The following is a 70,462-nucleotide window of genomic DNA, read 5'->3' on the forward strand; positions in this document are numbered from 1 at the left end:
ACCTCAAAGTTATACTACTTTTCAACCTCAGTCTAACTGGGCAAGGCCAGTTACTAGTCAATTACCACAACGTCCAGGAGGACAATCTTCTCAAATTAGACCAAGGGTCCCTACAGTTGAAAAGAAATCTGGACAATTCACACAAGGAAGAGTATATGTTATGGGAAATGTGACAGATCAAATTGAGCCTAAGACAATAGAAGGTATGTTTTTGGTATTCAACTCTTGGGCTGAAGTGTTATTTGATTGTGGAGCTACACACTCTTTTATATCCGCATCTTTTGCATCAATGCTTGAGTTAGACTCTGAAAATATGAAACCTTCTTTGTTAATTGGATCTCCTTTGGGTGGTAGTCTAGAAGTTGATAAAGTATGTAGATCTTGCATGATAGAGATGTCAGGCCATAAAATTATTGTTGATTTCATGCTATTGGAAATGTTGGAATATGATATTATTTTAGTAATGGATTGGCTTACAAATTACCAAGTTACAATTGACTGTGGTAAAAAGAGAATTACCATCAATACTCATAAGGAAGAAACTTTTAGTTTCTTCATGAAAAAGGAAAGCCAGAAATATGGTGTTGGAGATTATAAATATTTGAGTCAGATAGCTAGAATTGGAACTAAAGAAGTAGAACAATCTCCAATACAACTTATTCTTATGGTAAATGAATTTAGCGATGTTTTTCCAAAAGATTTGCATGGCTTACCTCCAGAGCGCGAAGTAGAGTTTGCTATAGAAATATACCCAGGTACAACAGCTATTTCTATACCTCCTCATCGCATGGCCCTAGCTGAACTGAAAGAACTTAAGATACAACTCCAAGAATTACAAGCAAAAGGATATATCTGTCCTAGTACTTCACCATGGGGTGCACCTGCTCTGTTTGTGAAAAAGAAAGATTTAACTCTTCGAATGTGTATCGATTATCGTTGATTAGATAGGATCACAATAAAGAACAAATATACTTTGCCTAGAGTTGATGATTTATTCTATCAGTTAAGAGGTTCTCATTTCTTTTCAAAGATTGATCTTCGATATGGCTACCACCAACTTCGAGTTAAAGCTGAAGATGTGCCCAAAACAGCTTTTCGAACTCAATATGGGCATTATGAATTTGTAGTTATGCCTTTTGGATTGACAAATACACCAGCATCATTTATGGATATGATGAACCGAATTTTTCGACCTTATTTAGATCAGTTTGTCATCGTATTCATTGATGATATTCTTATATATTCCAAATATCAGGAAGAACATGAGGAACATTTGCGAATCGTTTTACAAACATTAAGAGAAAATCAACTGTATACAAAGTTGAGACAGTGTAAATTATGGTTGAGACAAGTAAAGTTTTTAAGACATGTAATTTCTAATGAAGTTATTTCAGTTGATTCTTCCAAAGTAGAGGCAGTATTGAAGTGGAGTCAACCAAAGAATATCTCGGAGATACGTAGTTTCCTTGGATTAGCTGGTTATTATAGGAGGTTTATAAAATATGTTTCTCGAATAGCTGCACCAATGACCAAGCTGACCCAAAAAAAAGTGAAATTCATATGGACTCAAGAATGTGAAAAGTCATTCCAAGAATTAAAATTTTGATTGACTACCGCACCAATACTAATTATTCCTGAACAGGACATAAGGTATGTGGTTTACACTGATGCATCCAAACAAGGGTTAGGATGTGTTTTGATGCAATCTGACATAGTAGTAGCTTATGCTTCTCGTCAACTGAAGAATCATGAAAGAAATTATCCAACACATGATTTGGAATTAGCATCAATTGTACATGCTTTAAAGACTTGGCAACATTATCTGTATGGTGAAAGATTTGAACTTTACTCTGATCATAAAAGTTTGAAATATCTTTTCACTCAGAAATAGCTTAACCTGAGACAAAGATGTTGGATGGAATACTTAGAAGATTATGATTTTGGTCTACATTATTATCCTGGAAAGGCTAATATAGTGGTTGATGCTTTAAGTAGGAATACACATGGATTTGTAGCAGGACTACAAATTCAGAAATGGAAGATGATGAATTGTATTCAAGATTATGATTTACATGTGAATGTACATGAGCATGGTGCTTATCTTTATAACTTGGTAACAAGACCAACTTTACTAGGAAAAGTTGTTGAAAAACAATAAGAGGATAACACCTATAAATTAATTCAAGAACATATTTTGCATGGAGACAAAACAGAAGGTTTAGACCTTTCATGAAGAAAATGGTTTAAGGTATTTAGGTAAACTATATGTACCTGAAATTCTAGAATTAAGGAATGAAATTTTTCATGAAGCTCATTACTCATCATACACTATAAAAATGTATCAGGATTTACGTCGTCAGTTTTGATGGAATGGTATGAAGAGAGATGTAGCAAATTTTGTATCAAAATGTCTGACTTGTCAACAAGTGAAAATAAGGATCATGCTTTAGAGTGAAGAGTCACGTGTTAAAACTCAAAGGCAATGGAGTTGTTTGTTGCACTAAAGTTACAAATTCTCATTTGATGGAGATGGAGAAAGTAGTGGAAGAAGCGGAATTACCTCCGACACTTCAAGTCAAGGAGGTTGAAGTAGTGGTTTAAGTGCGAGTTCAAATTGGTATGACACCACAAATAGTGACCCAAAGAAGAGGAAGGTTAATCATATTGAGAAAGGATTTAACAATAATTTTATAGAACAATTAGATGATGAGATTGCAAGAAGGTTTTATACGGGAGACTTGTCATTTCAATTTTCAAGGAACCCTCATTATGTGAATGCCTTTAGGAATTGCTTGTAGTAAAACACTTTCCGGTTACCACCCCTCAGTTACAATATGTTGAGAATTACACTTCTTAAAATAAATAAAAAATAACATTGAGAAGTGTTTGCAACCAATGAAGAGGGCATAACAAAGTAAATGGGTAAGTGTTTGTTGTGATGGGTGGTTGGATGCACAAAGAAGACCTCTTATTAATGTCATGGCCGTTTGTGAAAATGGGTCTATGTTCTGTAAGGATAAATTTTTCATGGCGAACTTACTTATTGAATAAATCCGGAAAATAAGTCTTCAAAATGTGGTTCAAGTGGTCACCACAATGCTCAGATTTGTAAGGCGGCCGGATATATTATTGAGGCAAAGTTTAAGCACGTCTTTTGGACACCATGTGTGGTCCATACTCTCAATCTTGCTTTGAATAACATATGCTCACTCGTACCAAGACATCCGGAAGTATATAAGCAATTTAGTTGGATTTCAACAATTTCAAGTGACGCAAGGTTTAGTAAGAATTTTATTATTAACCATAATATGATGTTGTGAATGTATAATGTTCATTATAAGTTGAAGGTGCTCTCCGTTGCCGAGACATGTTTTTCTTCTACAATTGGAGATGCCTTTTATGAGTGAATTATAGAAGTTAGATCATGCCTAATGTGAGCTCTCAAGTAGCATTAGTTGTGATTATGTGAGTTGAAGGAAAACATCGACTACCACATTTTTCGAGTGTATAAATACACATCTCTTCTCAAAATATATGTTTCCTAATTGATAGTGATTGAGACCAAATGTGTACATGATTCCACAAAAAACAAAAACCATGTTCATAATGTATTGATTTGAAGTTTCTTCTCAGAGAGGCGAATGATGTTGGGGTTATGGGCATAGAGGTGAGTGAGGTTGGGGTTGTGGTTGTACCTGGGGAGGTGATTAAGTTTGGATTTTCATAATTGGAGGAGGTGAGTCAACTGAGAAGAAACCAAAAACAAATGTTTAAAATGTAGTATTTAATTGCCCAATAAAATTATATTCAGATGCCTTTCATAATTGAACATAGAAGTAAAATCATGCCTAATGTGGGCCCTCATGTAGCAATGGTTGCAATTATAAGTTGAAGGAACACACAGGCTACCACATTTTTCGGGTGTACAAATACCTCTCTATTTTCCCAAAACCTATTTTCCCTAATTGGTAGTATTGAGAGACCAAATGTGTACATGGTTCCACAAAAAATGAAAACCATGTTCATAATGTTTTGGTTTGAAGTTTCGTATTGTGGACGTGAGTGATGTTGGGATTGTGGGTATGGAGGTGATTGAGCTTGGAGTTGGAGTTGTAGTTGTGGGTGTGGAAGTGATTAAGATTGGACTTCCATTAATTGGAGGACTTTACTCGGTTGAGAGGTGACCAAAAACACATTGGTACAAAAAAGAAGCAAGTCATTCTTGCGTTTAAAATGTACCAATACATCACCTACAAAAATGTGTACATGCTCGATAAAATTATATACAGATGCCTTTCACAAGTAAACCATAGAAGTAAAATCATACCTAATGTGAGCCCTCAGGTAGCAGTGGTTGCTATCACATAAGTTGAAAGGAGCACACCGACTACCACATTTTCGGGTGTACAAAAACACCTCTCTTTTTTCCCCAGACCTATGTTTCCTAATTGATGATGATTGAGACCAAATGTGTACTTAGTTCCACAAAAAATGAAAACCATGTTCATAATGTATTATTTTGAAGCTTCTTCTTGGGGATGTGAGTGATGTTAGCGTTGTGGATATGAAGGTGAGTGAGGTTGAGGTTGTGGTTGTGGAGGCACTGGTGGATCCAAAAAATTTTCAACGGATGTGCAATTTTTGAAAGATAAGAGCTCAACCAAAAAAAAAAAAAAAAAACAGAAGAAGAAGAAGAAAGAAAGGAAGACAACTTTTGTTACTTAATGGTGTTTTCAGAATATTCATAGCTGAAAAAGCTCTCTCAACCAAAGCAGTTGCAACAGGTAAAACTAAAGCTAATATAAGAAGTAAATACACATGGTTGTATATTCTACTCCTTCCTGTATTCACCAATTTTTATGCCATATCAGTAATTCTAATGATGAAAACTCTGTGCTGCTATGCATATCAACAATATAAAGCCCAAATTGATCTTCAAGCTTCATGAGGTCTCGGTCATTAAATTTTGGAGGGTAAAATTTAGCAAAACGAAGTATTTTTTGTTTGTCAAAAGCTGCAAAATTATAAGCCAGACTCAAACATGCCATACAAAGAAGCAATTCAGTATTTACCTCAGTGAAGCGATTATTCAATTCCACTAGTTGCTTATCAATGATAGTAAGAAATAAGTCCACACAATAATAATGGCGGTTTGTGATTTTATGAGCTTTACGTCTTGATCTCCCTTGTGGTACAAATAAATCATCCATGTTAGGAACGTCAATATCATTTTTACCACAAAATATTGATACTTCCTTGAGCAAATCATCAAAGTCATCATCCCTCACGGATTGTAGCTTTTGCTTACATCTTTGGACCAACATCATCGCATTCACAATATCTTGATCTTTCTTTTGTAATGCCTTTGATAAATCATTTGTGATTCCCAATATAAATCTCATCAAATATAAGTGAAACACAAAGTCAAAAGTTTGTATTTCTTTCAACAACCTATTTGCTTCACCTAAATTATCTTGGTTGACATCATCAACAATCCATTCAAGCACCTTCACCACGGGATGAAACATAATATTAATACTAAGTAAAGTATCATAATGTGAGTTCCAACGTGTATCACAAGGACGTTTGAGAGTAGTCTCTTGATTTAACCCTCGCCCCGTTTCAAGATCATCAATTTCAAGAGTTTCCATAATATCTTTTTGTTGTTGCTCTCTAAGTGCATCACGACGCTTACACGATGCTCCAATAATATTAACGACACTACTAGCCGTTGTGAAGAAAGTAGCAATGTTTTCATTTCCCTTTGCCACGGCTACAAGAGCTAGTTGTAGTTGATGTGCAAAACAATGGACATAATATGCTTGAGGATATTCTCTCAAAATCTGTGTTTTAAGACCATTGAGCTCACCTCTCATATTACTAGCGCCATCATACCCCTGTCCTCGTAGCCTGGACATGCTCAAATTTGTTGAAGAAATCAACTGCTCAATTGCCTCTTTCAATTTGCTACTAGTTGTATCAGAGACATATTGGACACCCACAAACCTTTCAATTACTTGCCCTTTTTTGTTCACATAACGCAACACCACTGCCATTTGCTCTCTTATTGAAACATCACGTGATTCATCTACTAATATAGAAAAGAATGCATCGTCCATATCACTAATAATTGCATCAATGGTTTCAACGGCACAAGAATTGACAAGTTCTTTTTGAATTTTAGGAGCAATATACTTGAGATTCCTTGGAGCGTTCTCAAACACAACAGCACGAACTTTCTCATCATGATCGGCAAGAAATTGCAAAAGCTCCACATAATTACCCTTATTGCTAGATGTTTCGCTTTCATCATGACCACGAAAAGGAAGATCTTGTCGCAATAAATATCTAGTGCAATCAAGTGCAGCAGTTAATAGAATGCGATAATTACTACGAACTTGGTCTGTCTGCTTGATCACAACGGTTTCAACGTGTTGCTTCTGATTCATTAAATCTGTACAATGTTGTGTAGCTTTATTGTGAAGACTTCCAATTTGTCCAACATGGTCCCTAAAATTCTCGGGTCCCTTCCTCCAATTTTTAAACCCTTTCTTTGTGAAGACATCGCTTCCAGCCTTTCCTTGTTTATCAAATTCACATTTAAAAAGATAACAATGAAGACAAAATGCAACATCTTTTTCTTTACTATACTCCAACCAAACAAATGAATCAAACCATTTCACAAGAAAACGTTAATTACTCTCCCTCATAAGTGTTTAAGGCATGTCATTTTGGCTTTTAGGCTGACAAGGACCCCTTTGCAAATAGGCTCTTCGAATTTATTCTCTAAAATTGGGATTATAATAAGTCATTGGAGGTCTAAATCCAGGGTCTGTAGGAAGATTAGCCAATATTTCATTCAACTCTGTGACCTCCAATCGTTTTGGACTACTCGAATTATTCAAGGGAGGATGTGAAGTAGGTGGATTTTTTGAAGGATGATTTGAACTAGCCGGATTATTTGAAAACTCTGTGACCTCCAATCGTTTTGGACTACTCGAATTATTCAAAGGAGGATGTGAAGTAGGTGGATTATTTGAAGGATGATTTGAACTAGCCGGATTATTTGAATGATGATTTAAACTAGCCGGATTATTTGAAGAAGGGTTGGAACTAGCCAGATTATTTGAAGGAGGGTTGGAACTAGCCAGATTATTTGAAGGAGGGTTGGAACTAGACGGATTATTTGAAGGATGATTTAACTCTTTCTCTGAAAGTACCGTTCCATAATTGTACAATTAAAACAAATTAAGGGTTTTATATCTCTTGCTATGACTAATTGACTATAATTTATCAATTAAATCAATATCAAATTATCAATTAAATCAACAAATAAAAATTAATTATACCTCAAATGACGTGTCACATAGCCTCTTCCTCCTCGAGTTTGCTAGTAATCTTACTAATACAGAGAGCGCTAAATTAGAAAACAAAAATTATTTTAAAAAAAAGAATAAACAAAATTGGCATTTGCTCAAGAAGAAAAAAATGCATTCGACTTACTTTGGATTGTCGTACTCAAGAAGGAAAAAAAACGCAGGATTATTGTGATGCACACACACTTTGATGATTGGTCTTTTATATAGAGAAATCTCAATCCTACTAAATTAAGGAACTCCTAAAACCCAATTGAATAAAAAGAACTCCCAATTAAAACCCAATTAAGTAAGGAATTCTAGAAGCCCTTTGAAAAGCCCACCAATTATAGCATCAGTTTTCTTTTTTTTTTTTTTTTTTTTTTTTTTTTAAAGTGAAAAACCCTGGACCAAAACGACGTCGTTTTGGCCAAGTTTAAAAACAAAAACAAAAACAAGCAGCGCCTTTTAAAAAGCCTGGTCCAAAACGACATCGTTTTGGCCAGGCTTCGTTAAAAAAAAAAAAAAAAAAAAAAACAAGCGCTCAGCGAGCACCAACATGCAGTAGCGTAGCACAGATTGGTTTGCGCATTTCATTGAACATGTGGTGTGCGTCGTTGGTCTGAAGTAGAGGTGTAATTCCAGCACCTGTAATGGAGTTTTCCGACGACTGGAGGTGCAGGTGCACCTCCTTGCGCTTGCACAGGTCCGCCACTATGTGGAGGTGATTAACTTTGGATTTCCATTAATTGGAGGAGGTGACTCGATTGAGAGGAAATAAAAAAATACATTGGTAAGGATGGGGTTCTCAAATGAACACTATAGTCTTGCTCAACGCTATAAGTGATGATCATAAAATTTAAAGGGACAAGGCGTACGACGAAGGAGATTCGAACGAGGTAACTTATCTAGATGGTTTGGATCTTTTTGTGGAGTTGTTTGCCAACAACTCAATAGATATGTCAATAAATGCAACATTTACAAATGGTAGGATTCTGATTTAGTGCATGGAAGACATAAGTCATGTGTGGTCATGAACTACATACACTTTGGAGCAAATGTAGGTAGCTGCTGTATCTTTGAGCATGAGCTTATGGCCACATAAGTTGCTAAGGACTCGTTTTGCTGTGTACACTTAAGTTACTAGTTGTGACTCATCTTCACTTGCACCGTTTAAGAAGTATAGTGCAAGGTATATAGGCTATAAGACTGCAATGTCCCTTTTTTTTGTATGATTGGTATTGAAGTAGACGTGGGGCTGTGCAGCAAATCCGGCAGTTGATGGTGTGGCTGCTGCTATGTTCCGACAGCAGGATGGCCCAGCAGAGCAGCTCTAGCACCTGGCACTTGCGGCTGTGGAGGTCACGAGACCATGTGGCAACTATTCTGCAATTCTAGGAGCTGTTTGAAGCGGTTATTCTACAATTCCAGCAACCGCAAGTGGTTGCAAAGCGCTAGGAGGCTGCTGCAATGTGTTGGCAACCACGGTTCCGTGCAGTTGCAGCGAGGTTTCCACCACGAAACCATGTAACGGGCTCGTCGTAGTGGTGTTACTCTTCGTAAGACTTGTATCAACCATGATTGTTTGAAACAAAGTGTGAAAAATGGATTTGGAGCACACTTTGAGTACTATTTCCTGTTCTCAATGAAAGCACGAATTTTCAATTTTCGTCCCCAAAGAATATTCGTCCAAAGATTCCGCCTTCCTCTTCGCTTTTCTTTCTCCCTGCAAAACAATACGAAGTGAAAAGACCACACTTGAGGGGTATTGGCCAATGTCCTTCCGATGTCTAAGTTAGGTTGAGTGTTTATAGGAAAACAATAGCTAACAATGGGATGGAGATTTCTCTAGGGTGAGAACCAGGTGATTGGAGTCTTGTGTGAGAGAGAGAGAGAAAGAGTATGGCGGCTAGAGTTTGTGAGAGAGAATTTATGTAGAGTTTCAGACATAAATTTAGATGTCCCTAAACCCTTGGTATAACCATGTATTTATAGAAGCCTAAAAGGCTAGGTTTTTGGAGGAATAATTCCACATATGGAAAGGAACTATTCTTCCCCAATTTGGAGAGATTGACGTAATTATGAATTTGATTTAAATCAAATCCCTAATTAAGGTAAGAACATAGTCTGAAATATCGATAATATCGACGAAATATCGAGGATATTTTGGTTTTTTCGAATCACGGATATTTCGGAACATAAATATCGACAATACCGACGATAATATCAGAATATATCGAGGTCGATAATTTCGCTCACACTTCAGCAATATTTTGTCAAAATGTCAGTGTAATATTGCAAAAATATCAAAAATATTGATGTAAAGGGGAAAAAAAAGGAAAAAGAAGGAAAAAAGGGGGAAAAAAAAACACAGGGGGGATTTAAACCCTTCCCATTTTACTCCTCCGACACCTTAATCATCATATCACTTATGTTTTTGTGATAATATGCTAAAATATTTATATTTATATGGGTGACATGTTAACAATTACATACAAAACTATTTTGAGGATTTATCATTTGATGACTACTCTTCACAATACACTTACTCTACACATAGAGATGATGAAGATAGTGAAAAATTTGAACTTCATAGGAACTGTATGTGATACTAAGTCACTCATGTATCTTACCATGCAATGTATGAAGTGTAAAATATTGTAGTAAATCATTATATATAAATGATTATGGTGTATTTAATATTTTTTCATTAATTACTACATATTTTTTACACTCACAGTGTTTGTCAGCTCGCTGTATAATCAACTTAAATCAGTTAAATCAATCATGCAATACATTTCCTTCTAATTTTTTGTGATAAACTAATAGATAATTGACTAAATAAACATTCTCCAAAGTTTCAATAAAAATTTCCAAGTTTTTCGTACAATTTCCGTGGATTTTATTTAATTCTTATCGATATCGATAATCTCTCGATATTTCCATCGAAATTTCCATATTTTTATACTACCGATATTTCCGATATCATCGATATTTTAGACCTTGGGTAATAATTGAATAATTGCCAACTAAATCAAAGAACTCCTAATTAGGCCAAATAATTCCCAAATTGATTGTCTTAAGTATTTGACCAAGGATCCATAGATATTTTGCTTCCACAAATGCCCCCTAACTTCTACATGGTGTGTGGTGGCATGGAGGATGTGTGAATTAACTGTTGGGTCATTTGTGGCATGCAGAAGCTAGGTGGCATTTGTGGAAGCAAAATATCTACGGATCCTAGATCAAATAATTAAGCCAATCAATCTGGGAATTATTTGGCTTAATTGGGAGTTATTTGATTTAATTGGCAATTATTTGATTCTTACCCTAATTAGGGATTTGATTTAAATCAAATCCTTAATTACGTCAATCTCTCCAAATTGGGGAAGAATAATTCTTTTCCATTTGTGGAATTATTCATCTGAAACCCTAGCCTCCGAGGCTCCTATAAATACATGGCTACACCAAAAGTTGAGGGACGTCTAAACTTCTGTCTGAAACTCTGCAGAAATTTTTTCTCAGCCGTCATACTCTTTCTCTCTCACACAAGGCTCCGACCACCACACATGGCTCCGCCCACCACACACGGCTTTGGTCACCTGGTTCTCACCGTAGAGAAATCTCCATCCTATTATTATCTATTATTTTCCTACAAACACTTGACCTAACTTAAGTATCGAAAGGCCTTTGGCCAACACCCCCCGGGTGTGGTCTTTTCACTCCGTATTGTTTTGTAGGGAGAAAGAGAAGAGAAGAGGAAGGCGGAATCATCAGACGAATATTCTTTGGGGACGAAAATCGCTCCCACAACTACTCTACAATTTTGTGCCAATTAATGGTTATTCTTTTCCGTTTGTAGAAACAAACATGCTAGTAGAAACTCTATATAGCTCAGCTTAGTGATACAACCATTAGGCTTATTCAAGGAAAATGATTGTATGATTTGAAGAATCATTTTAATTCTAGTAAGAACTTGAACAACATGAGTTATAACTCTCTTGGCTATCAAATAAAGACAAGCATGAGTTAAAATTCCAAAAACAGAAAAAAGGTGATAAGTGTTTTATTTCCTATATTTTTATACCTTTTATATATAGGTTTTGTAGGGAAAGTTAATTAAAAAGAGTATTATTACTTTACTTTTCTTATTTTCAGCTATTCTGCGCTCTTGGAAGGATTTCAACTGAAAGTCGACTTTTCGAACGAATTTTAGTGCAAGGCAAATTGTAGAAGAAAGCTAAGACATTGAAGATCATTGTATCAAAGTTTCATAATTTTCTACCAAGCCAAATGCTCCAGACCTGCAAGTCAAGACAGCCTAAGTTGAAATCTCGTTAGAACTGCACTGCTGTGGAAGATTGAAGATTTGAATAGCTTTCCGATTTTTCCTAGTGGCGTATAATATATGCTTGGAAAGCTTAGAGATAAAGCTACGTTTCTCATATTTTTCCAGAATTTTCTAGGAAGTGCAACGACCCAAAAACGTGCATGCAACTTAGCTGACGTGTTTCCTAGTCAAAGAAGGATTCTTTCCTAGTTTGTTTCCTTAATTGTTTGAGATTTTGTTTTGCTTTAGGAGAGTTTTTCTAGACCATTTTAGAGTAGGGTTTAGTTATTTTACACTATATAAGGTCACCCTAAGGATCTCTTCAGGGCATCATATTTTCTATCATCTTCCCATATACAACTTTCATACACCCACAAATATATCAGAGAGAGAGCCAAGAATTTGTTGTCGCTGTGTTGCTGTGGAAAATCCAGAGATCAAGTCCATCTGCCAAATCGGTTTTATGACAACAATTCTCTTGTTTATCTTTTCTTTTGTCATGAACTAATTTTCCTTGCTAGGGCTACGATGTAGCCTAACCATGAATACTTAATTTTTATAGTTATATTAATTTTTTATTACTATTCCATGTTGAGTATTTGTTATTGTTCTTAATGCTTTGAATATCTGGCCAATATTTAATTGATTTGATGATCCAAGAGGAGACCGAGAGGAGATGTTTGGTGTTTGCTTCTTATAACATATACCATGTCTTGAATGAGTGCCTAAGAGAGACTAACATGACTCATGCAGTTTTCTTGCAGGTTCTTATAGAACTTAATGGGTTCTTGATTTTCTAAATTCGTTGCTCGAGAGAGAATGGGTTGTTAATTAAGAATACTTTTGGTTGAGCCCGAGAGGGGATATCGAATGAATTAAGATAAACCAACTGTCAACATGGGTAGTAATTATGGTTAATTGCCTATAAGAATTAAGTGGAATTGATTATGGTGAAATCGGATGCTCTAGTGTCTCATCATCTTGATTTTCCAACATTAATTAAATTGCTATTTTTCATAATTATTTTAGCTTACTTAAATCAATCAATCTTCTTAATCAACTATTCAAATAAATTCTAAATTAATCGTAATTGGTAGTTAATTGGAAATTACAATCTTCGCGGGAACGACACTCTACTTATTTGTATATTACTTGTACAAATTGTGCACTTGCAATAATTTCACAACAAAAGGTCAGGATGGGGATAGGATGGCTGAGGATGAATGACCGCAAGGCTGAGATGGGAGTGAGGGTGTACGCTGGGATGGGTTTGTTTACTTTTTTAATTTTAATTTTTTTTTGTTTAAATGTAGTTTTTTATTTTATTTTTTTAAATTTTAATTATTATACTATTTAATTATATTTTTATTTATGAGGTGGACTCCACTTGCCACGTCACCCATTCAATTGTTGGTCATGATCCATACGTATGAAATTACAAAAACACCCCTTTCACGTCATCAAAGTTAACAGAGTTTTGGATGGAGTTGACGGCAGGGGGCAAAGTGGATCACTAAACCTCAGTTAAGGGATAAAAGTGGAATTTGAGCGAAACTCAGGGAGCATTCGTGTAATTAAGCCTATTAAACATAGAAGCATTCAATTATAGGAAGTCACTAGGAGTCCTTTCTCTTTCCTCAAATTTAGGAACTCTTAGAGGTCTTCCTATTTTAGGAGCTGGATAGGAAGCATAGTTGGAGGTAGGTTTTCTCAATGAATAATGCTACTCTTACCACATTTTCATACCACCTTATGTGGCAAATGAGGTGGACAACCATATCAATTAAAATTAATTTAACATTTTCTTTTCTTTTATGATTTATTGACATTTTTTAATTGATTTGGTTGTCTACTTCATCTGCTTCATAAGGTAGTACGAAAATATGGTAAGAGTAGCATTACTCTTTTTCATTTCCTAATAAATTTTAACTAAGGAGTTGATTTAGAGAGCTCATTATGAATACTCTTATGATTAAAAAATAAAATAAAAAAATTATCTGCACTTGGTGAAAAAAGTGGGCCAAATTCTCCTTGTTCCTCCTCTCTAGGAATGACAAATTTTTTTATATAATCTTATCCGAATATTAAAATTCAATTATCTAAAGACGGTACCAGAAAAGCTGGCATCTGGAAGGATTTGGCGGGACTTTTATATTTTAAGCAGCAAAGAGAGGGAAGCGATTGAGAGTGGGATTTTCACCAAAAAAAATAATAATAATAATAAAGAAGATAGAGAGAGGGGGATATAAAAATTAGGGCACCAAAATGAAAAATTGAAGCTTCGAATCCCTTCAAGTCAGTATGTGAAGATGTTGAAGGGAAGAGAAAGCTTGATTCGATTGGTGGGCAAACGTAGGCGATGCCTTCCAAACCGCCAATCACTCCTCTCCACCCCTACCCAGGCACTGTCCCTAATTTTCGTCTTCAAATTTTTTATTTTTTATTTCAAACTTTGATCATTTTATCATTGAATTATTACTAAATTGATGTTGCGGTTTTTTTTTTGCTTTCAGAGCTCATTGAATCTGCGTGCTGATGAAAATGGAAAATTCGTTAGCATTGATAACGTAGAAGGGTCGTCGAATCAAGAAGAACAAGGAAACACTGAATACAGTGCGGTGGGGCTTGTAGATGAGAGAGTTACTTGCCCTGTTTGCGGAAACAAAGTCAGTGGCCAAAGCAACATCATCAATTCTCATCTGGGTACCTTCTTTATCCTGCTTTCTTTTTGTTTTGTTTTTGCAGAATGAGTTTGACATTTTGGTTTGACTTCACACTAAGGGGGCTGTTCTCTTCCTAATGAATGTGTTTGAGAGTCCCAAAGCTTTGGTGTTAGTGTAGAATGATGTTTACTTTGTATAGTTAAATAGGGAGACACTTAGCTGGTGCCTTGATTAGTTTGTCAAGACGTTGCTTTGTTAACATCATTAGCATTATGCTTTTCGGCTTCCCAATTTTAATGGAGTCACAAGGAGGTGGAACTATTCCATGCAACAACTTGAAGAACCTGAATTTGATTGGGAAAGTGATGTTAATGAACCTAAGCGACATAATCTTAATTATAACAGAGAATAGAGATCCTATCTTTGAGCTATCTAACTTGATTTGGAAGGCTGCAGTTCCTACTAAAGTGTAAGGTTTCTGTTGGTGGGCCGTTCATGAAGGTAAATACGTGTGAACTGCTACAAAGAAAAAGATCCCCTTCATGCTTATCAATGCATTAGTGTACCTTGTGTTAAAAAGAAGAACTGTTGGGGGTGCTTCGTCTGGTGTGGGGTTATCCTTGGAATTTTATTTGATCGTAATTTTAATTTATTATTGAGGTGATAGTACATGGTTTAGATGGACATCTTGTTCACAAGGAAATTATGGGCCGGCTATTGAGGGTGTTTGGTAAGGTGTGGGTTTGTCCTCAGAATTGTTATTTTTTGTTTGTTAAGTGTTCTTTGCTAGTGTTGAATAACAAAAAAGCAGTTACTCTTTTAAGGTGCGCGGTCTTGGCTCTCATTTGGATAGTTTGGTTGGAACAAAATAAGACGGCCTTTGAAGACTGGGAAGAGGAGATGGAGTTACTTTGGGATAAAATCAAATTTGTAGGGCATCTTCTCCCAAATGGTTTAGAGATATTATTTTAAGTGTTATTCTTCTTGATTAGGGAGGACCTTTGGTTCTTGTTGTAATTTGCATTTATGATTGCGCGTGATCGTACCGTTTAGATGGACATTTGGTTCAACCCACTTTTCTTTGCTCATAGCATTTGTGTTTCTTATAGAATTTTTGTGTGGCGATATTATCAGTTTCTGAATGACGCTGTCTCTTGATTTTCTTTATAAATCTAGACTCTGAATGGTGTTTTGAGAATCATCAGTCTTTACTGTGTGAGAGGACTTTGCCTATATTCTTCACATAAAACGGGAAGTTCAGCAGGGTTTTCCTTGTATGAGATAATAACTGCTCATCAGAGAGCAAAGTATTGATACTGCAAGTATTAGTTATATTCGAATTCTCTTAAGATAATTAAAAAATTGAATTGTTGATTTTCTGCACTATGTAAGGTGTATCATGGTCCACGAAAGACATCAATTAGATTCATACGCCCTAGTTTTCTGTTATGGGGATTTAAGGAATCTTATTATGATGTAATCTCAGCTTCTTTATTTAATGTTGTGATTTCTTAAACTTTCCGTTAACTGAATTGAATTGAATACCTTTACAAATTTCTTGCAGATGTGTGCCTGTCAAGGGGAACTAAACGGAAGCTGACCCAACGCACACTCCTAGAGTTAAACTTCTGCCCAGACTCAAAAGCTCAAATTCGTACCTGTTATTCAAAAGAGTTAGGAAATGATTTATTTCATGCAGCACATGATGACAGTCATGTACAGCGTGTGGTTCATGGATTATCTGACATCAGTGCTGTTGAAGAAAGTGATGATGATGTGCGTGGATCATCGTTAAATTTAATGGATGATATGCAAAATCAAGTTGGTATGTGTGGAAACCCAATTCTCAAGGACAGGATCAATGCCAATGTTGATGATCTCTCATGGGCCCTAAAGAATGAGGTGCCTGATGTTGAGATGACTGTTACTGTGGACGACATATCTGGGGTCATTCTTGAAACTTTTATCGTTGGCCGTAAATTTAGTGATGGAAATGAGTTAGACCTTGGGGCAAGAATTTCTCTTTTAAGAGACCCAGATAACCCTAAAGATCCAAATGCCATTAAGGTTCATTTATTTTCTTGCGATTTTCTCTTTGAGGATTTGATGTTTTGTGTATTCTTTATTTATATATTAATTAACTGTTGTTTAGATTTAATTTTATTAAGTTCTAATTTCCATGCATTACATGGTCCTTTTGGGTTAGGTTATTTCTTCAGATTCAGGATGCCGCAAAGTGCTTGGTTTTCTCCCTCGCAAGCTAGCTCAATATTTGTCTCCTCTGATGGAGAAGTACTTCCTAAACTTTGAGGTAATATATATTTAGGATAATTTTCAAATGAGGATGTCCTCATTTAAAAAGAATGGGAACATCCTTCCTAGGCTACCTCAAAATGCAGTTCAGTGATAAGAACTGTCTATTTTTTGGTCATTCTGCAAAGGTCAACCCTTTTAAAATCCAGCCTGTCTGAAAGTATTGATCATGTAAACTGTACAAACAAACAGTTTGTCATAGGAAGATGAAATGATAATGATGGAAAGCAAACGGCTAAACAATTTCTCATTTGGTTGTTCTTTTGCATGGATGATCCTTGAAAGATAACCCAAAAAATAGACACTTCCATTCATTTGATAGCATGCCTGAGATAAGATGCTTGCATTTTTCTTACATTCAAACACTCTCAGTGTAAGCTAAGTTAACATATGTGTGTGTGTGTTTGACCTCTGCCACATTTATTTTGCTTGCTTAGTTTTATTTAGCATAACTTTTTTTCTGGTATTCATTCCGTTAATAAGGTAAAATTCCAGTGGTGGGAGAGAACAAAAGGTAGATAACTGCCTCACTTGGTCTATAGGGAATAGGCAGTGGAAGTTTCGTGTCCATTTTATGATTATATATGATTTTTAAAGCATCTTAAGCTGACATTTCTTAAGTAATGGCCTGCTGGATAAAGTTCTGATTGTCCTTCATGTGGAATTTCTTTCAGGGATCCGTGATCTCTGTTCCAAAGAATTCTATTGATGTTGTCCCAATACAGATCATGTCCCACAAGACTGGGTCACGTGGTGCTAAGGTATATTATAATGATGAGGCTTTCAAATGTCTATGGAAAAATGCTCAGCAAGTAATTGAATCTACAAAGTCTTGTCCACCCAGTGCAGTAAAGTATCAGGAGAACTTTTGTGTTTTCATACACGATGTTTTGAAAAGCAATTCTCACCTCTTGACAGAAGACGAAAAGAATTTCATAGGTATCAATTCAGTTGCTTGTATTATGAATCGATGATTTATTATTAGTTCCTTGAACTGTTTCTCAACACTGATGACTGTTATATGTATATTGTTGGCAGAGTTATTTTCTTCACTGTCAGATGATAGTCAGAGGCTATTTGTTCGGCTCTATACACGGAAAGGTTTTTTTTTCTATGCAGATTATGTTTCATACGGGTCATGGTTTAAGCATTGCTGTTATTGTTTTGTGTTGTGTTGTTTTCCATTTGTTGTGCCGAATACTGTAAGGGATCTTGTGAGCATGGTTGACCATAAGCTAGCCTAGACTCTATGTTATGCACAACGTTGTTTCCGATGGTACCTCCTAATCCTAGTCATTCTGGTCATTAACAAGACATGCACAGAGCACAACATAGTGAGTGATGTTTTAAACTTCACACGTGGAATAATTTCTAACCCTACTACTCTTGATGCCACTAGCACTATCCATGAGGGTCGTCATCTCCTCATCTCTCATATTCTCTTGGAGATCCAATTGATCCTTTTGGATGCCCAGAGTGTGTCTCGAAGTTGCCTCAAGGTTACCGATTACATGAAGTCTAGGGTTTCGTCTCTTTGTGTTTCTTCCTGTTCATGAACAGCACCTCACATGATTGAGCTGACAGATGCTTTTCTCCTTTGCCTCAATAATATGAATATGCAATGCACACTATCTAATATTTTTTTCCGTGACTCCCAACGCAAGACAGTCATTACCCACTCCCTCCCTTGCTACCTGCACAGAAGTAATTTTAAGTACATCCTGTATAACTCAACATTTCAGGCTATTTGTATTGCATTCTATATTGTTTACCTGCATCATTTTTCCATGCTATGATCCTGGGATTGATTGGGTAGTCTGATCGATGGGTCTTATGGTAGTTTTGCTCTTTACTCTTTGGCCAGATTTCTGGGGTATGCTCGTATCGGATACGGCGCCGATACGATACGGCACCGATACGCCATGTGGCGTATCGTAGACTTTTCTGGGATGTTGACTTGACGATACGGCTCCGATACTCCACAGATACGGCACCGATACTCCATCAATACGTCAAGGGGTAAAAACGAAAATATTTTGAAAATTTGGGGTTTGTAAACTTATAACTTAGAATTTTAAAGACCTGCCTCTGTCGAGAGGCTAGGTCATTTGGGATTCAGCGGCAACCAAAAAAGAAGAAGAAGAAGGAAGAGAAGAACCCACCACCAGCAATCGCCGTCGGCCCGTCACCATCTTAGATTCAATTGCCGTCGCCTTCGCCACCTTTGCCATCACAATCGCCGTCGCTCCTCAAAGTTTTCTTCTGATTCTTGCTGTGTTGTTAATTAGATAATGGGTATATGGGTAATATTGGGGTGGGACTTATAATTTGGAAATAGCTCCTCAAGGTGTCGAAATGGACTTATATTTTGGAAATAGCTGCCTAGTAGCCTACTAATTGTTTTGTATATGTATTAGTTAAATTTTTTTTTTTTTAATCAATGAAGTTATGTGTTTTGTTAATGTTTTGAACTTATTATGGATGAAATATCAATTTTTCTATTTATATTATTTTAATCGCTGTATCGGTGCTGTACCTGTATCCTAGTTTTGGGAAATTTGCCGTATTGGCGTATCGTATCGTATCGTATAGCCGTACCCAATCTGTATCAGTGCAACTAGGTTGCTGTGGTTCATGCAATATGTACTGCTTCATGGATTTGTTGCCTGGTTAAGTATGCTAATCACAAATGTTTCGCTCTAGTGTATATAAATAACTTAAAGCTTATAATAGCTTCTTTCTTTTTTCCTACTCCACAGCCCTTTTCATTTCTGCTTTAGATTCTGGAATATCACTTAAATTTTTTGAGGAACTTTCATTTCAGGTCATAGTTTTGGGCTAATACATGTGAAGCAGACCTCTCATTTAAACATTGACATTACAGACTTATTCTATATGAAACGGTTGATTAGAAATTGCTATTTTATGTGCTTTACATCTTTAGTTTTAGATTTTCATGCTTTATTACAATCTGGTTGATCCCATTATATCAGGACCCTTTCAACATTGCACAAAAGCCATTATTTTACATTCATCTAGCACTAAAAAGGCTATTCCTAGTAGAAACTGTAGAACTATTCCAAATATTTTGGCTAAAAACATATTAAAGACTCGGAGACGTTATGCACCTACGTAATCCAAGTGAAACTATAACGTTTCGTGCCCTTTTTTCTTTCCAAAAATAATTTAGTGATTTATACGTTGGTCTTCTTTCTCAGGGCCATGGTTTCGGCGATCAGCTATTTCATACCCAGAAGTGTTGGATCCTGAGCAAGCAGTGAAAGGGCTATCTGGTAATCCAATACTTTTAGTTGGATATGCTGTATGTTTTCTCTTCAAAATTCCAGATTAAGGTTGATGGTAGATTAGTTTGTCGTCCTGCAGAAACAGGTTATGCATCTTGCTTTGGAATTCCAAATGAACTATGTGATGATGATATAAAGGAGATTTTGGATTTGCTCACTGTATCTGAACTACGTGAAATTTTATGCATGCTTAAGCAGGTTAGCATATAATGATTTTCCTATAGGGATTTTGGCTTTGATTCTGTCCACAATAATGTTTGCATAAATTCATTATAGACGCAATTTTATAACAATCAATCAATATGCATCTTTGACAATAAATGGAGCATTTATGGTGGATCATTCTAAATTTGGTTGTATCCCTAAAGCATGCTCCTAAAGTGATGAATTGGCTTTCGATGACTACATAGTACGAGTCCTACTGTGTGGACAGATACGGGTCAAACATTTTGTTCATTGTGATAGACTGAAGTTACATGACAGTGTTTCTGTGCATGCATATATTCATGTGTTGATGTAAGTGAATGTGTATGAAAAGTTAAAGGCTGTGCTTTTATATGTATCTTCAGCTCTTTCTTTTCTCCCTTTTATGCCGAGAAATCCTTGGCCTTGAATTAAGTAGTGTTGATACTGGACTCACATGCTACTCTCTATAATTGTTGGAATCCAGTCTCACGATTTTCTTGCTTTGTTATCTAATGGGCCTTCTCTGAAACTTTGCTACTTCTATTGATGCTACAGAATTGCAATCGTGCCATGAGAAAGCAGGATCTTATTGCGTCTCTTATTTCTTTGTATAAAGAGGAGTTATGGTATTAATTGTTTTCTATTGCAATCCTTTTAATATGTTGATTATGTGACTTCATGAGAAAATTCTTAATTCTCTATTTCCTGTTAATTTGCAATGTACAGCCCATTACTACCTTGTATGGTTTTGGATCGAACAGGTGCCTGTGTTAGGATATCGTTAAAAGCAGAGTCCCTCATTTGGCGTGCTGAGGTGCTTTCATGTCTTCTAATGATTAATTAATATTACCACAGTAATCCAGAAAGGCCAGGTTAGAAATAATAGTTTTATTGTGATTCTTTTTAATTATATGCAGAGGCTTTTCTTCCTGAATGGAGAGCAGGATTTATCGGCATTTCTACTGGTGGATTTGGGAATAGTCAAGTATCCAACTTACAAGTGCATAATTTCACAACAAATTTTCTCAGGTCGAGATGGCTTGCTTGCTTATGAAGAGGTGTTGCTTTGTATGTATGCAAAAACATTGAAGACCTTGATCACCATTACCATATCTCATGGTCTTTTCTTGCAGGCCATTGAAGTCGCACAGATAATAGATGAAGCTCTGGATGGAAGCAACATTGAATTGGTGATAAAATGCATTGATATTGCTGATTCCAGTATATCCAGTGAATCAACTCAATCTTTAACCTCTGAATCAATGGCTCCATTTCTTTCCCGCTTTTCTGCAAAATATGTCTACTCAAAAGTGGTTTTACTTGGAATTTCCTTTCTTGAGCGTGAGCATAGGTATGATCTTGGAATTACCTGTCATTATTTACGTCAATGCTTCTGCTGCGCAAATTACATGTTGTTCTCTGTCTGGGATTTTTAAGTTAACTTATGTTGACCTCACAAGCATGTTTGAGCAGCCATAACTCACTTTGAATTGTTTCATGTTTCTTCTTTTAATGTGGCCAATTAACATTTGTGTTATAAACTTTTCTGGAATAGTGGATACCTGTTGTTGAAGAATGTAAAAATACCACATTGGAAACTTGACAAAATAAATACAATATGTAAATGAGTGGTTCTACTACTAATAACACCGAGGCCTTGATGGTGGTTAAGTTGGGGACAATATCTGGGTAGTAGTGGGCCGTTGGTTTGTCTCTCTGAAATCTTAACAATTAGTTTGAAACACAGCAAAATGAAATGTTAATCGTGGCCAGAAATGGTTTGTTTCTGCCCTCAATTTGTCGGTGCTTTAAAGGTCATAAAACTTACTGTTGACATATTGTATCCCAGTTCTTCCTAAATGCTACCCTAATAAATGCCAAAAACCTTATTTTATCTATTCGTTTAGTCTAAAAGAGCCCTAAATCTTATACCCCAAACCCTAAACCCTAGAGTCCATCAATAATTTAAACCCTACCCTAGTAAACCCCAAGATCCCCTAATAAGTTCTGAAATTAAAATAAAAAATAGAGAAAGGAGAGTCGATTGATGGACGCTGAATTTTGGAGTTCACATTTTTTGCATAAACCACCAACGATTGCTAGCATCTATGAAATTGAATCAAATATATTATATTATTTACTATACTGGTAACTGGTCAGCTCTTTGCACATAGAGTTCTAAGGAGAACTGATGTTGATTACACCTACATTTGTCTAATTGTGATGTTTCCCAGGCTGAGATAACTTTTGTCTTCCACTCAGGTACAGTGATGCAATATATCTACTGAAGCGGCTGCTAAAGTGCTTCACTTGTGATGGTAGAAGAGGATATTGGACACTGAGGTTGTCGATTGACTTGGAGCACATGGGATATCTTAATGACAGCCTTTCTGTTGCCGAAAATGGGTTACTGGATCGTTGGGTACGCGCTGGTTCAAGAGTGGCAATTCAAAGGAGAGTCCTTCGGTTAGGAAAACCACCAAGGCGATGGAAAACTCCTAGTTTTGCAGAGTCCGTCAAGAGGAAGATCATGGAGGTAATCACTTGATTGTAATATGCTTGTTAAACTCTCAAGTCAAAGTTGAGTTATTTAATTTTGTTTTTACATCTTACAGTACCACTGTTCCTGTTGACTCAGTTTTTTTGACCAACAAGTTAGGTTCATGTTCAAGGGAGACCTCTAAATTCTGTGATAGGTATGAAGAGCAGGTTTTATGGAGAAGATGGGGAGCAATGTGGGGTAGAGCGGCTAGCCCTGCAGCATTATGCTGCAGAAGGATGGCGGGGTGTTCATACAGAGAGTGGCATTTGGTTAACTATTTTTGGTCTTCTTATGTGGGATATTATCTTTTCTGATATACCAAACGTCTTCCGCACCAGATTTCAGGTATGTTTGAGTGTGTGCTACCAAGCTTCAAACTTTTTTGAAATTTTCTACTTTGTATACATTCCTGCATACATGTATATATATGCATTTGCATGCTTGGCTTAGGTGTGGTTGTGTTCATGCCTGGTCCTTCAGAGGTTGCTCAGTTGCACTGCTTGGCCTATAGATGTCATTTATTACTCTTGTTGGAGTGGTAAGTGACAACTGAAGCTGGCAACCTAGAGGCATGAAGCATAATATGTGTTTGGTTTCTGCTACTGTGTATACTTTAAGTCTGAATTTCAAGGAGGGGGACTGATCAATAAGAGAGAGCATAAGGTGGTGTTTGGTTTCTACTGTTGTACTTTAATCTGAATTTAAAGGGGGTAGACTCGTAGCACCTAAGAATTTGAATAGGTTCAAAATTTATAGGAGGTGATAGATGCAGGAATGGAGAAGAAGGGAGAGTGATCTTGTTTGCCAGCTGACACCCAAGATTTGATCAGATACAAGTTTAACTTCAATAGTTTAATCTTTCGATTATAAGGCTATCACAAAGTTGATGTAGAACAGGAAGAGAAATAAAAGAATGTTGAGAGAGAGAAACACAAATATAAGTGCTTGAATAAGAGGGTTTAGACAGAGGAAGAACAAAAGAGGCAAAATATGATAAAGTTATATTGGCTTCATGCTCACCAGCATGTCTGATATCTATAACCCTGTTACTGTAAGGCCTCATTATAAGGCAATTAAATTAATAAAATACCAGATACTATCAAACTTGCTCGGATCAAACACTTTTTTCGTCAACGCTTTTCATGTCTAAAGTTCTGTACATGGTCTTTTCTTCAATATATTTGACTCTTATTTTGGAAAAAAAAAAATGAAGAAATAAAATTCCTATTTTGCAGACTGCTCCCTTGGATTTGGAGACTGATAGCTTTTATCTAGTGAGAAAGAGCCATATAGAATCTCACCTACAGAGTATTCATGATGGCATGGCTGAGGAGATCCTCATCACTTCATGGGAATTACATGAGGGAACCGCATGTAGAGGAGTTAACTGGGACCGGCATTCCCTCTCTGAGCTTCGGGCAGCTGTTACATGCATCGGTGGCCCTTGTTTGGCCTCATTCTGTCGACATCTAGCAAAAGAGTATCGAAGCTGGTCAAGTGGAATGCCAGATTTATTGTTGTGGCGTTTCCATGGGAATTACAGAGGTGAAGCCAAGCTTGTCGAAGTTAAAGGCCCCAGGGATAGACTCTCCGAACAGCAGCGGGCATGGCTGCTGCTTTTAATGGACTGTGGGTTCAATGCTGAGGTCTGTAAAGTGAGCCCTCTTTTGTGAATTTAATGTGCTGCTTCGGTCCTCCATTGGAAGCATGTAATGAGGACTTTGAAGATGCATGAAAGACCTACAGAAAATAATTCACAAGGATTGGAAATTAAAGCAATTTGATGGACTTTTGCGGAAGTTTGCCGTTTGATCACTAGAGTATTTATGGAGCAAGCAATCCCAGAACTTGAAGATACTTCTTTGCCTAATGGGGATTTCACCTTTGGAGACGTACCATGGAAAGAAGTTGATTATGAATATTGAGGAGGGTTCTCCGGTTGGATTCAACCTTTTCTGGAGATTCGTTAATGATGACATTGCCTGAGCCGTTATGAGCTCAGGCACTTCTGTGCCATTTATTTGTTACCCTTAGTTGGCATTGGCAAAGGCCATATTCTCTGATTTAGGCGTTAATTTTCCTTGAACTTGGAGGAACTGGTTTACTATTACGAGATCAAATGTTGATCATATGCGTCAATATACATGAAATATTTGTATTCCTAATGTCCTCATGTTTACACATGGAACAAAATATTTATTTTAAAAATCAAAGTTCTTCAAGAATCTTGAGAATGAAACGGAAGTATTGTTTCTCTCTTTCCCATGAAATAATTTCTATCTTGTATGCAGAAAACGAAGTATTTTTTTTAAGTACTAAAGTAATTTATAGCTAGGATTTTTAAATGCAATGGCCTTTGAATTTATAATCGAGTCCCATTGTAGTCTCCTCTCATCACTTTGAGGGGCATAATCGTTAATTCATGTACAAATCACACGCCTTATCCTTTTTCATGAACATATTGATAAAATTTGACAAAATGACCAAATTACCATTAGTTGGACAATTGGAGGACGCCTAATAAAACTAAAACTTAACTGAAGAACCAAAATAAAACTCCAATACAAGTTCAAGAAACATTCCAATTAAAAATTGGAGGACTAAAATAAAACTCGATTAAAAAAAACCTTTTTCTAGCTAGGGGTGGTAAAGATCGGATAGTGTAAAACTTGCATGAGTAATTTTCACATGACCTCTTGTAAGAAATACCTTTGTCCTTGTGATTTGAAGCGTTTGCCTTCGCCTCGCTTATCCACTTTCGCACAGAAACATGGTTAATATGAGTGAGTAGCTTAACACCCTGCAAATGTGCTTCGTCTAAACTCCTCACAATTTTAAACATACGCACGCAGATATAGATAGAGAAAACAGAAGAAGGGCAGGAGGAGGAGCGCTTTCTCTTCCTTTCCTTGCTTTCCAGACTCTGCAAATCATAACAAGAAGTTTTCAGTCATTTCCTTTTCAACACAAACCCTCTGTTTTCAGGTAGGTGCTTGTTCTCTCCTGTCATGTCTCTCAATTTTATGCTGTCTCCAACTTTTGTTTTTCCCCTAGGGTTTCTGGGTATGTCTTATTGATCAAATATAATTCTGTTTCTGTTGTTTTTATTGCTTTGAATAGTTTGATTTGAACACCTGTGACATGGTTTCAAGTCTCTTCCTTTTTTTATTGCTCCTTTTCTAGTTGGCGTGTTGCTCCTTTCTGTGTTAATATTTTTGTTTTCAGTACTTGTAACTGGTCTTTGTGAGTATTCGAGGAGCTATAGAATTTTCAACATCATATAGAGATTCCTCTATCTGTTGCGATATTTATCTAGTTGTCTTTGTTCGTCGTTGGGGAGGTTGAATTTTGTTTTTCCTTTTCTATGTCTATTACAATATGTATATATGGAAAAAGGAATTGTGATGTGTTCTGAGACCATTCTCTGGATTTCTGTATAGAGAACCACACATTTGTTCTTTTCCGCGATTCTACATGACTTTTCAGATAGGATCACCAATCACTTGATGTTAAGATTAGAGTGTACAGTTTGTATTCAAGTCAATTTTGCAGAGCTAAATTTCTTACTCAATCTCTATCTCTAGAGAACTGATTGTTTGTTGATATCTTATCTTCTCATTTTTCACTTGTATAGTTGTTTTTGGTTGAATTCTTTTTAGAGTTCTTGCGAGTTGCAATCACTCCTCTCTCTCTCTCTCTCTCTCTCTCTCTCTCTCTCTGTATGTAAATATGTATCCTGCTCAAAAATAGATTTGCCATTGTCGCATTTGCTGGTATGATATTATAATTGCTTGGTTTTTATTTCGCAGGGTTTATGTTGTTGAACTTCTGGGATTTTTAGCTTAATACACAACAGCAATTTCAAATTTTCTTTAGAGAAAGCTTAGTATTTGTTTCATTTCCGATTGAAAATGTTGTGGATTTGGATAGTGAACTAGGATTCCTTATGGAGAAGAGTTCTGTCTTCTGGTGCTTAAGTTGAGTTTAACTTCAATTAAAATATTGGCAATTGAGAGTGCTGTTTTTTTCTAGTTGTAGATGTACAATGTCTTCTCCATCTGAATATGGGATATGCTGGTTTCCTCCTTCCATTTATAGATATCAGTTTACCTAAGCGCACTATTATTTCCACTTTGGTTGAAATTGTGTTTGCTTGCCTGAAATTAGGGTTGATGCATGTATTCTAAACCATTTTCCATGATCTTATTGTTTGACATGAATTTATTTATTTGTGTTTATAGGTACGACTATATGTTCCAGTGAAGATGATAAAAAGAGTTGCAACAAGGTCTAGCATTGTGCTGGTACACTATTATACATGGTAGATAAAGTGAGTAGCATCGTCACACATACTTTGAGGGTTGTGCTTCTTTGTGACCATTTTGCTCATAAGAAACCACTAAATGGAAATTCTTTATGTCACTCTCATGTGGATAATAGTGAGATGGATGGTATTGTTATACGCTTCGTAATCTCACTACACATTTATCTTGTGTAGGGTTTAAATCTTGTAATTGTGAAAAATGGAGTTGTCTTTGCCTTCCTCATTGCAAAGGAATTGGCCCATCAGTTCTCTCAATTCCAGCTTCCTTCCTCACTATCCTCCTTGCTTATTAGGTACGGTCAAGAAGAATTGTAAAATCAACAAGATCTCACAAAATATCTATTTTTCAATATCGTGCTCATCTGTCAAAACTGTCCGTTGTCCTTCACTGGACAGACATGTCGTGAAGCAGAACAAGATACGTTTTGTCCAAAAGCTACAAACACTGCTCCTTTCTAAACCAAAATGCTATATTCCAATTCATATTCTTTATAAATGTCGATCCTATCTTTCCCTATCAAAGCCACGGTCCATCCTCTCAATGATCCATCGTTACCCTACCATTTTCGAACTCTTCTCAATCCCAACACCTCCCTTGCCAGTCAACGCAACCAAGTCATTATCACAACTCTGTGTCCGTCTAACCCCAGCTGCAGCAGCCCTTGCTGCTCAGGAATTAAGTCTTAAATCAGCCATCTCTGACTCTTTGGCCACCAAACTCCAGAAACTTCTTATGCTCTCATCTCATCACCGGCTACTTCTGTCAAAGTTGGTTCATCTAGCTCCAGATCTTGGTCTTCCCCCTAATTTCCGCTCTCGTTTATGCAATGACCATCCAAATAAATTCAAGACTATTGACACCTCCTATGGCCGTGCACTTGAGCTTGGCTCCTGGGACCAAGACTTGGCAAAGCCTTTATCATCTCCTAAAGTTCAATCGCGTGAGCTAATAGTAGACCGACCTTTGAAGTTTAACCAGTTGACACTTCGAAAGGGGCTAAATTTGAAGAGGCGTCACCAAGATTTTTTGCTCAAGTTTAAAGAAATTCCAGATGTGTGCCCGTACAATACCCCTGTCTTGGACTTGCCTAAAGAGTCAATTGAGGCAGAGAAGAGAGCTTGTTTGGTGGTGAGAGAAGTGCTAGGAATGACGGTTGAAAAGAGAACTTTGATAGACCACTTGACTCATTTTAGGAAAGAGTTTGTCCTGCCAAACAAATTGAGAGGGATGATCGTGCGGCACCCAGAGTTATTCTACGTGAGCTTGAAAGGGCAGAGAGATTCTGTGTTCTTGGTGGAGGGTTTTGATGATAAGGGTGCGCTGTTGGAGAAGAAAGAGAGTTTGGTGATAAAGGAAAAGTTGATGGAGTTGGTCAGTGAAAGCAAGAGACTAAGAAGAGAGAGGAGGAACGCTCGCATTAACAACACTGAGATTGGTGACGCTAGTGATGAGTTTGAGTATGATGACAATGATGATGATTATGATGACGGTTTTCAGAGTTTGTTTGAGTCGGAAGATTTGTATTTGGATGATGATGGTGATGAGAAGGTTGAGACAGTGGACTACAGGGAGAATGGGCAGTTTTGGACTGTTGATGCTCATTCTGTTCTTGGTGGCTGGAAGCAACCTATGGAACCTTGGTAGCTGAGAATGTCAAAAATGTACATATCTTACCTGAAAATAATCAAAGTGGTGAGGGTATTATTTTTGCAGTTATATGAATGCATGTAAAGATGAAGTATTACAATATATCTACATATATATAAAGCAAAATGACCCTTAACTTCAAGGTTAAATTTTCAAAAATACCTTGGTTATCATCAGTTGAAAGAAATACTAAAGACATAACAACTTCATTTTCAAATAGCATAATGGTAAAAATCAATTTATTAAATAGAAAATTTTCAGAAGAAAAATCTGAGGAGAAACCATTATTTGCTAGTTGGGCTAAACATTGCAGGGTTCCTGTGCAACCTGTCTTTTTGGATCAAAGGAAGGCTCTGTTTTTTATTATTTTGTGAAGTTTCGGAGCACCTTTGAACTATAATTGCTTCACCGATGGTATAACCCTAATTCTTTCCAGTGCGTTTAATTATCGTCGTTGATGAAATGGAGCATTTTTGGTGGATCACTCTAGATTTGGTTGTATCCCTAGTTTATGCTCCTAAACTGAGGAATTGGCTTCCGATGACTACATAGTACAAGACCTACTGTGTGGACAGATACGGGTCAAACATTTATCAGATGGTGGCAGATCATGGAGGTAATCACATAATTGTAATATGCTTGTTAAATTCTCAAGTCGAAAGTTGAATTATTTGATTTCTTTTACATATTACCGTATTGCTTGTCCTGTTGACTCGGCTTTTCTTAGTGACAAGTTAAGTTCATGTTCAAGGGGGACCTTTAAATTCTGTGATTGGCATGTAGAGTAGGTTTAATGGAGAAGATGGGGAGCAATGTGGGGTGGAGCAGCTAGCCCTGCAGCAATATGCTGGGGAAGGAGTATGGCAGAGTGTTCATGTAGAGAGTGGCATTTGATTCACTATTTTTGGCCTTCTTAAGTGGGATGTTATATTTTCTGATATACCAAATGTCTTCTGCACCAGATTTCAGGTATGCTTGAGTTTGTGTGCTACCAATCTCCCAGATTTTTGGAATGTTCTGCGTTATTTACATTCATCCATACATAGTGTTTTCATATACGTATGTATTTGCACACTTGGTTTAGGTTTAGTGACTTTAGAGTTTGCTCAGTAGCAATGCTTTCTCGATCAATGTGATTTATTACTCTTGTTGAAGTGAGGGCATGACGCAAAATAAGGTGTTTGGTTTATGCTAAAAGAGTACTTTAGGATACAAGTTTATGAGTTCAATGACAAGGCTGATATGAAGTTTGTCGAACAGGAAGATAAATAAAGAAGACTGAGAAAGGTGTGAAAAGGGCTAAGATTTGAAGAAGAAAATAGGAGAACAAAGGAGGCAAAGTAAGAAAAGTTAGAAGTCTTTGTTCTCACTAGGGGTGGGCATCGGGACCGGAAAACCGGAACACCGAACCGAACCGGTGAAAAAAAAACCGGAAAAAAACCGGTTGACCAAAAAAGTCAACAAACCGGACCGGAACCGGACCGAACCGGTTCCAACCGGTTCCGGTTCCGGTTTTACATCTTTCGGCACCGGACCGGACCGAACCGGACCGGTCATATATTTTATATTTTATATTTTTACAAATTTTTAAAACATAATGCCATATTTTAACTTTTATAATCACTAATTTTCCAAGTTCAACTTCAAAAAATTTCTAAATGTATGAATTGGATTATTTGTTCATTTTTAAGCTAAAAAAATAAGTTATTTATTATAATTTTTATAAAAAAAAATTTAAAAAAATAATTTTTTTTTTCAAAAAAAATTAAATTAATAAACCGGACAGAACCGGTCAGAACCGGACCGGAACCGGTCAGAACCGAACCGGCCGGTTTTTGAAATTTTTTTTGCCTAAACCGAACCGAACCGGACCGGTTAAATAGTACCGGTTTTGGTTCCGGTTTGAGGTGTGAACCGGACCGAACCGGACCGCGCCCACCCCTAGTTCTCACTCAATACGCCACATTCATTGTTATATTAACATATCTATTTTTATAATAAAATATCTATTTATATAATATATAATTTTGACCTGCACAGGGTCTTCTCATCAATACACACGACTCTGCTCATCAATCGATTTGGTAAAAAATGAAATCCTATGTTGCAGATCGCTCCCCTGGATTTAGAGACTGATAGATTTATGTAGTGAAAAAGAGCCTTATTTTGATGGCATGGCTGAGGAGATCCTCATCACTTCATGGGAATTTCATGAGGGAATAGCATGTAGTGTAGTTGATTGTGGCCGGCGTTTGCTTCTACAATTAGAAGATAAATATTTGCTTAATGCAGCTTTCACCTTTGAAGATGGTTGTGTACCATCTAAAGAAGTTGATTAAGAATATTGAGTAGTTCATAGTTTATTTTTCTTAGGTTGGATCCAAGCTTTTCTGGAGATTTGGAAATGATGTCTGTTTCTTGAGCCGTTGGATAACAATTAAAGTTGTATGTGTGTGTCTCCATGTCTTCAAACCTTTAGTTAGAAACGGCCATATTCTCTTATATTCTAGGGGATAATTTTCCTGAAACTGGTATGAACTGGTGTACAATGTTGGCATGCTTGGGAGTGCTTCTGGAAAGATTAATAGCGCATTTTAACAATTAAAATAGCTTATGATAGCGTTTGGCAAAAAAGTTTAGAAGTGCTTTTGGATCATAGAAGCACCTGTTATATGCTTTTTCAAGAAGCACTCTCAAGTGTTTTTTTAAGGAAGTACTTAATTTTTTTTTTATAAAAATGCAAGATTTTTATAATAAAAGCATTTTTGTTAAAAACGCTTACGGCCAAAAGTACTTCTTAAAAAAGCAGTCCCAAACTATGTTGGTTGGTACAATGTAAATTCATTTGACTTTATTATGCAACTTTTGAACTATGCCATGGGATGGGAAGCTTCGCAACTAAGGATGTTTAAGTTAAAAGAATAGTTAACGAGTTCTAATCCCAGCTAATGCGTTAGCGTCCCTAACATGAAATCCTTATAATGGAGCATTTTCCCTGGGGCCATGAACCTCTATATCAAGTCAATTATTGTTGTTTTTTTCTTTCCTTTTTGGGCCTGATATCCGAGGGCTTAATAGACATTTCGGTTATTGAACAGCGGAAATATTCTACCAGCTCCACCACTTGTCAGATTTATCCGATTGAATTTCAAACACTATTGCATTGATAGGAAAGTGACAAAACTGCTTTGTCTCAGCTTTGGACCAAAGCGCACTATTAACCATATCTTAATAAAGCGTACAGAAAATTTTCCGCATTTCAGTTTCTTTATTTTAATTACGTAAATAAAGTACACAAGTTTGAGTAATTTATTCCAGCAAAGAGGCCCCAGCAGCGGAAGGCTGTCTTTATCTTGAAAAAGAAATGTACACATCAATTATAAGGTTATCTAAGAATGCAATTCCACGATCATAATCATCTATATTTTAAGTCATTGTCTAAAAATTATTCCTCTAAAGGATCCTTCAAAAATGAAACTGTTTCGTCATCTAAAGTGTGCAAAGAAATATAATAAGTTGAATAAAATTGAAATGAAAATTCGGATAATCAAATTACTAAATAATTTCCAATTTAACCAATGACATCCTTACATGAGAAAGATTATATTTATATAAGAATATAATATGAAAGCCCAAATGTTATTTTTTATTTATTTTATAAAGTTCCGTTTACATATATCCGAACTAGTTATAGACGTATTAGGTCCATTTGCTTGCATTTTTAGGCTTTGGACTTACCTACTCACTCCATTTTTTCCAACATCCTACTCAATCGAATTGTCAAGCCTTATTCTGGACTTCTCTCTCTCTCTCTCTCTCTCTCTCTCTCTCTCTCTCTCTCTCTCTCTCTCTATTATGATATATAGGGTCCGTTTGATAACCATTTCAATTTTAGCTTTTAATTTTTAGTTTTAGTTTTTATTTTTTGTGTTAGAGTATAAAAGAAAAAAAGGGAGAATGGAAGTGAGAATGAGAATAGAGATGAGATTAAGAGGGAAGATGAGAGGGGAGGATGAGAAAGATGAGTAATAAAAGTGAAAACAAAAACTAAAAATTGAAATCTATGTGAAATTGTTTTCACTTTCAAATTTTTGTTTTCATTTTCTGACTACCCCCTTTCATCCTTCCCTCTCATCCCCTCTCTTAATCTCATCCTCACTCTCATTTTACTCTATACTCTAGAACAACAAATGAAAACTAAAAATTAAAATTGAAATGGTTATCAAAAGAGTCCTAAATTGTTTCGTTTTTTGTTTTTTGTTTTTTGCTATTTTGATTTTGATATTTCAACGTGGAAGTATTGAGTGCCCATGTGGATATTTTCATGGTTTTGTCCCCATCCATCTTTCTCTCTTATCTATCCTTGCTTTTGGTTGGGCTTTCAATTACAAAAAGGTTCATATGTTCTCTTTTATCTTGTGTCAGTTTAATTGAAATGTAGATGTATCAAACGTGCTATCTATAAGCATTTTCCCTAGCTAATACTTTTGTTTTTCCCAAACTTTGCATTGAGCTACAACCCACCCCAGCCTTCTATCCTTCACTGTTGGCCTATTCTTTGATAAGGGCTAGTAGTTGTCTAACAGCAACATTGTGAGGATCGCATATTGCAAATCACTCTCTTGTATATGTGAAACTGATGTTTCTGATTTCCATCACCGAGAATTGGGGATCCAAATTTAGGCATATTTCAATATTGAGGAGAGAAATATCACTGACTAAGAGCTAATTGATTATGTGAAACTTATTTGAGTAATATGTTTTTGTGAATGCAAAGGAACCATTAGTGTACTGGTTTGGAATAATTGCTACCCTAAGCAAGGTCTTGAGTTCGAGTTATAACATCCGTGTTGTGTGTGTAGGTTTAGTATATTAGAAAGGTCCTCAAAAAGATGTTTTATGAACATACGATTATTCTTTTTAAATACAAGTAAGGTATAAATGCTCTTAATCATTCGAGTTACAAACTTCTTGCGTGAAGAAAATTTAAGGGACATATCCCAAACAAAAAGTACGATAAGTATTGAGTAGTAGCACCACGTTGAAGTATCAAGTGAGTGGGCAACTCTTTTCATGGTGTTCCTACCCATATTTCTTTCTTTCTTTCTTTTTCTGGTGTGTACCCTTTGAAGCCCCTCACTTGGCTTCCCTTATCATTTCAAGTGATTTCACTTTCACAAAGAAACATGGTAAGAACATGAGTTGGGTGAGTGAGTAGCTTAACAGCGTGCAAATGGGTTATAACAAAAGAAGAGACTTTTTCCGAATAACAAGAAGAGGGTTGCCGACAAATAAACACGTGACATTTATATCATCGCATTCCATCCATTCCCCACACCCCACACCCCACACTCAAAACAGAGAAAATATCAATTATTATTAATTTCATTTATTATTCATTGTTATCTCTCTCTCTCTCTCCCCCAATTGACACAATTGACACCCGCACGCAGATAGAGGGAGAGAAAAGAGAAACAAGGGCAGAGGGAGGAGCGTCTTCATTTTCCTCCTTTATTTTCTTTCCACACTCCGCAAATCATAACCACAACTTGGTTGCTGCCTGATTGATTGGTTGTTTGCACAATTCATTCTTTTCATTTTCACAACAAACCTTCTGTTTTCAGGTAGGTGTTTCTTCCCTCTCCTGTTATTTCTCTCAATATCACGTTTTATCTCCCACTTTTTTAATTCCTAGGGTTTCTGCCTTTCTGGGTATTTCTTATCAATCAATTTAGTTTTGTTGTTGTTGTTGTTCTGGTTCTTGTACTTGTTGTTGCTGTTGTTTTTATTGTTTTGATTTGAAAACACTGATACATGTTTTCAAGTCATGCTCCTTTCTTGTTGGTGTGTGTGTGTTTGTGTATCTGCCGCACTTTGTCTTTAATTTTAGTCGGTGCTTGTCCCTGTTATTTTCTTTCCCTTTCTTAAATTGTAATAACAATCTTGTGAATAGCTGAAAATTTTGCAAATGTTTGTCAAGATTTTGTTTCACAATTAATAGTTGGGCTTCCCATAATATAAGATAGAGGAGCTATAAAATTTTCAATATCATGTAGAGATTCCTGTATCTGCTGCCATATATATGTTAATATATATTCTTCTTTGTTCATCTTGTGGGAAGGTGGGTTTTGTTTTTCCTTTTCTATATCTGTTAATATGTATATTGGGAAAAAGGAATTATGATAAAGCATGTCTTTGGATGTAATTGGTGATTATAAAACGTATTGGAATTATGTTTAAGATATTGAAATTGTGAACTTAATGCAGATAGACCATGTCTTACCAGCAGGCCTATCAATTCGATTATATGGGGGATGAGGGAGATATGTCTGATTTTGTCGAGGATGTGGAGGAAGAAAATCAGGGTGGAGATGCGGGTCTTGATGAATATGACATGGTTTGTTTCCCTCAATTTTGTTCTTCAATTGCTTAATTCATTTTTATATTGTACTAAATGGACATGAAATTCCTTCTTGAGTTCGAGCAGCTTACCAAGATGTCTGATACGTCATCTGCACAAGCAAGAAAGGGAAAGGACATTCAAGGTATTCCATGGGACAGGTTAAACATAACGAGGGAAAAGTACAGATTGACAAGGCTAGAACAGTACAGGAATTATGAGAACATCCCTGCATCTGGGGAAGCTGTGGACAAGGTTTCTACTTGTTCTCAAGTATTTACTTTATTTTCTTTTCCCAACTACCAAGTCAGTATTAGTGGACTCCACTAATAATATATGTTGACTTCGACCAGGAGTGCAAACAAATGCAGAAGGGTGGCAACTTTTATGAATTCTTCCATAATACAAGACTGGTTAAACCCACAATTCTTCATTTCCAGGTTTGTGTTCTTGCAAGTGACATAGTTGTTTATTAGTTTTACATTTTGAAGATATAGAACAGTTCATCATCACTAATTCCTCCTCTCTCTCTCTCTCTCTCTCTCTCTCTCTCTCTCATACACACACACACACACGGGCTTGTTTGTATGAACTTGTTGACTAAAATGATTTTCTTTAGGAAAGTAATGGGTTTTTGAGGTTAGGGAGTACTCTTGCAAAATAATCCCACATCTGTTAGCTGATGTATTTTCACAAAATTTACTTTTATGACGTAGTTGACAACCTTGCCTGATTTTTGCGTGCAGCTCAGAAATCTGGTTTGGGCTACTTCGAAACATGATGTCTATCTCATGTCCAGCTATTCAGTCATGCATTGGTCTTCTCTATCTGGCAATTTGTCTGAGGTTCTCAACTTTGCAGGGCATGTAGCACCAACAGAGGTAGTACAACCACCTATGCATAAAGTTTATCATCTTAGTTCTTTCAAAGAAAAGAAATAAAAGGGATTGCTTTCATTTTATTGTTCTAATTTTTGTTGGCTGATGCTCTCTCTCTCTCTCTCTCTCTCTCTCTCTCTCTCTCTCTCTCTCTCAATAGCCCCTCTCTTATTATCTCCCTCTCCTAATTATGTAACTTATGTAGTGTCCTTTTACAATTGCTACTTGTTTTTTTATTTATGTAATAGTCTAAGTTTGCCAACTTTTATGGTCTTGCAGAAACATGCAGGAAGTTTATTGGAGGGTTTTATGCAGACTCAGATAAGCACACTGGCGGTCAAGGACAATTTTCTTGTTGCTGGTGGCTTCCAAGGAGAGCTTACTTGTAAGGTTAGTTTTTATGTTTATATCTCTCTGACACATTGACAGTGCATGTTGTTCTTTGGAGAAATCAAAATCTCAGTTTTCATTTTATGTGTTATGTGGGCTGTAATGCCCTTAATTTTCTGTCTGGATAATTTTAATTCTAATTTATACCCCACAAAAACAAATGAAAAGGAAATTTGATAAATAAAAGAGATATTGTAACTTTGTAAGAGGTTATTCTAATTATCCTACCTATTTAGCTCTCATGCAATGATCCTTACAATAATTTCTTGTTTGAAATCAAAAGTGACCTTTTTAGAAGGTGGACTGGAGCGTTTTTTTCTCCCCAGATTTTGATGTTCTGGATAAGAGCATAAATTTTGATTTCCATTATAAAAGTTTTCTTTTGCATATTGAATGTGGGGAGATTAGAGAGTTTGGAAAGGATACAAATTTTCCACCTAGAATAAGCTAAATCTCGTTTAGCTTAGTTTTGTGAGTTGCAACATTTAAGAATCATGCTACTTTTACCGGCTATGATGCATGAGTGGCAATTTGTTTTTATTTGAGTCTGCGTGCCCACCATGTTTTCCATACCTACTAGGCATTGCCTCAGAACTGATAGCTTTCAGTTGATGAACGTAGACTTCCTATCGTGTTGGTTCAAATTTTTTTGTTGTGCTATGCTATTCATATGACCTTTGTGGCATGAGACACCCAAATAGTGCAATAAACATATGCGAGGGGATAATTTCAATGAAATCATTTTCTGTTTTGCCAATGAGTTGAATGGGAATATTTTGAGTGGCAGTTTGCAGGTAATTTATTGTTGCATGTAGAAGGTGGCATACTACTCTGGACAGGGAATTGTCTGAATTTCTGGTGATTAGATTGGTATTTGACTGATGTAAGAACTGACTATTTTTTGGATGTCAGTGATAGTGGGTGACTAAGTCTTGTTAAGGTATGTGAAAGCTTTTTGGAAGAGTCTTGAGGGCTATAGAATTTGTCCCATTTTTCACAGGCAGCTTAAGAGATGCCTTCTTGAATTGAACCTGGAACATATGCTTGGCTAGCTTTCTCATCCAGGGTTTCTTCTGAAATCATATTAGAAGAGGAGATTTACTGAGCTTGGATTTTGGAAAAGGAAAGTGGTTTTGTTACTCATTTTTTAGTACTAAGAATGGTTTGACTTCGTGCATTTGTATTTTCATTTTCTCCAATGATCTTTTTAATTTTATGAAATGATCGAGTGAGCGTGAGGTGGTGGTAGCTACTACTGGCATTCTAGGTTCATACCCTGGTGTTGATGCTTTTTCTGGGTGCCTATAATCTTTGTTTAATCTATGTAATAACTGAATTAACATACGAACTACTGCTTTAGTTTTGTTAAAGGCTTTTACCATATTGTTTGTAATTGTCTGCAGAGTCTTGATAAGCAAGGAGTAAGTTTCTGTACCCGGACCACATACGATGACAATGCCATCACAAATGCTGTTGAAATATATGATAGGCTGGGGTATATTATTCTGAAATCTGTTCATCTGAAATTTTTCTCTTTATAATAAAGCACCACTTGATATTGGAACTCCTTTTCAGGGGTGGAATGCATTTCATGGCATCCAATAATGACTGTGGCATAAGAGAATATGACATGGAGAAATTTCAGCTTTTGAATCACTTTCGATTCCCTTGGCCAGTGAATGTGAGTCATCTTAAGAACATAATTGCATGTTGCGGATTTTTGTTAGGTAAAGTTGTCTTTATTTCTTAATGTGGAGCTGATGTTCTTTGCAGCATACATCAATAAGCCCAGATCGTAGGGTTGTTGCCGTTGTTGGTGATCACGTAGATGCATTGCTAATGGATTCACAGAATGGGAAGGTAACAATATTTTCTTTTGCCTGCTATTCTGGTCTGCAACTCATATTTTGTGTTTCTTTAAATAGAAATATCCTTGCTGAGAAGAGGAGGTAAACTGGTCAAAAAGAGCTTAGTTTCTTTGTGTGAGACATGTAGACTTTGTGGACATGATAGAGGGGAGAAAGTAATTGATATGACTGTCAAGTTCTTTAAACTGTTATCCTTACTATAATAACTGATTTTCTCTAAGCAGTTGTTTTTCTGATTGTCCAGCATATAGAGATATATACTTTCTGCTGTTTTCGAGAATATCTTAATTTCCAGTTAGAAGAGCAGTCGTACTTTCGAATCCAAATTTTGCATCTAAAAGAAAGCATGTTCCAGGTTTTATGTTGAAAGATATGAACCCTTCACTGACAAGACGTAATTTTTTGATCTTTCCAGACTATTGCCAAGGTTGTTGGTCATCTTGATTACTCTTTTGCTTCTGCATGGCATCCTGATGGTCGCATATTTGCCACTGGAAATCAGGACAAGACTTCTCGAGTTTGGGATATAAGAAATCTGTCCTCACCTATCGCAGTTCTGAAGAATAACTTGGGTGCTGCTCGATCAATTCGCTTTTCATCAGATGGCCAGTTCATGGTCGTTGCAGAACCTGCAGATTTTGTGCATATTTATAGTACAAAGGCAGATTACAAAGTGCGGCAGGAGATTGATTTCTTTGGGGAAATCTCGGGGGTATCAGTGAGTCCAGACGATGAGTCTCTGTATATAGGAATCTGGGATCGAACATATGCAAGCTTGCTACAGTATAACAGAAGGCATACATATGGATATCTTGATTCCTATTTTTAATTGATTTGGCAAAAGGGCTGTCTATCAGTGTTGGCACTTGGCAATGTTATTTGTTAAAAAGCTCAAAAAGAGAAAAGGGTACTCTGAACTTTCAGCCTACCTTTTCTTGAGTTGTCTCTGTTCTGTTTCATTTTTTCGGTTGTAGGTTAGTTTGATAAACCAAGTTTACAGTAGAATAAGCCAATGATTGATTAGAACAACTTAGAATGTGTACAGCGATGTGAAAGCTTTGTTTGTAAACCAAAATCTTGATAAATCTATTTTCAATTCCCTTCCTTTTCAACCTCAAGTACCCATGGCTCCATTGTTTCTTGTGCATTTTTTCTTTGCAGATGCGAACTTGGTGTCCTCGCACTTGACTCATTTTACTTGTGCATAAAATCTTCCATATAACATGTTTCATATGCCTTATGGGAGAAAGATTGCCTTATGGGAGAGAGATTGAGAGTGAAAAAAAGGTGTATGATACGTAGGATAGCCGAGTTTTTTTGGGTGTATAATAGGTCATAAGTTCAAGCATCCGAAGATGGATAAATGATTATTAAATAGAGATATTTAGTGATATACCCATTTCTAGCACTAATATTATAAATAAACCCTACACAATTGAATTCCTATAAACAAACCCAAAAAAAACCCAAAAAATGATAGCTAGTCTTATTGAATTTAATATTGATTATTAAATTACTTTGATGCCCTATTGAGTGCTTTGGGTATTTTTATGAGATTTTGGGGTTGGGCTTGTTTTAAGAAATTGATGGCAGTTTTGTAATTTATAAGAAGTTAAAAGCTTTTTTGTTATGTTGTAAATGGGCTTTGGGTGTGTTTCTAAAGTCCATTTTATATAGGGTATTTTTATAATTTGGGCCCTTATATTGAGTATAATAGTGAATCTCCCTATTAAATAAGTTTGGTTTAATTAATTGGGTTATACTTCTTATGGTGTATGTGGGCACATGATATTATGTCAATTTAAGGGTAACTAAAGATAATTAAATAAACCCTAGCCTAGGATAAGTTGGTTGTAGGGTTGCTGGTTTAAACCTATTTACAATTAAATTTCAACCAATATTCTTTTTGTCATTCGCTGATGAGGGGAGGCGGAGTATTATATTAGGTTGTCTTAAAATTGTTTCATACGTTTTGAGAGAGAGAGAGAGAGAGAGAAAGAGAGTTTGACCCACTTTTCCACTACGGTTTCACCCATGTGCCTACCAATTCTTTATTTATAAGTTTTAATTAGGGTTGGTGCCTGTTGCCGGGTATACTAGAAGCTGGAATGGAGTTTTGGGCAACCCATGATGTTTGGTGGATTTAAAGGTCCTTGGGCTTGATTGTTTTTCGAAAAGCTGATTCGTTCAAAATTTATCTTAATTTTTGCTGGTGCTGTTCTTGAGCCTGAAAATTGTGGTGAAATGCCTCACTTTGTGAGCAAGTAAAAGTTGAGTACCGGAGACTCACACGATTACTTAAACTCTAGTCACTATCAGTGGTAGCATGGAAATACAACCATCGCACCTTGGATTTTATGAGAGTTTTACCATGATGCAATTTGGGCTTTTGTGAAGCGCTTAATTAAGTTACGCACTTTCTGCCGATTAACGCAACAAAGGCATTTAGCAAAGAGTGAGCATCATACTATTTGATCGTGTCACATTTACTTCTTAGTTTGGAGAGCTTGCAATGCATTTTGAAAACATAGTTGAGTGGCGTTTGGTATCTTATTCAAGTAGTAAACTCAAAAACTTTGATTTTTCTTAAAAACAATAAGTTTTAAAATACGTTTTTTTTAATAAAAAAATCCAAAAACTGGTTTGACATGCAACTTGAAAACAATTTCTAGAAGAATACTCTACGAAAACAAAACTATTATGTTTTCAAGTATTTTTGTGTTTTAAGTTCTTTTTTAGTTTAGGTTTTCAAAACTAGACCTACCAAACAGATTTGTTAAGCTTTAGACTCAAATTCTGTTTTTAAGTTTAAAAAGTTGAATTCAAATATAATACCAAACATGCTTCATCTTGAAATTTGGACTTACCAAACATTGAAAGAGAAAAAAAGTAAGTTCCCATCCTCGAGCTCTTTTCCAACAAACCAACACAACCTTAGAGTTTGACATTGGTGATCATGTACATGTTCCTCCACATAAGAAATTAAAGAGGTCTTAAGAGCAAGCCCAGCGCTTCAGGCTGGCCCAGGCAAAAGGCAGGAGCAAGCCCGAGTCCGCCTCCAGCGCGTCCAAACCAGCCCGGGCAACAGGCGGGCCCCACGAAACCGGGCAGGCCCAAGGGCAAAACTCGCCTGGGCTTGAGACCGAGATAAGTGACGTCAGCGCTGACGTCATGACGATGACGTCAGCGCAGTAAATTCAAATTTTTTTTACTGTTGGCGCGTGTAATACACGCGCCAACGGAAAAAAAATTTGACTGAGTGTGCTGACGTCATCGTGACGTCAGCACCAACGGTAACCCGCCACGTGTCGGCTCCGGGTGGCTCCGATTGAATTTTTTTCAGAAATCCTACGGTTCTCAGTTTTTTGGCCAAAAAAATTTAAAAAAAATCCTAAAAAATCAGAAAAAATTCGAAAAAATTCTGAAATTTTTTTAAAAAAAATACCAAAAATGTATGTATTTTTTCCCTATAAATACCTAACCATTTTATCTACTTTCAACACCAAATCTTCATACAATTTCTTCTCCATACAATATTTTCTACTCTCCACTCACATAATTCATTTTCCACACCAAATCTCCATACAAACTCATCTCCTTCCAATATTTTTTACTCTCTACTCATATTTTCCACTTTCCACACCAATTCCATTTAAACTCTTCTCCTTCCAATATTTTTTACTATCCACTCACATATTTTTACTACTTTCCATTTGTAGAAAATAAACAAATGGCATCTTCTGTTGAAATCGGAGGCTCGTGGTCAACCCAGGAAGATATTGCATTGTGCGAGTCTTGGGTGAGCGTTAGTCATGACCCTATCACGGGCAATGAGATGAAGTTCCATCATATGTGGAGCAAAATTCATGGAGAATTTTGTCAAAGATCGGGTTCCATTCGGACCGAAATGGCTTTGTCTAGTAGATGGAAAATTCTAAACAAAGAGTTAGGGAAATGGAGAAATGCATTGACAAAAGCTTCCGAGAACATTCGGAGCGGTGCTAATCTTTCCGATGAGGTAAAATATTTTTAATTGCCATTTTAATCAATTTAATGTAACTTTTTTTTTTATTGCATATTACTCATATTTTTTGTTGCACAATGTTTATTTTATTTTTGCATTTCCTAATTGGCTTTATTTATTTACATAATCAATTTTATTCTTGCATTTCAAAATAGTTTATAATTTCCATGCATAATCTTTATTTTTGTTTTTGCATTTTCAATATTTCTATATTTATTTACATAATCAATTTTATTCTTGCATTTCACAATAGTTTATAATTTCTTGCATTGTATATTTTTTTTAATGCACTTCCAATTATTTATTTTGAATAGATCATACAAGCACAAATGTGGTTCGGTGCCACGGGGCTAGGGAAAAAAAGTTTTGTGCATTTCCAATGTTGGGAAATTGTCAAAGATTGTTCAAGATTCAAAATTATTCCTACCGCACCCCCGGTTGTGTTGCATGAGACGCCGCTCCACGAATCGCCATCAACCGATTCGCCATTAGACTCCCCAATGGAAACGGAGTCACCACTCCCATGTCCGCCGAGACCTATTGGGAGAAAGGCGGCAAAGGCCAAGAGAGGGGCCACTTCAAACATTGATTGTGTTCAAATATTCGAGCAAATAGCTAAGAACAACTCTCTAAGATTGGAGAGAGACTTGAGGAGAGATGAAGCGGACAAGGCACGATTGGAAGCCTTTGCAATTGAAAAGCAACATGCAAAAGAAAAAGACGAAGATGAAAGAGAGATGAAAATCATGGCCATGGATACGAGCCATATGTCTCCTGAAACAAAGGCGTATTGGAAGCATCAACGAAGGGATGTGATGAGAAGAAAACTTTTCCATGACGACGGTCCTAGCAATACGGATTGGCTAAATGATGAAAACCATTAGATTGTATTGTTGTATTTTTTAATAATTGTTGTATTTTTTTTTTTAAATTGTTGTATTATCCTTTAATTTGTTGTATTGTTTCTAGCTTGCCCTTGCCTTAGACTTTGCCCTTAAGGGTGGAGTTGCTCTAAAACGAAGACGATTCAGCTCCAAGGTATAACGCTAGCGCCCTAGCTTTCAAGCTTTGAAATGTTCCCTACATTTCGATGCTTTAAACATATAAATTAGACCAACCTCACAATTAAGATGGGGATTAAGTATAGACAAGCACACCCCAAACTCGAAGGTTGATGATATTACTTCTTTTTTTTTTTAAATATCAAATAGAAACTTCATTAAATAAACTTCAACGTTACAATCAAAGACATCTAAAATACCAATCCCAAGAGAGCAACTTCAACGTTCATTAATCATACATGCTAATCCTACTTTAAAATATGTATATATACATATAATATGATCAATAAATATATAATTTACTACTTATTTAGTTTGTCAAGTTGAATTGAGATGATTTCAATATAATTGTGTTGAATGATAATTTAAGATACAATTCGTGTTAAAATCTGATTGCAAGGTTGCTTTTCGAATAGGGTTTGGGTCGCTCTCTCTTTCACGTGAGGAGAGCCTTGACGGCTATGGTTAGGGTTTCTCCAGTTTTCTTTACTCATTCTCTGGGCCATCTCTCTCAGTCTTCTCTAATTGTCTCTTTGGGTTCTTCTTGGTGAATTGGGTACAAAGGTTTTTTTATGGCTCTTTTGTTCTCCGTAGGGTGGCTGCGTTGGCTTCCTTTCTAGATTCCTAAGGAGCCAGTCTCTGGTGAGGGGTCTCCATCTTAACGCTATGGAGGTGGCCACCACCTCTTCTGCTCAAGGGGATGACAAGTATGCGCCACCAAGTGGGAATCAGAAGCGTACAAAAATTGGTGTTGGGCATCTAATTGTTAGTGGCATGGATTTTTCTAGTAAGCATAGTTTTTATATCGAGGATTTTGTTGCCAAGGCGAAAGAGACCAGCCTCAAGGGGTCTCCAAGATCTCCCTAATAATTCTCCTATGGAACGTTCGTGGGCTTGGCAACCGATGAACTTTCCTACTATGATGATCTTTCTTCGGAATTTTCTTCAGGCTAAAAGGCCAATCTTGGTCTGCCTTGCTTGTCAGCTGGGGTCTAGATCAAGAAAATTGGAGGTGGTAGTTGGTGTTTGGCTGGATCTGTTATGATCAAGGGTGGATTTATGTCTAGGCAGGGGTGGTGTAAGAACCCAAAACAAAATATCTAAAAAGTAAGGAAAATATCTTTTTTGCAAAAAGACAAGTTTGCCCTCGCATATTTTAATGGGGGAAAATTTGGACTTTTTAATCGAGAAAGAATTTGAGAATTTCTCTTATGCCATTGCGTAGAGCGCTGCGAAACGAGTCCGTAGACACGGAGTAGACCCGAATCGGAGCCATAACGAAGAAGATGTGGTCTAAAAACCGCGAAGGGCAAAATGGTAATTTGGTCAAAAAGTCAGACTTTTTACACCCCTCTCTCTCTCTCTCCCGTCACTTCTCTCTCTTCCCTCTCTCTCCCTCGCGTCGCACCTATGCCTTGCGCCCGTTCGACTTCCAGGCGACGGCCCAGCCACCACAGGCCGAGCCGATCTCCGACGTGGGTACCTACGGGTCCGCCTCCGTGTCGCCGTCAAGACCTGACCGACCTCCACCACGGGGCCGCCCTGAGTTGGCTGGAAAACCATGTTTTCCGACGGAGGTTCCTTCGAAGCCACCCGAACTTCCAGCTCAAAATTCTCCTTCGTTTCTCCACCAAATCGATCGAGTAAGGCACCAGGAGCCCGACAGGACACATAAGAGAACTTCAAGAGGTCCAACTAGCTCGGACCATCAGTGAGTGGACTTCCTTTCATAAATTATTTTATATAAATATGTTATATAGAGGATTTCTATAAGTTAGATTTCATAAGTGATTTTATATAGATTTTATCTAAATGAGTTTTATAAAGGAGTTTATTTGAATAAATTTATTTATTTGATCTTGAGTAAACCTTATTGTGGTTTCGAACATGATTAGTACAGTAATAGTTTTATAAATATGTGCTGCTTATTTACCAGTTATAGAAACAGAGTTTGAGATTGGAATCAGTTGAAATAGCAGCACAATTTGAGATTTCAGTTATTAATCAGATTTTCTTTTTCTAAAGGAATTTATTTTAAACCCACCTCGTACCCATTTTCTTTGGTGATTACCCACAGTTGGACCGATGTCTACGGACATCCAGTCTGATTTCAGTTATGTCAGTGCACTTGACTTTGCCTCACGAGTTTCGGGGACGCTCGGACCGTGAGTGCCAGGATTTGCGGCTCGGCAGACTTGGTGTCCCGAGACCTGCCAGATTGCGGCTCGGCTGACTCTGTGTCCCCGAGACCTGCCAGGATTGCGGATCAGGCTGACTACGGTCCCCTGTATCTTGCCAGAGCGGCTCGAGGCGACTTGGTGTCATCGAGACCTGCCGGCGGATCAGGCTGATCATAGTCCCCTGATTTCGCCAGTTTGCGGCTCAGGTAGACTGCGTGGCGCCCGAGACCTGCCAGGGGAATTGACGGATATGACAGGGGTACAAATAGGTGGTATTTTCAAAGGATTTTGAGTTTTCTTTTATTCAAGGATGACTTTCAGTTATTTTATATCGGTTTTTTAGTATTTGCACATTTATATCTTTATATCTTTATTCGGTTATACTAGTTCTTTGATTTCTCCAGGCAGTGATGTCTTTATATATTTGATCGATTATGTAAGTTTATTCATCAGCATACTGATTCATGTTTATAGAATTTCTTATATTGAAATATAGTTAAATTATCGATATCTATATATAAATATCCTTAGTTATTTCAAAACGGGGGTATTATATTCTGGCTTGTTTTTAAGAATTTTATTTTGTCCACTCACAGTTTAAAACTTATTTTTCGCCCCCAGGTCGTAGAAGTGCACAGGATCCACCACCGGGCCACTCATAGCCTCCGCGCTTCAAAGTCAGGTAGAGTTTGTAGAAAAATCCTTGAAAACCCCGTGAACTTTAGAAAATTGCTCTGATATCGAGTTTTAGTGGAAAAACTGAAACTGGCAAATATTGGTTTATCCTATTCTGGCAGTTGGTGTGGATTTGTTGAATGTTTAACAGGTGAAAATTTTTGGGATTGGTCAAAATACAGGGGAGACTCTGCCGAATTTTCGGCAGAAGTCTAAAGGAATTTTAAAGGGAAGTTGACGTAAGAAGGGTAAAAAGGTCCCTTGTGCCCGACATTCGCCAGGTGTCGGACACGCACAGGACTTGGCTCGAATTCCAAAGTGGAAATTGGGTCGGGTCCTGTTAGGTGGGCTCCAGCCTAGGGGAAGAGTTTTAGTATTAAATGTGGTTTAAATTTTATAAGTTTATTTCTACTCCAATAAATATTAGCCCACTACACCAAATAAATATAATAAACTAATAATAGCTCAATCTAAGTAAAGTAAATAATAGCTTAGTCCTCTATTTAAAATAAGCCCATTCCTAAAGCATATAGGAAATAATAAACATCAATCCAAACCTATATAAATTTGATTAGAAGCAGAACTCATGTTAAGGCTCTACCAAATTGAGCTATTATATTCGTATTGATATTGGGCTACACCCACAGAGAGCAAACATCAAAAGATTTCTTCTAACCACCCAAAACGCCATATTTGAACCTTGAGAGCCTAGAGGAAATAGCTCTCCTCCTCAAAAAAATTGTACAACCTATCTTTAGTGGGTTCTTTAATGTTGGTAAGTTTTTCTCTTTTTTTATATATTCAATATTCAATTTTAGTTGTTGTTGTTAAGTTTTTATGATTTAGGGTTTGGGTGAAATTTTTTGGAGATTCTTGATATATGTTTTATTTTAACAACTTGAATTATTAATTAGCATATATGATTTTTGGTGTCTAGTATTTCTTGTTATGATATCATGTCACATGATGATAATAGACCGGCAAAGAGAGGAAAAATTATTTATTCATTCTTCAAAAAAAGTGGTAATGATAACAATGATACACCTTCAGCATCTAATGTTGATACTTCAATTCCTAAGAAACTTTCTGAACTCGGATCTCAAGTAGTTGAATCTAAAGAGTTTGATATTGCTTCTTTAGAACGGGATCCTAGGAAATGCATTCCAATTTGTGAAGACCCAATCAATCAACGTGATGAGATTCGAAGGACAAGCTCTTTAAATTTTTTTTTTTTTGCATTCGAACATGTATTTTTGAAGTTGGACAAGTGTTTGATTTGATATTTATTTATATTTTGTACTTCTTTGTGTTATATTTGCTTGTAATGTGACTTTGTTTGATTTATAAAATTTTATTTACATTTTAGTTTCAAGAGAAAAAAAAAAGCTTATAATATATCTCCTTTATATAAAATAAAAAAATTATTTAGCCTACCTTTATAAAAATTCCTGGATCCGTCATTGGTTATGATGCTCACAATATGTTTTTGACTCTGCATGAAAAACTATGATGCTTTCTTTAGATCATAGGAGGCTTTCTTTGACAGTATCTGTTTAGTGATGGGATGTGATTCAATGGTTTTGCGAGTGGGTGATTAGCTGGATCTATTTTGATACCCATAGTACGTTTTTGACTTTACACGAAGAACTATGATGCTTTTTCTAGATCATAGGAGGACTTCTTTGACAGTACCTACGTAGTGATGGGATGTTTTAAGGGTTTTGTGGTTGGGTTTTAGGTTGGTTTGTTTCGTATAAGTTGTTTGACTCTTCTGTCTAGCCAATAGCATGAGTGATACTATTTTCTACTTCGGGATTTTGTTTCTCTAGGAAGGTTTTAACGAGATCGCTGTTAACATACTCTTTCTTACCATGTAATTTTCCTTTCGGCTTAATAAAATACCACCTTTTCTTATTAAAAAATTTTTTAAAAAAAAAAAAAAAAAAAGGTGCAATTAGTGTTATAATATAAGATAAGTATTTATAATTTTTAAAAAAAATAGAAATTCAGGGAAGGGGCATCGATAGTGGTCCTGAACCAGCCCGTTGTCATCCAAAATTACATGATTAAAACTTCAATAGACACCGGCCCAAAAAAAAATTTAAAGAGACAATTATTCAGTTGGTCCTCTTTTAGCTTTCTGCTCCCACAAGTGGGCATGACTCTATCTGTAATGTTAGAGTACCATTCATCTCTCCTGTCGCAGTGGAAGCCCTAAGATTTCAATTTCAAATAAAAGACAGAGGAAGCCCCACTCTTCCATTTCCAATAGTTGGAGTTGGAGTTGGAATTAGACACATGAACGCCTTGACAGACTAGCAATGCAAAGTGAAGGGCCCCACACTGCTTTTGTCTTTGCCCTAAACATGTCCGCAAGCTGCCAAGGGCGTCCCCGTGAACCACAATTTTCATCATGTGAGCCCGGCAGCTGTCTTTCTCACAAGCCACCCATGCATTGCGTTCTTTAGATTTACTCAATTACCTAGCGACCCAATTTTGACTCTTTTTACTCTTTTTCTGGTTCTTGTTAGGGTAACTTAGCACCAACGGACACTCACTAAACATGTCGATATTCCTTTTAATTTAGTCTTTTTGCTGCACGGATTTGAGATTTCATTTATAAATGGCTCGAGATTAATGCGTGGTTTAATTCTTTATATGCCAATTGGCGACTCTTTACAAATTTAATGTGGAATTCTAACATAGCTCTATTATGAACTAATTTTTTCAATAACTTAGTGAGTAATGATTTTTTTAATTAATTATACTATTAAACTGGGTTTCAAATTCATTTAAATTTTGAAAGGACACAAAAGAAAATGAGTAAATCTTTCGTTTATGCCTGTATAAAATTTGAAAGGACTTTGTTTTAAGTAGAGACAGAGTACATGTCGAACGTTGTAATTCATCCCTATATTTTATCAGGCCGAAACAACAGGCATCTTCCAAAGGAATCAATAGTTGGTCAATTAAAAGTTAGTAATAATGACAAATGAATACAACAAGAAACTAGTGTATGTTATATATAACATTAAGTAAGCAGAAAGGAATGAATTACTAGCTTTTGGAACTCTTGTAACATACAAGCATATATGCAACAAATTACACTTAGTTACGTAGGAAATTCTTATCAGGACCAAGTGGGGTCGTTGAGCTTGACGCATGGACAAATTGTTATGACATTATATTAAAATTTAAATATCCGCAAATCAATCGGCAATGAGTAAAGAGGCTTAAAATGTTTGGAGCTCTTAAGTTGACATTTCCGTAATTCGATTCGATGATGTGGGATACTCTCAGCGCTTATGATTGTTGCATGAAGAGGAGGGAGACTTTACAACCCATGTAAATGTTTTGTCAAAGCCATCAATATGCAGACACAGAGAATTAGAGTTTGAAAAGCTGGGAATATTAAACTGAATGATTCTACCAAGTAGTATTCAAACTCTTGCTATTTTTCATGAAAGATGTTTTGCATGTATAGGAATTCACTTTCCCTATCGTAGTACACAATATATTATGTTTGGAAATGGCAGTTGGTTTGGTCCTGCACTGAATTATTATTAGTATTTGAAAGTTGAAACTGGAAAGTGAAGGAACGAGGCAACAAGAAGATGTGGCAAGCGACAAATATAAAGAAAATTGCCTTGGTGTGCGGTTGGCAGGCACATGCTAGTAGAGACCCCAACACCCACGTTTTGGACCATTAATTTCTGCTAAATTGTCTTGGCTTGGGAGTTTTCACACACACTCAGTCCCTTTATTTTATTATTATTTATTTTTCAACATTCTCTCTTTCACATGTTAGGGAATGTATACATATATGGTTATGCAAAGTTGTTATAGATTGTGAATTTAAACCATTAATTATGTTGATTCTTAGCGACCAAGCCATTTGTGATCGCTTCACTTGACTAGGCTTGGGCACGGATTGGTTCGAAACAGTAGAAGGCTCTTCCGTTAACTAAATCAAAGACTTCGGTAGATCATTTTCTATTCCGTTAACCAAACCAAAGACTTCGATAGACTTCGGATCGGTTAATCTAATATTCGGTTCGGATTGGTTCGGTATGCCGGTAGTACCGTAATAAAAACATACTAATAAAAATACAATTTATAATACTTTCACATAACATAAGTTCTTGAACAAATACACCAAATTATCCTTGTAAAATATAAAAATCCAATAGTCTAATTCATGCAAGTATGAAATCAAATAACTTAGTCACTATATCATTCAATAAATACTTAAGATGTACTGGGAGCCACTTGTGTTTGTTGTTGGAATATTTGAGTGTTATTTTTACATAATTATATACATTTATGTAAATGATTTTGACATTTGTTCCACGTTGGGTTCTTTAGTTTTTTATGTTGAATCCAACCATATAAAGAACATAAAATTTGGATCAACGGTTGGAAAATTACAGGTAAAAAACAGGACAAAGGTTGAAACTGGAAAACATAGGAAATTCATAAATTCCTCTATAACCAAAAAGCGCTATAGTACCCGGCTGATAAAGAAGTGATAGAATGGTAATAAAGCAGTGATACAATGTGATAAAGAAGTGATACAACAGTGATAAAGGAGTGAACAAAATGCTGATTGTTGTTATCTTTGATTGTTGTTATCTTTGGTTTCTTGTTTTGTATTTTAATAATATAATAAGTATATATCGGATTGATACGGGTTTCCGTCGGGTTAGGAATATTGTTTCCGTTAACCAAACCAAACATCTTGGTACGGATCGGATCGAAATAATTAAAATTAAAAAATAATTATTTAACCAAACCAAACCAAACCGTCGGTACGGTACAATCGGTAAACGGATTATTCCGATGAGATGCCCACCCCTACACTCGACTATGATGGCTCCACATAGGGCTTGAATAGCCTTCAATTTGGTTTACAAGATTTTAAAAATTGTGTTATTAGCCCCCTCTCCCAAAAAAAATATTTATACAATGGTTTCGTCATGGTTAATTTTTGTCAGAGTATGTGGTAAAATAAGTCTGACAAAAGAAGATCACCCTTTACAATTTTGCCATCCACTCTCTTTTGCGTTTACAAAGGACCATCACACACGAAACTCCCAGTTTCACCCACCATTCCCCATTTCCTCCCACTTTTTTGCCTTTACAAAGGAAACATTACACACCCCATTTGATTTGATATTTAGTATAACCTCTCTCTCTCTCTCTCTCTCGTGAGCTCACAGTGACAAATTAGTTTTCGTCCTTGTAGAGTGCAAAATCTAACAGTCTTCCATGGCAAATTTTTCGAGACGTACGGTGTTTCAGAAGTAGTGTTTCTCTGGCCTACCTAGCTAACCAGCCAGCAAGCAAGCCATTTTCCATAACTTGTAAAACTATTCTACTCAACAATGGCCTCTCTCAGACTCCTACAACATATGCTGCCATCAATATTGATATTGGCTTCTCTGCAAGCCTGCATGGGAGACACAACCGTCCCTGCCCAACTCAACAACGACGTCTTAGGCCTGCTTGTCTTCAAATCCGACCTCCACGACCCTTCCTCCTATCTCGCTTCGTGGAACGAAGATGATGATTCCCCATGTTCTTGGGACTTTGTACAGTGCAATCCAGCCACTGGAAGGGTCTCTCAGCTGTCCCTTGAAGGCTTAGGCTTATTGGGAAGAATTGGTAAGGGGCTTCAAAACTTGCAGCATTTGAAAGTCTTGTCTTTGTCCAACAACAATTTCAGTGGTGACGTTAGCACAGAGAAGCTTGCTCTGCCTCCCAATCTTGAAAGCCTTAATTTGAGCCGCAACAGTCTCTCAGGTCTCCTTCCCACTGCTCTTGTCAACATGAGTTCCATAAAGTTTCTTGATCTTTCTGAGAATTCACTCTCAGGACCCCTCCCTGATGATCTGTTTGATAACTGTTTTTCGCTTCGGTACCTCTCCTTATCTGGAAATTTGCTTCAAGGACCTTTGCCTAGTACACTGCCTAGATGTTCTGTTTTGAATGGCCTCAATCTCTCCAATAACCATTTCTCCGGTAACCCGGATTTCGCTTCTGGGATTTGGTCTTTGAAGAGATTGCGTACTTTAGATTTTTCAAACAATGCTTTTTCTGGGTCTGCGCCACAAGGGATATCAGCCTTACACAACTTGAAAGTGCTTCTATTGCAGGGCAATGACTTCTCTGGGCCAGTCCCTGCTGATATAGGACTATGTCCCCACTTGGGTAGGGTTGATCTCAGCTATAATCTTTTCACTGGTGCATTACCAGACTCACTTCAGAGGTTAAATTCTTTGACATTTTTCAGTCTGTCTGATAACATGTTTACTGGTGATTTTCCTCAATGGATTGGTAACATGAGCAGCCTCAAGTATTTGGACTTCTCAAACAATGGCTTCACAGGCAGCCTCCCAGCCTCAATAGGTGACCTGAAATCACTCAGTTATTTGAGTTTGTCCAACAACAAACTTGTTGGTGCCATTCCATTGTCTCTTGCTTACTGCAATGAGTTGTCCGTGATTCGGTTGAGGGATAACAGCTTCAGTGGAAGCATACCAGAGGGTTTGTTTGATCTGGGGTTGGAAGAAATACACTTTTCCCAAATGGGACTTACAGGTTCTATTCCACCGGGTTCGAGTAGACTGTTTGAATCTTTGAAGATGTTGGATCTGTCAAGGAACAATCTCAAGGGAAATATTCCAGCAGAAGTGGGACTTTTCTCCAACTTGAGGTACTTGAATTTGTCATGGAACAATCTTCAGTCAAGGATGCCTCCAGAGCTTGGCTTCTTTCAGAACCTAACAGTGCTAGATCTTCGAAACAGTGCCTTATTCGGCTCAATCCCAGGGGATATATGTGATTCAGGAAGTTTGGGAATTCTCCAATTGGACGGAAATTCATTGAATGGCCCCATTCCTAATGAGATTGGGAACTGCTCATCTCTCTATTTGATGTAAGTCCGATCACCTCCTTTTCTTATTTCTTCTCAAATATCTGTGTTTTATTAATTTGAACTGTACTAATTGTGATAGTTTTTTTGTTTGTTGTAGGAGCTTATCCCACAACAATTTAAGTGGTCTTATTCCTAAATCCATTTCAAAGTTAAACAAGCTCAAGATTCTTAAATTAGAGTACAATGAGTTGAGTGGAGAGATACCACAAGAGCTTGGAAGACTGGAAAATCTTCTTGCTGTTAACATATCTTATAACAGGTTAGTAGGGAGGCTTCCTGTTGGGAGTGTATTTCAGAGCTTGGATCAAACTGCTTTGCAAGGAAATTTGGGTATTTGTTCACCATTGTTAAAGGGGCCATGTACAATGAATGTACCAAAACCCCTTGTTCTTGATCCAAATGCCTACAACAACCAAATGGGTGGTCATAGACACCGTGATGAATCTCCAATGTCAACAACAGACCGTCACCACATGTTCCTGAGCATATCTGCTATTGTGGCAATTTCAGCTGCTACACTGATTGTTGTTGGTGTAATTATTATTAGCCTTCTAAATGTATCTGCAAGGAGGCGGCCTGCATTTGTGGAAACTGCCTTGGAAAGCATGTGTTCAAGCTCTTCGCGATCCAGTAGTTTGGCCTCAGGGAAGCTCATTCTATTTGACTCAAGGTCATCCCCGGAATGGATTAGCAGTCCGGAATCACTACTTAACAAGGCCTCAGAGATCGGTGAGGGAGTCTTTGGAACAGTTTACAAAATCCCACTTGGAGTTCAGGGAAGAGTAGTAGCAATCAAAAAGCTGGTCACATCAAATATAATCCAATGCCTTGAAGATTTTGACAGAGAGGTTAGAATTCTGGGAAAAGCAAGGCATCCAAATCTAATAGCCCTGAAAGGATACTATTGGACTCCACAGATGCAGCTTCTGGTAACAGAGTTTGCCACCAATGGCAGCCTACAATCCAAACTCCATGAAAGGCTTCCTTCGACTCCACCACTTTCATGGGCTAATAGATTCAAAATTTTGCTTGGCACAGCAAAGGGACTTGCCCACTTGCATCATTCGTACCGCCCTCCAATCATTCACTACAACATAAAACCAAGTAACATCTTGCTTGATGAGAATTACAACCCAAAGATTTCAGATTTTGCACTGGTAAGGCTTCTAACAAAGATCGACCAGCACGTAGTGAGTAACAGATTTCAGACTGCACTGGGTTATGTGGCACCAGAATTAGCATGCCAGAGCTTAAGGGTCAATGAAAAATGTGATGTATATGGTTTTGGTGTATTGATCCTTGAGCTTGTGACTGGTAGAAGGCCTGTGGAGTATGGGGAGGACAATGTTGTAATATTGACTGACCATGTTAGGGTTTTGCTTGAGCAAGGCAATGTGTTGGGGTGCATTGATTTAAGCTTGGGTGAGTATCCAGAAGATGAAGTCCTACCAGTGCTCAAGTTGGCCTTGGTTTGCACCTCTCAGATACCATCATGCAGGCCTACCATGGCAGAAGTGGTTCAAATTATGCAGATTATCAAGACCCCAATTCCATACACATTGGAGGCTTTCTAATTTCTAAGTGCATTTCAATGTTTGCTTGACTTCAACAACAAAGAGATTTGCCCTCCAACTTGTAATTTCTTACTAGTTTCTATGTGGATTGACAGGGAACTGCTCTACTTGTTAATTGTGGTTTTTTCTCACCTACAGTTACCAGATTTTCCTGCGTGCTAAATTGAATATGAGCATATATTGTGACATCCCTTTTTCTTTGTGGTTTTTTTTTAAACTTTTGTATTCATTCAAATTTTCAAAGTGGTAATGGAACTATCATATGCTTTCAAATTGAATGATTTGATTTGTTTCAGATGAGTGGTTCTGATAAATGAATGGTTTGAAAACTCTGGAAAAGGTATATGATTCAAGAAAATTGGTTTAGAATTCTTGCACCTCAAGAAAATGTTGCACCGGACAAAGAAAATTCCCGTGCGCTTGGCCCCAAATATTAATGTCATGAAAATGAGACTTTTCAGATCCCTTACATTTGATGGGACTTTTTTTTATATTTTATACTAGCAATATAAGGGGATAGAGAGAATTAAACAGAACAAGTCGTCTGAACGAATAACTGCTCATAATAACTTGAGCTACAAATTTTGTGTGCTAATTTAGGAATTGTTTGGTACAGTCAATTAGGCTATATTAAACTAGATTGTATTCGACCATACGAAGCTTTTAAAAACTCTTTAGAACGACTTAAGCATGATATAAGAAGCTTTTAAATACTCTTTAGAACGATTTAAGCATGATATAATTAGTCTTAAGCATCATATCATGAGTCGTGTCTTAGCAACGTAAAACACAGTCTAGTGTAGTCAAGTACAAACTGGTTCTATTTAATACATTGTATTGAACAATTTGAACTGTTTATCAAAAAAGAGCACAAATGGATTTTTTTTTCCTCCAAAATCATTATTCTTGTAAACTTTAAAAATATAAATAAATAAATAAATAAAGAATAAAGGGAAAACGCATGTCTTGTTTTTCACCTTCACTCTGGTCCCCATAGGACATCTTCCGCTTTCTTCTTAGGGATTGGCTTTTGTCTTGGTCTTATTTTAGAAACTTTCCATATACTTTGTTTAGCATGATATTTGATCCAAATTCCGATCTTGAGACCTGTAAGATGGAGAACAACAAATTAAAACTAGTCATGCTCAGTTTTCTCTTCGTGCTAAGCTTGCATTAAGCCCATGTCTTTCTTTTCACCTTTACTTTGATTCCCCGTAGGACATCTTCTGCTTTCTTCTTTAGGGATTGGCTTTCATCTTGGTCTTTTTCAGTATTTGCTACTTTCTTTTTCAATATTTGTTAAGCAGCAAATATTGAAAAAGACCTAGACGAAAGCCAATTTCTAAACAAGAAAGCGGAAGATGTCCTACGAGGAATTACAGTGAAGGTGAAAGGCTAGACACGAGTTTAATGCAAGCTTATGTTGTGCTGCGAGAGAACTAAGCAGGGCTAGTTTTAATTTGTTGTTCTTCATCTTACAGGTCCTAGGATCGGAACCTGGTTCTGATATCATGCCAAACAAAGTATATGGAAATTTTCTGATATGTATTGTTCTCCAATATGTAGGTATTTATAAAGAAGTACAAAGATGTGTTAATCTTAAAAGATAAAACATGAAATAAATTTTAATATTATAATAAAACTATGTACATGAGTAAGTAACCAAAATCCTAACTAAATAAGGAGTCGTCAACACTGCACATATGAAGCATCTCCATCTACTACAGTTGGAATGCAAATAAAGAAGATGAATTTCTTGGGAATAAAGAAGTGTTCACGGGTTTGAAGATGAGTAGGTTAAAAAAAATCACAATTTGATTGTGATTTTGCATAATATGAATTGCATGTGTAAATGGACCCTACACACGAGAGATTACTTCTTTAACATTGTTTGTTGGTATGCTTTCCATTCTGTGTGAGGTAGACGACAGAACGTTTCACGGGTCTCCTTATAATTCACTTGGGATATTGTGATATAAAACGACATCATCAAATTGTTATAACGAGAGAAACAGGACCAGCCAATTTGCTTATGTCCTAGGGTGAGTATTTTTTTAGCATTCTTTCTTATGAAAAAAATGTCGAGATATAACGACAGGTTGTTCAATTATGTTACGCCAAATATGATATATTAGTTATTTTTGCATGCGTACACTATTGGAGAAAAGCATGGAATGTTAATAGAAAATACATAACGTTCACACGATAATAACGTCCAGACGTCCGCATAGGAGAAAATCTATATATAAAAAGTTCACTTTACAATCTAAAACCATTAAAAATAAGATTTGGTCTTCAGAAATTATGGGAATAGAATAATACAAAATAACGCCCAACAGATAAGAAGAGTTTTCAAGTCTCCGAAAACCTTATTTGCTGATCAAACAGAGAACTGCAACTTAATTAATTGATAACTTAAGGTAGCATAAACAGGGCAGAGTGGAAAAACAAATCCCAGGTTCATTCTTTATTATTTTATTTTTTTTGCAAAGAAAAATAAAAAATTTCTTCTCTAATTCGGTTACACGGTGGCACGAGTCAAAAACAACTAAGCAACTATCATTCTAAACCAAAAACAAATGAAAAGGGATTTAAATGTCACTAGACTGGATTGGTCATCAGAAAATAAAATAAAATAGTTTCTTGTATATGTAGACATGAACCTTTAATTTCCTCGTACCATTGAGGTTCCTTTATAAAAAAATTTTTTATAAAAAATAAAAAAACACCCCTTTAAATTCCTTGTGAGTTCTTTTTTTCAGAACTCGAATTTTTCTAAAATTTACTTTGCTTGAACAAATGAACCCACCAGAGCATTTTGAATATTATATCCAACGAAACACACCAAAAATACTATTTCACAATCAAGAAATGTTTCATGTAATTCAAGTCAGCAGAAGATAATACCAGAAAAGAGGGAAAATGAAGAGCTATCAGACTAGAAGGAATTGTTTGGTTAGGCATATTCCATGTTGGAATCATAATCTTACATCCAAACTTGCCATTAAACTTCATACAAAATATTGCTCAAAACTTGACAGATTCATAAAAATGAATTTAAGATGAATAAAAACAAAAACTCTAAACTCATTATCTTATACAGATAGCAACTGCTAAGGATAGATAGTTCCCCTTACGCCTAACAATCGAATACAGCATTACATCAGTTCTCATGCAAAGCCTTCGTCAAGTATAATCTGCTGAAGCTCTGGCCGGCAACCCTGTAAATGGTACAATACGAACATAAAAATGAAATTAGTAAAACCCAAAATTTTCAATAACACTGTTAGAAGTGCAAATGAAACCCTTATCCCCCGTTACAGGCAGAAAACAGCCTGACCGACCTCTTAATGTACACGTGTTTGTAGAAGGGCAGAGATATCTATTGAATATGTTATACTATACTACCATTAGTTTCTTGCCTTGACTCGAGGATAACAAAAGAAAAATAGAAGTCCCCTACAACCAATATCTAAAGACACCAAGTTTTACAAGGTAAAACAAACGAAAATGACTTGGTAAGATACGATTGGCTGTCGACAGAATTTGCAACATACCCATTAATTTGGTTGCAGTAGTTTGAGATTTGATTTGTTATGAGAAAGCTATCCAAACGTGATGGCTCGGGAAGTGGCTTAAATACAGGGTTTGAAGGATCCTCCTCAGGTAAAGGTTCTTCTCCTGTGGCCTTTCGTGCCATATTCTCCGCCCTACAAAACAAATAACAGAAAACTAAATATGCAAAAAAAGTAAAGGCAATGAACACAGGCAAACTACATAACACAACCCTGAGTAGACAAAATCAATCATGCTCCAAATGTTGCAAGAGAAAAAACTAAGCAACAGATTGTATGATAGACCACATTTTTCTAATAGACTTTCTTCCAATTTTAGAATCCAAGTAAGTTCATAAAGTTGACCACCTAGCTTTATCTTCTATATGCACGCAATGTCTCTAACAATAAATAGCAGTATTGAAAAAAGAAAATTGCAAAGCTGAACACCAATCAACGTGCAAAATCCCCAAAGAGGAAATCCAAAACCGATAATAACAAGGGCTCTTTAGTTTTAACCCATAAAAAACTTAACTAATTTGGAAGAAAGATAATTAATTTTGCTTAATTAATATTAAACCAAAGCCACCTAATTTTACCAAAAGGACATCCAACAACCCTAAAATTACTACATGTGCCATTGTGCTTAACTGTCAAATACAGTTTAAGAAGAAGGGTAGAATTGTCTTATCAGTTGTTATTTTTTACCTGACTCAACGAATCTGGGCCTCTCTTTGGGCTAATCCAAAATAGTAGTTTTTTCCTAAGTATTAAAACTAAAACCAAAATATCCAATATCTTACAAACTAATTAATAAAGTTAATTATGTCTAAAACCTAATTTTTCTTAATAACAAATCTATCAAATAGTGAGGATAAAAGAATCCATTTCAAATTCACTATATTACCTTCTCTTTTGAAGCCATGCTTGCTGTTGGGCTTGCTGACGTGACAGGTTTCTATAATAGAATTGGAACTGGAAGACAAGAAACAAATCAAGATATGTAAACGAGGAATCATAACTTGAGAGCCTTCAGGTAAAGAGAGGACAAACCTTCTGCTGTTCCATTGACAAATCGTCCATGCATTCAATAAGAAATTCCATATTCCTCTCCAGAAAAGGACTGGTTGACAATTGCAGACGATCATAATCACACTAAAACAGCAACATGGATAAAATAAGTCCTCAAATAATTTTAAAACTCATATAGAATTTCCCATGAAAAAGATCGTAATACAAACCTGGACAACAGGTGTATCAGCTTCCAGCTCTGTCATAAAGGCACTAATAAGTGCAGAATTGGAAACCTTGATCTGTCAAGTTCAAGCAGCATAAACATCAAAACAAAATGGTAAACCCATGTGCAACCCTCAGACAAAGATCAGGCAAAACAAATTAAAGGAAAAAAAGGCATAAAAAATTTCACCAGCAGCTATTAGAAAAAATGGAGGGTTTGAAAGTTTCATTAACAGGAAAATAACTCCATATCAATCAATGAACATATCTGGGAAGCTTATATTTATTATGGTTTTTTTGGAGTAGTGCGTCTTCCTTGGTCCTTTAAACTTCTGTCAATAATTTAAAGGATAAAGTTCTTGGCCCCATAACAAATTCATGTTACTTTTCAAAACATATTGGAAATTATGCTATGCCTAACATGCTTAAGAACTACTTAGAATTCTGTCGCTAATTTCTAGTACCGCTGATTGGTATGACCATCGATAAATATTCTGGTTACTCAAGTTCTACATACTGAATAACGGAATGGTTAACTGTAACCATTAATTTCCAAGTTGAAGAGTGATAATATAGAGAAATAATTAAGAAATAAAACATACAAGTCATGATATAAAAACAAAAGAGCATTCCAAGATATGAGCAGATACAAGCATAGACTGTATTATGCTAGTACAAGAAATAATCAAGCTCAAAGCATTTACCGGTATTTCTTCAAATATATCCACCCATGATAGATTTTTCTCCCTCAACCTAATGACAAAAAAAAACAAAAACAAAAAAACAAATGAGTTTCCATGCAAAAGTATAGGTTAACATAAAAGCATTGAAACAAAAAGATAACATACTTCTCTCCTGTAAAATTGTTAGTGCGGTAAAGCTCCATGAATGAATCAGAAAGCTTCAACGCCTTGAGTGCTAAAACGCCTTGATTGGATTTCAATGGATCATAGATTATACACACACAACGCCTAATATTTTCCTGCAAAATAGATACTTATCAAAAGATATACAAGAAAAACAACAACCACATGAAAAGGGAAAAATATCCGAAGGTATGAAATCTAATGCGGTAGCACTTAAAGCATGCAGTATTACTTTTAACTGCTTTGCTTTTTTGGAAGCCCAAGGCTACAGCAATGTACATTATAATGCAAAAATAAGACTTTTGGTCCAAACACAAGTGTCCACCATAGGTTTTTCCAATATCAACATTTTATCTCATCTTGAATTGACTTTCATGCAATGGAGTACGGTATCATTTGGCAACTACAAAACTTTAAACAAGATGAGTAGGGTTTGGCTTTTACCTAATCGATTGATTTCTAGTAGATTTTGATTTATTCTCGTTAACAACTCTTCACAATCCAAATATAAAATAACTGAAACCAACATTTTCCAAAGAATTTGGTTCAATTTTGGGTAGCACATTATATACTGAAACTTCACCAATTAGTATTTATATGTGTACATACATACATACATACATACATACATATATATATATATATATGAAAATTGTTCAAGCGTGAAATACAGATGCAGACATGTAAGGGACTTGTGGACGTCTGCACCTATACTGGCCTTTGTGTGTGTGTATATAACTTGATACATGCCACATCTCATTAGCCACTACAATTGCACTAACACCTGTGTCCCTCATGCGAACACCCTTGAATATGATATTGCCTCCTTGACACCACCATCACCCTTATTTCCAATGCCTTGGACAGCCCCTTTTTCTAAACTTGAGACTAGACTAATGAGCTGAAGTTGTAATCTTAAAGGAGTCCAATTTTTCAGGACTAAGGCAGACAAAACTACTTTTTATAGCATTAACCACCTGAATATTATCCCGTTCAATTTCATTCTATCACCAAAATTCCTCACGAACCGCTTCTTCACCCTATTTTACTGCAATCTTCCTATTCCCCTCTTTCAAAAGAAGACAAGTTGCATTATTCACAAACTAAACGGAAAGTTTCTCCATGTCCCTATCCAATCCTATACTCTCCTACATTTAACACCCTAGAAGGCAACCTTTTGACAACTCTCAGGCGTACACTAGCGTATAAAAGGGCAGAAAATGAGAATAAACTGACTTTGCTGCTTAAATCCTTAACCTGATGCAACCAAAGCACCTTTCTTTTGCCATACATTCCTATCGCTTGCCCACTCTCAATTAACTTACAAATCCTAAAATTCTTGAAGCACACGTTCTTAGACTTGAAATCGAACCACAAAAGAAACTGGTAGGCAGATTTCTAAGTCACCTAGATGTGTTCAAATTCTTAAATTTTAGGAACTCGATTTAAGTAAACACTCTATTTTACATGGGCATGTCCAAACATTATGGTTCCACCACATCAATATTCTTGACTGAATAAAAGAATGTGTGTAAAAGGGTAAATCAGAGAAGTGAAAAAAAGAAACCAAAGGATTTTATCTTCTTTTTTCATGAAATTACACATAACTAAAATAGTTTAAAAACCATTACCTGGTAGTTCATGAATGTCTCAATAAGCTCCACGGTTTGAAAAGAACCTAACAATGTTGATTGGTACCTGAAGAATATTAGGAAGGAGTGTTATATATTACACAGGAAAAAAGAAAAAAATAGGTAAACTTTGGATCAATATCTTGAATCACACTACTCGAAGATGTCCATTCATCATAGTGTATATTAGGGAACTCATTAATATAAATATGTGGATATGCATATGAGCTACCAGCTACACAACTTGGGAAAGAAACAACCAATTCGTAGAGAAAGAAAAGGAAAACAATACAAAATTACTAAACACACAACTTGAAATCTTTTGACATGCTTTGTTTGTCTAAGAAAGCATGTTAACTCAAAAGGAAAAAAAAAAAAAAACCTTACCATCCAACAGTGTTATTGTCAACATTGACCTCTCTCAAACATCTCATCATCTCAAGCTGGTAATTGGCGCCATCAGCTTCAATTTCTTCATCCTCCTCTCGAATCTGAAATTTTTTACACATAAGGTGGAATTTTAACAAAAGAGGAGGGAAAATGCATTAAAGTATCACAAAACAGAAGCTAACACATCATCATACCGGGAAGGGGAAACAATTAGTAACTTCGAGAACACTGCCAACATCTAATCCCAGAAGCTGCCCGGTGACCAAAGCCGGTGAAAACTCCTTGCAATGTTTGATTATCTTTAAAATAACCTGTTTTTATTTTTTATTTTTTTGTAAAAACACAAAAAATATATATATATATATATATTAATACCAACAATAAGGTAACTCGGCAAACCCAGTTCCAAAAGCAATCAATTGGGGTTTCGTAAAAAGAGAAAAAAAAAATCAGTATAACAAAAATCATAAGCTTACAATGAGATTCTAGAATGGTACTAATTATGTGCCTAGTCTGATATTTTGGGAGACATTAAAACAATGTAACATTAAATTGAGCACGTTTTCCTTTTTCTTTCGCAATTTACAAGCAGCAAAACAGAGAAAAGTCGAGAATCATGGAGAGTTACCAATCCCTCGATCTGAACAACTCTGAGAGGGGAAGCAACCTCTTCTGTCGCTGCCACCTGAAGAAAGGATCTTGCCACCGCTGTACAATCAACAAAACAAAACCAAATTTTCACAAAGAAGAAAAACAAAAGCATTCAAATTTACAGATAAAAATACAGATAGAGAATTGTACGAACGGGTTGCCATGTTGTAATTTCGCGGAGAGAGCAAAAGAAGAGAAGAGAGACAGAGCAATAGTATAATATGTGAAGCTTTGTCTCTCTCGGGCGCGGAGGAACCTCTGTGTATAGTGAATGTGAAGATGATAGGAAAACCCTAGTTGTCGAAGGACTGGAAAATTGGGCCTTTAAAGCTCGTAGGGCCTAAATGAAGGGCCACGCAAAGTCCAAACTGCTTTCGGAAACCAAGAGAAAAAGGGAAACAAAAAGAAAAAGGAAACAATTATTTGTATTTATTGCACGGTGTTGTAAAGAATAAAGTAGTGGAGCCCACTTATTATTTGTTTGAATACTTTTTTGTTGTTGATGAATTTGTTTGAATACTTTGGTGCTTGAGCTCACTGCAGATTCACGGATTCTCCCTTGCACATAGGGCCACTTTGGAATTACTATCGTTTTTATAAAAAGTTGTTTCTGCTGTGCTTTAAAAATAATTAATTATAAAGTAAAGCAGCTTCATATTTGGTAAATAATATTTTTAATGTGTTGTTAGTACAAAAAACAATATCAAAACTGTTTGATAAATTTTAATATGAAACTATTATAACTGTGAATAATGACTAAAATAGACATGAAGTTGAAAGTGTTATACGCTAATCATGTGGTGGTAGTAGTGGTGGTGGTGAAAGAAATGGAGATGAATGTGATTGTTAAAGAGGTGGTGATGAAGGTGGAGGTGGATATGGTGGAGGTTGAGGAGAAGGAGGGATGGGCCCATGGTGGTGGTGGTGGAAGGTGGTGGCAGAGTTGGATGTGGATGTGGAGGTGGTGTCATTTTTAAAAATTAATGATGGTATTTTGGGAATAAAAAATATTCATTAAAGGCTATCGTTGCTTCTTTTTCTTTTTTTTTTAAGTAACCCCAAGCCTGCTTTTAATAGCTATTGTCTAAGGGCCACTGCTTTTAAAATAATCGAAATATTTGATTTTTACCAACACCTTAAACTGCTTAACTTTAAAGTGAAGCAGGTTTTTGGCGAACACAAGCAATCTCAAACGTGGCCATAGTCATTTAATTAGAGCATTTCCACTCATCTGTCATGGCAAAAAGTAAGGGGAGGCAAGGGTTGTTACTATTCACATAAATAGTATCTACCCTAGCAATTTTTTTGTTGGTTTTCCACTCATTGCCATGACAACTCAAGAGCAACCACTATTCACATGAGATCTGAATAGAGGAATTTGTATAGAGTTTTGGTGTGGGAAGTGAAAAATATGACTAGGTATTTATAAATAAAAAAATTTCTGAAAATTCTGGTATTTTTTTCCTTTTTAAAAAATTTAAATTGGCTGCTGACATCACAATGATGTCAACATTAGGTTAGCTTGCCTAAGCAGCAGGCCAGACAAATCTTGCCTAGGTTGGTGGAGCCCAGCTCTTGCCCTGCAAGATTTGGGAGCTAGAAACGGGATTGAGGGCCTAGGGGGCATCTTGCCCCGGTTGGGGGAGAACGGTGAAAATGCTATTAGCCTATAAATAAGGCATTATTCTGCCTTTGCATAACACACCAATCAAGAGGAAAAAAAGGCACCATTATAAGGGGGATAGATTGTAACATCCCGACCTAAAATAATATTAATAATTTTGAATTAAATTAAACTTAAGTGTGAAATTGCGAATTTACCTTTGGGGTAGGGGTATTTTGGTTATTTTATAATTTAGAAAGAGTTTGGGTCAGTGGCTAGTACTTTTAGGTAGATCGTACCGAGATGAGTCCGTAGACACGTAGTGGGCTCGATTTCGAGTTATAACAAAGAAGTTACAATCAAAACAAGTTCAATGGCATAATCGTAATTTCCTCGAAGTTGGTTTTTAATATAATCTGATTTTCTCTCTCTCTCTCTCTCTCTCTCTCTCTCTCTCTCTCTCTCTCTCTCCCTCTCTTTCTCTCTTTCTCTCTCCCTCTCTCTGCGTGAGCTTCCCCCTCCCCTTCGATTTTTCTCTCCAGCCGGTTGCTCAACGAGCCATCACCTTCCCCACTGCCCACCACCCACCACCAGCCATAAGGCCAGTACCAAAATATCCGGCCAGACCTCACCGTCATTCCCCAGCCCACCTCTCGTCGTGAGACGCCCGCCAGCCGCCGGAATCCGTAAAAAACGAGCCGGTTTTCACAGAAAATTCCTACCACTCATTCTCTCTCGATTCTCCACCAAATTTGACGTGTAAGGTACGGATTTCCACATATTTGTCGTGATCTAGCTGATGCTTGGGTAGGATTTGAGAAATTTCTAGCGTAAGTGGGTCAATTTTGGATTTAGAGTTCAGTGGATTTTGGGATCGCAATTCCGGCCATTTTCGGTCACTTTTGGGGTATGTCCAAGAACAAAAGTGACTCCAAATAGGGTATTACACCTAGGGTAGGAGTCTTGAGCCGTAATTTTGAGATTTTCCGGCGAAATGTTATCACTTTGGACACCCGAGCACTGCCTGGGCGTGTGATGGCTCGTGGGCACTGTAGCAAAGGGGCATTGTGTCCCAATGTGATCTCCTAGTCCTCATGAGCGCATAGGTACTTTCGGATTCCAATTTGGTTGACGTTCGAACCCCGAACGGATATTGCATATTGTGCGTTATTCGAGTTTGGTAGGCTCAAACTGTGGGATCGGCCTGAATTTAATATATGTTACTTCAGACATTCTTAGGATCGTGTAGGAATTCCCGGATCCTGAATTGGAGCTCCGGATGTTCCGATTCAATAACTTAAAGTTTGCGTTTTGCTATAACCTTCCGATCGTACAATTGTGAGCGATCTAATCGTCTGTGTTTGGACCTTGTGGAACCCTTAGGAACTTTCAGATTGTCTCGTTCCTCATACACTCACTAGAAACCCGGGAAATCGGGATTTTAATTCAAAGTTCTCATTTGGAACACTTTGTATTAATCTCATATTTGTATTCTGAAATAAGTACTCCGACCACGCATACGTAGTAAGCGGGACCCTCTCAGGGTCAAGCAGCGTGGGACTACCTATGAGTGGACTTTGTTTTCAAATGTTAAGCATGGTTTTATTGATGGAAAAATTATGCATAATGCTTTAAATGGTATATTGGATATATTATATATTCGATTGTCGAATTTGATGTTCTTATAAAGCTTTGGCAATATATTTTGGGTTTTGACATATTTTGAGTATCTTGAGTATGTATTTATGGATTTTGAGAAATTCTATCTATAATTGTCTATGTGTGGGGTACTTGGGTTGTTGAGATGAGATTGTGGAAATATTTGAGTATAGAATGTCAGTTTGGAGTACTATAAGCACTACCCTATGTACCTCTCCGGATTTGGAACTTGGATACGGAAACTTGAGATACTTGGAAATGTCGAAACCCCGTGGTATCCTTGATGGGGTATTGCTATAGACCCTTGATTGGGTAGTCTGTCCGTAGGACTAGTCACAGGCATACGAGCTTTGAGGGTCTCGGCTGTACGTGCTGGCTGAGAGTTAGTCCCCAAGTTGGACGGCTCGTTCCCTAACCACATGGTTAATTGAAGATTTCTTCCATACGGACTCTTCCATGTGGACTATCCAAACAATCCTCTGGTTGGAATGTTTCCCTGGTACAACTAGGTGTTTGTCATATTTATATTATATATATCTTTTATGTTGATTATGATGGTTTTGGGATGCATTTGGATTTCTTGCATGGTTTTCTAAACAGTGGGGTTATATTATGTTGGTTTACACTGAATTGAACTTTATTTTTGTCCACTCACACTTTTTTGTTTTACGCCCCCTAGCCAGTAGTTGACTGAGCTCCGCAGCTGAGCCGGATCGTGTGCTTCCAAATCTTGAGCCTTCGTAGGACTTTTTCATCATTTAATTCCCTTTGAACTTTGTTTTTGTTGTAATCAAATTTCTTAGATATGCTCTGTTATCGCCCGTGCTAGGGTTTGATTTATGAGGCCAGTGACCTGCTGTGAATTTTGAGCAGGTTGAAATTTTGGGAAATGTTCAATTTACAGGGGAGACTCTGTCAAAATTTTAGTAGAAAGTCTCGGTCTTTAATAAGTGGGCCGGCATCGGGGTGATGTCGGAAATAAGACGGGATTCGTCCCGGCTTCCGAGTAATCCAGGGCAGGTCTTATCAATTGTAGGAGCTTTTTCATTTTCGGCAGCTACTGATGGGCTTGGGCTACTGTAAAGAGCCAAATGTGTGAAATTGCCCCTTGAGTCTGAGTTTAAGGATCAGACCCCAATAGTGTTTCGAAAGGGTAAGTGAGCCTTAGGAAACATCTTGGTCTCCTTCATTAATGAAACCAACAGTTGCTTACAGATAAATTCTTGGCTTGGCTTGAGAAGCTTATGGCATGGAAGCTAAGCACTCATGAGTTTAGCATGAAAGAGAGATAGCTGTGATTTCTTATGAGAAATAGAGGTTCAAAGCAAGGGGGAAGAGATTTTAAGAGGATTCGTTGAGGAGAGAGAGAGAGAGATGGGGGTATAACAATGGGTGTGTTGAGTGGTTTCCAGCAGCTTGACGAAAGCTCTGTCAAGCTCTGGAACGATTTACCAGAGTAGGGCTCTTAGGCAGCAATAGAAATGACTCTAACAACCTGTCTCAATTAGAGAAAATGGGAAAAGGTGGATGAATGGGGCTCGGGATTGCAGAGGTTTCAGGGATGAGAGATGAAGCTTGCTATCTGGATGTGTGTTGTTTGATGGGTAGGAAATGACCCTTTTTATAGCCGCTGGAAGCTTCTCCTTTTCAAGAAACCCTAATGGTTTCTTTCCAATTTTGCCAAGTCTCCCCTTTCATTTCTGTTCTCTCCTTTTGTCTCATCCCATTTTGTGAAATCTTCCTCTGTCCAAACACACAAAGACAAGATTTTTGGGAGCTCTAAGGTTTTCCCGCAGCTGCCTCAGTAATGAACTCTCATTTTCGACTACCTCCTCACCTTCTTTCCTTCCCGTTTCTATGGCAAGAGCTCGTGTGAGAAAGAAATTGGTATGGGCACTGGTTTGAAGGGTGCCTCTTCTCTTAGCAACATATGCATGCTAATTAATACCCCCTGGTTCTTTGCGTGTTCTACCTTGATGTTTGTTTTTGCCCATGTGATGGAGCCTCCCAGCAACTTACATAGATGGACATTTTGGCCTTCATCATTACCCTTGTTTCCAGCTAAGTGCTAGAGATTGCAGATATTTTCCCTGGTTGCTTGGGGCTTCCTAAGGTGATGGGTTAATCCATTAGGGGAATGGGCTAATTTCCTAAAGTGATAAGCTATTTTATTGAGATGATGGGCTAATTTTTTCTAAAGTATTGGGCTATTTCTTCCAGAGTATTGGGCTTTTTCATCTTCTTTATGCTTACCCACATATTTAGGCTCAAGAAATGGGCTTGAGTTTTGGGGTTCCCAAGCAGCCCAAACTTTCATTTCTCGGCTAATCAATGGGCCTCATGAAAACTCGTTACCATCCATACCACAACCCACTCAGCAAGCCCCGGGCATTTGCGTGGCTTGGGCTCACTTAAGCTTGTAGCGTGGCGTGTTGCTCATTTGCTTGGCGTGAAACGTGTGCAAGCGCATATGATGAACTCTTGCATACCCAAGTTAGTTGTCGTATTGGGCTAGAAATATATTTGGGCCCACCCATTAATTTTTTTGGCCTCAACACCTATCTATTTCTCTCGCTCTTCTAGATGTTCATGGATAATTATCATTGTCATCAGATTCTACATCTAGATCCTTATACTCACCCTCAACAATCATGTTGTGCAAAATTATGCACGTCATCATGATTGAATGAAGTTGTTCCTTCTGCTACATATGTGTAGGGCCTTTAACAATTGCCCATTGAGCTTGAAGGATTCTGAAGGCTCTTTCGACATCCTTCCTATAAGCCTCTTATTTTTTTGGCAAAAAGTCTTTATTTATTTATTTTATTGTTATTTTTTTATTATAAAGTATCAGGTTGGGAAATCATCTTAACCAATGTGTCACAATGAGGGTAGATCCCATCTGCCAAGTAATAGCCCGTATTGTATTGATTTCCATTAACAACATATTGAATTTTAGGAGCCACTCCATTGACTACGTCATTGAACAATGGGGAATGAGCTAGGATGTTGATATCATTGTTGAATTCGGCGGCTCCAAAAAAGGCATGCTATATCCAAGTGGCATACGAGGTCACGACCTCTAGAACGACAGTTGGCTTATGCTTGTCACCGTTAAACTAGCATACCTAAGTAGTGGGACAGTTCTTCCATTCCCAATGCATGCAGTCAAGACTTCCTTGTTAGATTTTCTGTATATGTGTTCATAATCTTTCACACAACCTGAAATACATAAACGACATACCTAGCTTCATCTTCCTTGAGTACACAATCTTTGAACTCATCCAATCGCAGCACGAGCAAAAGACATGAACGGCTTAAGACTTCTGCTCTCTCTCAAAAACTGTTTCAGCCCTCTTTTTATGATGAGATTAGGGTTAGAGAACATATCTGATGAGAGCAAGGTCTTAAGCTTATATAGGGCTACGACAAGTTGTCTCTACTCATCACCGAGGGCCGACTTGATATAACTTAGTATCTAGTGCATCGATTTAAATAGGAATATAACATTCCTAACAAGCATGGGAATCCTCTGTGATTAGCCTTAATGCAAGAGCCTATAAAGGTCGACTGAATTTGGAGAACGGAGGTACCACTGGCTATACAAGACTTTAATAGCATAACAAAACCTCCACAAACATTCAAGGGCTGTAGATTCACCCAATCTAGAGTACTCGTCAGTGGAGTCTGCCGAGCCTCCATATAAAAGCATTTGAAAGACGGTTGTTAGCTTTTTCTCTGGGGATAGACTTTGTTATCCACGAGCGTCTACCTTCATGGCAAAGTAGGGCTCATGTGCAACAAAATCATTCATGATGTGAATGAAGAGCTCTTTTCGCATGCGGAACCACCTACAAAAGTCGATTGGGGGATAAAGTGGTGGTTCAAGGAAGTAGTTTTCCATGAGATTCTTCTGATGTTTTTCTCTTTTCTAATTCTTGTATTCACGACCTTCAACAAAACCACCATATTTGGATTTTTGGGCATACTGCTCCATTAGAAACGTATGGTGTTGAATGGCCATTGCAACCCTCTATTGATGAAAGTCATCATCATATTCATCATCAAAAAGAATTTCTACAGCCTTCCCACGTGAATTCATTGTAAGAAGGAGAGTGAGATTGAAGAAGATTGTGTGTTTGATTGGGTAGAATAACTATTCTTAATTAGACAAGAGTATGAGGTTGGAAAGGAAGATGAGAGGAAATCACGATAAGAT

General features: G+C 36.8%; 7 protein-coding genes across 24 annotated transcripts in view; 5 read left to right on the forward strand and 2 right to left on the reverse strand.

The window, feature by feature from the left end:
- Nucleotides 1–4,847: 4,847 nt before the first annotated feature.
- Nucleotides 4,848–6,449, reverse strand: LOC117614920 (zinc finger MYM-type protein 1-like). Its single transcript, XM_034343858.1, has one exon. The coding sequence runs from the start codon at nt 6,447–6,449 to the stop codon at nt 4,848–4,850; it is 1,602 nt and encodes a 533-aa protein (XP_034199749.1).
- A 7,356-nt stretch (nt 6,450–13,805) lies between these two features.
- LOC117638100 (fanconi-associated nuclease 1 homolog) lies at nt 13,806–24,933 on the forward strand. Of its 6 annotated transcripts, none has more exons than XR_004587272.1 (15): nt 13,806–14,087; nt 14,199–14,388; nt 15,913–16,415; nt 16,555–16,659; nt 17,336–17,600; nt 17,700–17,762; nt 19,880–19,954; nt 20,046–20,164; nt 20,708–20,778; nt 20,879–20,966; nt 21,070–21,210; nt 21,286–21,503; nt 22,415–22,688; nt 22,768–23,039; nt 23,930–24,698. XR_004587272.1 is itself a non-coding variant. In XM_034373199.1 (15 exons), the coding sequence occupies exons 1-15, from the start codon at nt 13,995–13,997 to the stop codon at nt 24,365–24,367; spliced, it is 2,871 nt and encodes a 956-aa protein (XP_034229090.1). In that variant the 5' UTR covers nt 13,806–13,994; the 3' UTR covers nt 24,368–24,933. The 6 variants fall into 6 exon arrangements, 5 of the variants coding, with proteins under 5 accessions (XP_034229090.1, XP_034229097.1, XP_034229103.1 ...); XM_034373199.1 differs by having other exon boundaries at nt 22,812–23,039; nt 23,930–24,933; XM_034373206.1 differs by having other exon boundaries at nt 22,808–23,039; nt 23,930–24,410.
- A 492-nt stretch (nt 24,934–25,425) lies between these two features.
- LOC117615185 (protein WHAT'S THIS FACTOR 1, chloroplastic) lies at nt 25,426–31,124 on the forward strand. 10 transcript variants are annotated; one of them, XM_034344219.1, is made up of 5 exons: nt 25,426–25,679; nt 26,936–29,282; nt 29,455–29,635; nt 29,751–30,006; nt 30,707–31,124. In XM_034344219.1, exon 2 carries the CDS (start codon nt 27,218–27,220, stop codon nt 28,661–28,663), a length of 1,446 nt encoding a protein of 481 aa, XP_034200110.1. In that variant the 5' UTR covers nt 25,426–25,679; nt 26,936–27,217; the 3' UTR covers nt 28,664–29,282; nt 29,455–29,635; nt 29,751–30,006; nt 30,707–31,124. The 10 variants fall into 10 exon arrangements, with proteins under 10 accessions (XP_034200110.1, XP_034200109.1, XP_034200112.1 ...); XM_034344218.1 differs by having other exon boundaries at nt 29,927–30,006; XM_034344221.1 differs by having other exon boundaries at nt 29,927–30,006; nt 30,777–31,124.
- Nucleotides 31,125–34,007: 2,883 nt separating this feature from the next.
- LOC117630905 (uncharacterized WD repeat-containing protein C2A9.03-like) lies at nt 34,008–39,320 on the forward strand. Of its 4 annotated transcripts, none has more exons than XM_034363784.1 (10): nt 34,008–34,290; nt 34,953–35,063; nt 35,145–35,321; nt 35,420–35,506; nt 35,813–35,947; nt 36,224–36,334; nt 37,738–37,829; nt 37,910–38,015; nt 38,108–38,194; nt 38,618–39,320. In XM_034363784.1, exons 2-10 carry the CDS (start codon nt 34,974–34,976, stop codon nt 39,029–39,031), a joined length of 1,299 nt encoding a protein of 432 aa, XP_034219675.1. In that variant the 5' UTR covers nt 34,008–34,290; nt 34,953–34,973; the 3' UTR covers nt 39,032–39,320. The 4 variants fall into 4 exon arrangements, with proteins under 4 accessions (XP_034219675.1, XP_034219668.1, XP_034219651.1 ...); XM_034363777.1 differs by having other exon boundaries at nt 34,956–35,063; XM_034363760.1 differs by having other exon boundaries at nt 34,009–34,290; nt 34,934–35,063.
- An 11,954-nt stretch (nt 39,321–51,274) lies between these two features.
- LOC117616174 (probably inactive leucine-rich repeat receptor-like protein kinase At3g28040) lies at nt 51,275–54,841 on the forward strand. The gene is made up of 2 exons (XM_034345407.1): nt 51,275–53,079; nt 53,177–54,841. Exons 1-2 carry the CDS (start codon nt 51,527–51,529, stop codon nt 54,651–54,653), a joined length of 3,030 nt encoding a protein of 1,009 aa, XP_034201298.1. The 5' UTR covers nt 51,275–51,526; the 3' UTR covers nt 54,654–54,841.
- A 2,725-nt stretch (nt 54,842–57,566) lies between these two features.
- LOC117615981 (eukaryotic translation initiation factor 3 subunit H) lies at nt 57,567–63,363 on the reverse strand. The gene is made up of 12 exons (XM_034345177.1): nt 63,136–63,363; nt 62,959–63,038; nt 62,525–62,641; nt 62,328–62,431; nt 61,941–62,007; nt 60,292–60,425; nt 60,148–60,196; nt 59,449–59,520; nt 59,261–59,362; nt 59,115–59,182; nt 58,211–58,363; nt 57,567–57,874 (listed from the first exon to the last, which is right to left on the reverse strand). Exons 1-12 carry the CDS (start codon nt 63,143–63,145, stop codon nt 57,817–57,819), a joined length of 1,014 nt encoding a protein of 337 aa, XP_034201068.1. The 5' UTR covers nt 63,146–63,363; the 3' UTR covers nt 57,567–57,816.
- A 385-nt stretch (nt 63,364–63,748) lies between these two features.
- LOC117614929 (amino acid transporter AVT1H) overlaps nt 63,749–70,462 on the forward strand; it is a 15,030-nt gene continuing 8,316 nt past the window's right edge. The window contains exon 1 of the mRNA XM_034343868.1: nt 63,749–63,923. Within this exon, the coding sequence (XP_034199759.1) occupies nt 63,749–63,923 (175 nt within the window). The remainder of the gene's footprint in view (nt 63,924–70,462) is intronic.

Source organism: Prunus dulcis, chromosome 1 (genome assembly GCF_902201215.1).
Source record: "Prunus dulcis chromosome 1, ALMONDv2, whole genome shotgun sequence".
Lineage (NCBI taxonomy): Eukaryota > Viridiplantae > Streptophyta > Magnoliopsida > Rosales > Rosaceae > Prunus > Prunus dulcis.

Excerpts from the sequence above, each read along its gene's own strand:
- LOC117615185 (XM_034344220.1), top strand. The coding sequence starts at position 27,218 with ATGGAGTTGTCTTTGCCTTCCTCATTGCAAAGGAATTGGCCCATCAGT.
- LOC117616174 (XM_034345407.1), top strand. The coding sequence starts at position 51,527 with ATGGCCTCTCTCAGACTCCTACAACATATGCTGCCATCAATATTGATA. Across the intron at positions 53,080-53,176 it reads TGCTCATCTCTCTATTTGAT|GAGCTTATCCCACAACAATT; the intron begins GTAAGTCCGATC and ends TGTTTGTTGTAG.
- LOC117630905 (XM_034363760.1), top strand. The coding sequence starts at position 34,941 with ATGTCTTACCAGCAGGCCTATCAATTCGATTATATGGGGGATGAGGGA. Across the intron at positions 37,830-37,909 it reads GAAATATATGATAGGCTGGG|GGGTGGAATGCATTTCATGG; the intron begins GTATATTATTCT and ends ACTCCTTTTCAG. Across the intron at positions 38,195-38,617 it reads TGGATTCACAGAATGGGAAG|ACTATTGCCAAGGTTGTTGG; the intron begins GTAACAATATTT and ends TGATCTTTCCAG.
- LOC117638100 (XM_034373199.1), top strand. The coding sequence starts at position 13,995 with ATGTTGAAGGGAAGAGAAAGCTTGATTCGATTGGTGGGCAAACGTAGG. Across the intron at positions 20,967-21,069 it reads CCCTCATTTGGCGTGCTGAG|AGGCTTTTCTTCCTGAATGG; the intron begins GTGCTTTCATGT and ends AATTATATGCAG. Across the intron at positions 21,504-22,414 it reads TTTCTTGAGCGTGAGCATAG|GTACAGTGATGCAATATATC; the intron begins GTATGATCTTGG and ends TCTTCCACTCAG.
- LOC117615981 (XM_034345177.1), bottom strand. Across the intron at positions 60,197-60,291 it reads AACAATTTTACAGGAGAGAA|GTTGAGGGAGAAAAATCTAT; the intron begins GTATGTTATCTT and ends TTTTGTCATTAG. Across the intron at positions 59,363-59,448 it reads CTGATACACCTGTTGTCCAG|TGTGATTATGATCGTCTGCA; the intron begins GTTTGTATTACG and ends TTGCTGTTTTAG.
- LOC117614920 (XM_034343858.1), bottom strand. The coding sequence starts at position 6,449 with ATGAATCAGAAGCAACACGTTGAAACCGTTGTGATCAAGCAGACAGAC.